The sequence below is a fragment of the Hoplias malabaricus genome, chromosome X2 (genome assembly GCF_029633855.1).
Source record: "Hoplias malabaricus isolate fHopMal1 chromosome X2, fHopMal1.hap1, whole genome shotgun sequence".
Lineage (NCBI taxonomy): Eukaryota > Metazoa > Chordata > Actinopteri > Characiformes > Erythrinidae > Hoplias > Hoplias malabaricus.
Window position 1 is genome coordinate 10,562,870 of NC_089819.1, and position 72,089 is coordinate 10,634,958.

General features: G+C 39.4%; 2 protein-coding genes across 4 annotated transcripts in view; both read right to left on the reverse strand.

Annotated features, from left to right (window-relative positions):
- Positions 1 to 19,858: 19,858 nt before the first annotated feature.
- On the reverse strand, positions 19,859 to 39,388 carry LOC136676851 (cell division cycle-associated protein 2-like). 2 transcript variants are annotated; one of them, XM_066654113.1, is made up of 15 exons: positions 39,203 to 39,388; positions 38,672 to 38,695; positions 36,774 to 36,956; positions 35,380 to 35,504; positions 35,004 to 35,181; positions 34,232 to 34,401; positions 30,231 to 30,342; positions 28,291 to 28,595; positions 27,588 to 27,642; positions 27,103 to 27,243; positions 24,315 to 24,409; positions 23,863 to 23,943; positions 22,952 to 23,026; positions 22,345 to 22,495; positions 19,859 to 21,127 (listed from the first exon to the last, which is right to left on the reverse strand). In XM_066654113.1, the coding sequence occupies exons 3-15, from the start codon at positions 36,928 to 36,930 to the stop codon at positions 20,052 to 20,054; spliced, it is 2,721 nt and encodes a 906-aa protein (XP_066510210.1). In that variant the 5' UTR covers positions 36,931 to 36,956; positions 38,672 to 38,695; positions 39,203 to 39,388; the 3' UTR covers positions 19,859 to 20,051. The 2 variants fall into 2 exon arrangements, with proteins under 2 accessions (XP_066510210.1, XP_066510209.1); XM_066654112.1 differs by lacking the exon at positions 38,672 to 38,695.
- Positions 39,389 to 51,751: 12,363 nt separating this feature from the next.
- Positions 51,752 to 72,089, reverse strand: part of LOC136677444 (semaphorin-4C-like) — an 83,230-nt gene continuing 62,892 nt past the window's right edge. For both annotated transcript variants that reach the window (XM_066654967.1, XM_066654968.1), the window contains 12 exons: positions 71,868 to 71,964; positions 70,867 to 70,986; positions 69,463 to 69,614; positions 65,368 to 65,543; positions 64,139 to 64,283; positions 63,180 to 63,393; positions 59,162 to 59,277; positions 57,232 to 57,389; positions 56,723 to 56,811; positions 55,959 to 56,221; positions 53,610 to 55,521; positions 51,752 to 52,535 (listed from right to left, as the gene is read on the reverse strand). In XM_066654967.1, coding sequence (XP_066511064.1) covers positions 54,889 to 55,521; positions 55,959 to 56,221; positions 56,723 to 56,811; positions 57,232 to 57,389; positions 59,162 to 59,277; positions 63,180 to 63,393; positions 64,139 to 64,283; positions 65,368 to 65,543; positions 69,463 to 69,614; positions 70,867 to 70,986; positions 71,868 to 71,964 — 2,163 coding nt within the window. In that variant the 3' untranslated portion in view covers positions 51,752 to 52,535; positions 53,610 to 54,888. The remainder of the gene's footprint in view (positions 52,536 to 53,609; positions 55,522 to 55,958; positions 56,222 to 56,722; positions 56,812 to 57,231; positions 57,390 to 59,161; positions 59,278 to 63,179; positions 63,394 to 64,138; positions 64,284 to 65,367; positions 65,544 to 69,462; positions 69,615 to 70,866; positions 70,987 to 71,867; positions 71,965 to 72,089) is intronic.

A 72,089-nucleotide genomic window follows, 5' to 3' on the forward strand; every position in this document is an offset into this window, starting at 1 on the left:
ATAGTGGTGCAGCAGGTAGTGGGTTCGAGTCCCACTCCGGGTGACTGTCTGTGAGGAGTTGGTGTGTTCTCCCCGTGTCCATGTGGGTTTCCTCCGGGTGCTCCGTTTTCCTCCCACAGTCCAAAAACACACGTTGGTAGGTGGATTGGCGACTCAAAAGTGTCCGTAGGCAATCCTCTGGGCTCATCCTGTGGGGAGATTACATTTGGAACAAGCTAAGTTTTACGATCTAGACTTAATCGTCCAATATATGCACTTGACCTTAACAATGAATGTCATCAAATCCTCACAGAAATATTTCCACATCTAGCTTACAGCCTTCCCTGAAGAGTAAAAGCTCTTACTGCTGCAAAGGAGGGACAAATGTTGGATGGACAGTGGTTGTGAGTGGTTCAACAGAACATGCCACTGAAGGCCTTAGCATACGTCTGGCAGAGACAACTCTCACAGGGTTTTGGTGAACAAATGGACAACTACAGATACTGTGCTGAAGCTTTGCTTGCTCTATCATGCATATGACAGCTGGGAAAACATTGTGAACAAATGCACTGCTTATTAAAGCTTGTGATTGGTCAACAGGCAAAACAAAACCAAAGGGCCTTTTCTCCCCTAAACATTTGCAGAGACCTTACGAGTCCTTGGGCAAGACTCCTAACCCAACACTCACCTATGTTTGTTTCATGACTACAAATGTTTAGTTACTTTGTACAAGTATCTAACAAAAGCTGTGAAAGATAAATATAGATACATTTAAACGCAGTAATCCAACCTATTTTGACTGTATAGTATATATTGTGATTCTCACAGTGGAATATTTGCATCAGTGAATCATCTCAGCTTTGCCTCAGCTGCAGGAAAATGAAAGATGAGACATAACCAGGACGCAAATGAGCCTCTTTTGCCAAAGGTGTTAGTTGTAATTTCAGAATCAGCCGCCCAATAATAAAACCCTGTTTACTGTACAAACTAATTGCTCTGCTAATTGTATAATCTGTTTATTACCCAATAAAACTTTGCCTACTGTAACCCAGCCCTGTAAAACCCAGAGAAGAAGGAGGTGGCCTTACAAACCATTACCCCTTAATAGATCTCTTTCTTAGGCTCTTTTCATCAGCTTATCATTATCGCCCGAAAATAATTGCTTTAATGTTAATATTTTCCGGCTGGGTAGAAGTGGGTCAATTAACCACGCACTCAAGCCTGGCTACTAATCTATCTGCTTTAAAAAATGGAATACGCAATAACAATTTACAAAAGCAATTAGCCTAATAATGCCTGTCATTTTTTATTACAGAATAATTTCTGATTTCTGGACAGTTGAGGGCTTCTTCACGTACAGTTCATAAAATAATGACTAATATTGTTTCATCTCCATTTATTTTCTCTACTGTTACTTTGCAGTTTCCCTGTTGTTACTGCTGTTGGACTGCTTATTCTCTCCTGTTACTCTGCTATTACACTGCCATTACTATGATTTAACTCTGCTGTTGCACTGCTGTTATTCTAATGTTAATCTCTTCCTCTACTTGGTTGTTACTTCATTTTAATGCTGCTTTTACTCTGTTAATCTGATTTTATTCTGTGGTTACTCTTCTACTTTATCACCAGTTCAAATAAAATTTAAAGGCTCATAGCTACAAATGTTTAGATTCTGACACAGACAGCGGTGGAAATGAAATTATTAACACATTAGTGAGAAAAGAGCAGTGCTGCTCACTCTCTGAACATCCAATGTTTTGATTAGAATTAGAGAGGGATAATAACTGCTGCTTCTTCTATTGAATTAGATAAAGCTGTAAACTGGACATAAACTGATTAACACTAGAGGCCTGTAGAGACACAGAGGAAGAGAGAGAGAGAGAGAGAGAGAGAGAGAGAGAGAGAGAGAGAGAGAGAGAGAGAGAGATTTACAAAGGTTTTATTCAGTAATATATATTCAGTAATGTAATATTAATTCCACAGTATAGTTAATTAATACACACACACACACATACTAGTGTGCTTTACATTTTACATATATACTTTTTTCATTGAGCTACAAGTCAGAAATAATTCATATTAATTTATGACATGATATTTGTCATTGCCAGGTCTATTATAATTAATTAAATTATTTTTTCTTGTGAAATCATCAGCGAAAATTATGAATAGGATGAGAGTTTATCTCCCTGTATGTGTTTGACACATAATGGGACAGAGTAGTGTTCTGTAATATGCATCCCTAATTCTACTGACTGAGTAAACTTACATTAACACAGAAGAAGATTATTAGTCTGCATTAGTGTCATCAGAACTCACAATTATTACATTACTCAGTGACACAGCTACACCCCCCAGCCCCCTCTTTTTTTGACTACAGGGAAGTCTACATAGTGTTTTTTTGCATTTTAGAATGCCTTTACACTTCTTTGTGAATATTGGGAGCTGACATACATTCTCCAGTTTTAACTGTAAATTTAATTTATATATCATGATTAATCCACAGCTTGTGACTCACTGCCAAGTGAAAAACCCTTGGCTTACAACTATAAACTCTGCTACTGAGGTGTGAAATTCCCAAAGCTTGCAACCCAGTCAACTCAGACATCAAAATGAAAAGTCTCTCGACCAGGTGGTATGGATTCTGTAGACTAATATGTCACTGACTGTGAATATAGAAAGTGGTCTTATCAGGTTTTTAGAAATGAAATGCAACAGCAGTGACTGTGACTGGCAACTATACTGAAAGAATCACTGAAAGAACTTTGCATAATGTCACATACAGTACTGTGCAGAAGTCTTTGGCTCCTAAGACAATTATATATATTTAAAACAATGCCTTCTCAGTAAGCGTAGTGCTTCTATAAAATTATATATAATCACAGTAAATCCCAAAAAAATTTTTTCCTTGATTGCATGAATTTGTTAAATCAACAGCACACATTATTTAAAATTATTATTTATTTACTGGTAAAACAAGGTATTGGAAGATAATATGGACTAAACGGGGAGAGATTTGGAAAAAGTTAAACCAACACATTCACACAGAATATCACACTTACTGGAATCATGTTGTGTTTATTCCAATGTTGGGCGTTATTTGTTGTTTGTTTGTTTGTTTGTTTGAGCAAGTAAACACTTACTGCTCAGATAAATAGCTTTTTAAATCTCATAATCTCTGGTGCCTAAAACGTTTGCGCAGTACTGTATATGTAAATGTCTTTAACAAACCTAAAACACAACACTTGGAATATCAGGTTGTGAACAACAGTGTTCATTTACACTAGCATTAGCTCAGCTCTAACCTAATTTCTATAAACGCACAGATGGATAAAAGAAATTAGCATATACACGCTGAAAAATAATTAAATAAATAAATGTATGTACATTATTGTCACTAAAGGTGTAATCAGTGTAAATGTACCTTCAAAGGTAAATCAGTGGTTTTAACATCCAATTGTGTTCATTACATTCTCTTCGCCAGAGGAAGGGGTGAATAATTGTAAGCTTTGTTAAGAAAATAATATTAATTCATTATCTGTAACCGCTTATCCAGTTCAGGGTTGCGGTGGGTCCAGAGCCTACCTGGAATCATTGGGTGCGAGGCAGGAATACACCCTGGAGGGGGCGCCAGTCCTTCACAGGGCAACACAGACACACACACACACACACACACGGACAATTTTGAGTCACCAATCCACCTACCAACGTGTATTTTTGGACTGTGGGAGGAAACCGGAGCACCCGGAGGAAACCCACACGGACGCGGGGAGAACACACCAACTCCTCACAGACAGTCACCCGGAGCGGGAATCGAACCCACAACCTCCAGGTGCCTGAAGCTGTGTGACTGCGACACTACCTTCTGCGCCACCGTGCTGCCTGAGAAAATAATAAATAAATAAAAATAAATAAAATCTTGGAGTTAAAATGGGATGTATGAAATCAACACAACATAAAAACCTATTAATAAAGAAGATGGTACAGTTATGTTTACTAAATAAAAGTACTGTAAACGTACCCTTAGTGACAGTTTTTCCTGAGAGTTTAAATGAGTGATTTTTAGACTAACTTGAAGGCATTAACTTTGCCACTTTTGTCCTGGCAACTGAACTTTTATGTCTGTGTTTACAGTTTACAGTTTCTAAGCTCCTAACTTTAACAACAAGGTTCTCTACCAGTGTTCAGTATTATTGTGGAAATTCTTTAGCATGGGGCGGCACGGTGGTGCAGCAGGTCACACAGCTCCAGGGACCTGGAGGTTGTGGGTTCGAATCTTGCTCCAGTTTGGTGTGTTCTCCCTGTGTCCGCGTGGGTTTCCTCCGGGTGCTCCGGTTTCCTCCCACAGTCCAAAAACACACATTGGTAGGTGGATTGGCAACTCAAAAGTGTGAATGTGTGAGTGTGTGTCACTCTGCGAAGGACTGGCGCCCCCTCCAGGGTGTTCTCCCATCTTGCCCCTAGTGATTCTGGGTAGGCTCCGGACCCACTGCTACCCTGAACTGGACAAGCAGTGAATGAATTCTTTAGCATAGATATTTTGTTTTGAATTGTCAGTGTGCTGTTAATGCACAAACTTCTGATAGAAATAGCAAAATGTCTCATAGCACAATTCTGAATCTTTACCCTATTTTAGTGGCGACAATTTACGACGAAATGTACAAATTCCTTTATTTATTTATTTATTTACTTATTTTTATTTGCAAAAGATTTACACATATTTTAAAATTTCAGTGTGCACTTGTTTATGTGTGTGTGTGTGTGTGTGTGTGTGTGTGTGTGTGAGAGAGAGAGAGAGAGAGAGAGAGAGAGAGAGAGAGAGAGAGAGAGAGAGACACACACAAAGGGGATCCTCAGAGGATTTACAAGATGGCACTTGTGTTCACCAGAGATATCCATGAAACTGGCTATTACTGCTTTTGTCTGTGTAAACTAGCGAGTGTCCTGCTGTGGCTGGCACACAGCCAAACCCCCCAAACTCAGCCTTAAACCACAGCTCTGTCTCACACACAGACACACACACGCACGCACACAGTCCCTCCCATCCTGGAACAGGGCAGGGATTACAAACGGAAATTTCCAGGCTGAGTTCAGAGACCCCCACCCACCTGTATGTGTGTGTGTGTCTGCGTAAGTGTGTCCACACTGGGGGAAGTTTTGTCCCAAATGAGACACTGCCTGTACCCAAACCTGAACAGCATGGCTTTAATGCCATGTAACTACAGCCCTTTCTCACTATAAGTGGTTTAAATTACTTTGGGTCCCCAGTCTAAATGGGAACCCTCAACGACCCATTAAGCCTGGTTGTACAATCCTATTTTAAAGTTTTTAATCAGTATGATAGTTTGATATTATTGTATATATAAGACAAATTAACAGATTATCACCATCCAGTGAGAGTTTCTCTATTTTTGTTAAAATTTTGCCACAAAATCTTTTTACACTGACAACATACAAAATATTTAAAATTACTGTGGATTTAAATGTTAAATAATGAACTGATTCCAGAGTAGTGTCATTTATTATTTGTTAAATATTTTATCAGAGGCAATCTGCTTTGTGATGTGATGCCCATTTTTTTAAAAATACATTGCATGTCAAATGTTTTATCCACACATTATAATAAGACGAGCCTAATGTCACCATGCTCAATACCAGACGGTTAGTGTCAGCTAAAAGGCTGTGAATCCCCCAGCATTGGACTGTGTGTCCCAATGCAAAACCTTTGGGATGTGTTGGAGTGACACACTGCAAGCAAATCCTTACAGCAATGTTCCAACCTCTAGTGTAATGTGTTTCAAGAGGTTGTTACTGCAGCAAAAGAAGGGCAACCTTCCTATTAATATAATTTGTTTCAGAAAAGATGCCAGACGAGCAGGAGTTCACCACAAACGTTTGCACACATGTTGCTTAGATTTACAGTATTTTATGCAAACTTCTGTATGGGAATCTTGTGTGAGTGGGCAGTGTGTGTTATGTTTCGGACACTCAGCCTTCTTCTCCGCTCTGTTCTCAAATCAACCTAAAAATCTCTGACTCACCCAAACCACTAAAGTTTCCACCAAGAACCCACAGCACAACATGTCCTTCACTGAGCTCTCAATAAAACATTGCTGTTAGCTGTGTTCCTTCTTTCTTCCACTCATCTGTGCCTTCAGGTTTATTCCAGCCAGAACAGAGGCCCTCAGGCACTCTCACAGAGAAAACCAAAAATAAATAAATAAATAAATAAATAAATAAATAAGTATACACACTTCCACCAACCAAATATCCACTGCTTGCTGCAATCCTGGCCACGCAGACCAAGCAAAGTTCTTATAGTTCACACCAAGTTTTGAAAGACTCTGTATGTTTTGTTTCAAACCTAGAGTTACTGCATTTTAGTTTTTAAATTGCATATGACATCCAGCTATCCACTATAGTATTAAAACGAACTCCTTGTTTTTAAACGCATTATCGATTCTCTCAGCCCCACTATCCACACAGGAGCACTTCATAGTTTTACAAATACAAACAGTTCATCTGTTGCTCTACATGCTTTGCTTGCCCCCTTTCACCCTGCTCTTCAATGGTCAGGACCCCCACAGCACCACCAAAGATTAGGCATCATCTGGGTGGTGGATCATTATCAACCCAGTGACACTGACATGGTGGTGGTGTATTAGTGTGTGTTGTGTGGATCAGACACAGCAGTGCAGCTGGAAATTTTTAATGCCTCAGTGTCACTGCTGGACTAACAAGCGTTCACCAACCAAAAAAGCGTCCTGTGGGCAGCATCCTGTATGACGTAGTGTTTACAAACTCCAGCAGCACTGTTGTGTCTGATCCAGTCGTACATGTTCAACACACACTAACACACCATTATCATGTCACACATTGTGTGTTCACTCACCCCATGACACCTCAGCTATTCTTGGCCAGGAGTAAGAGATCACCTGACCTAACAACATTGGGCATTTTGTGTTCTCCTGCAAGCGTCAACTGTCAGATGATGTGACAGTGACAGTTCGAAGAGTGTAGGTGTCTGGCTGTACTTTCTTCAGAGGAAGCATACACTAGACTTCACTCTCATAACTTGACAGCATTGTGTGATGAGCGACTTCTAGCACAGAAAACACTGAGGAGAAAATTGGGTAAAAATAAAAGATACAAAAGTACTGAGAACTTCAATGGATCTTCTGAGTACATCCAGCATCTGCCAGCGTAGTAGCTGAAGTTTGTATGACTAGTCTTACTGTTTTATTAATTATTTGGTCAGGGTGGCTAATCACAAAGAAAGCCAAAGAATCGAGGAAAAAAAACCTAGTAACTAAATATAAATAGCTAAAATATGAATTATGATTAGGAAAGTACTCATCCATCAAAATACCTGCACTTCAGCAAATGTAACAAGTTACTGCCCACTTCTGGTCATCAGGAGCCTTAAAGGGTTAACCTTGCTAAAGCAGAGGTTGTGGAACAAACTCTCAGTTCTTCTAAGGTCATTCATCCGTGCATTTCTTCACAAGCCATATAATTCCAGCACTGGTCACGCAAAATCTAATGTCTTTTAGCCTGAAGACCGAACCCACAGTGGCCTCAAACAGTAAGCCAGGATATTCTGCTTAGTTCTCTGGCTACGAAACAGTACACTACCATTCAAAAGTTCCTTATCATATTCTGAATTTTATTTTTCCTCTGTGAAACATTATATAACTAAGCAGCCCCTGAAGGGACATGATGAGAGTTTTTTTTTGGCAAAAATCTGGTGCTAAGCATGTAGTAAACCGTGAGCAGCACTTAGTAATTCATGTCTGGTTTCCAGAATGCTTTCTAGCACTGTGGTGCCTCATGAAGCCTTTCTGCCCTATAGCTCCAGTGTCTTGGACACCTGGGTTCAATACTGACGTTGGGTCAATGTTTGTGAGGAGTTTAGTGTGTTCTCCCTGTGTCTGCGTGGGTTTCCTCTGGGTGATCCAGTTTCCACACACAGTTCAAAAACATGTGCATGGACTGGTGCCGTGTCCTGGGTGTGCTCCTGACTTCCACCCTATAATTCCAGTCTCCAAACCCACCATGACCCTGAACAGGATAAAGCAGTAAAATAAAAAGTGACTCATTACAGCCATGCAAGACATGGTTGATCACCAGAACTGTCCTTCAGTTAAAAAGGACTTCAAGAGAAAACTCTACTTTCACTTTAGCAATGAAAAATCCCACAGGTGTTTCCATCCATTCTTCCACTGTGAAAAGACTACTCAACAATAAGGCTTTGAAAGGATGTGGAAGTGTAAAAAGGAAATTGTGAAATTTTCTGAATGGAGCTCTATCATCACTCCAGAGAGCGCAGTTCTGTGGTTCCGCAGCCAGGTGAATGAGGCTATACCTTTAGCTGACACTTGACATTGAGCATGGTGACCTTTATAGACAAAGCACAATGCTTTTCTGTGGAGTTTAAACAAGCTCAGTGTGAATAATGGAATAGTGGCGTCAGCAGTGACTGCACCTTAACGCTAATTATAATGGGTGACTACAAACCTTTGGGCAAATATCGTATGCGTTTGAGAAAGACCCGTTTTATATTTCTGACAGTAATTCCAAGCTATTAAGCAGTAGTGTTTGTTCTCTGCGGTTCACTGAGGGCTGTTCTCAGGGGGGCAATAGCTCATGTTACAGGGGCTGATTAGAGTGTTGAGAAACAGGCAGAGGGCAGGTCCCTTGACATCCAGATCATCATTTCCGTCCACTCTAAGTGACCGAGTGAATCTGGTATGGAAACAAAGCCTTCATTTAACAGATCCTGCATGTGGCACACTAATACTCCACAGCCGGACGCTTACTTTTAAAATGAGATGTTATGGAAATAGCTATAATAATTTGGGGTCTAAATATATGTTCTAAAATAAAACATAATTAAACCAATTTGTAGGGCGGCACGGTGGTACAGCAGGTAGTGTCGCAGTCACACAACTCCAGGGACCTGGAGGTTGTGGGTTTAAGTGCTGCTCTGGGTGACTCTCTGTGAGGAGTTTAGTTTGTTCTCACTGTGTCCACATGGGTTTCCTCCAGGTGCTCCTGTTTCCTCCCACAGTCCAAAAACCCACGTTGGTAGGTGGATTGATGACTCAAAAGTGTCCGTAGGTGTGTGTGTCTGTGTTGCCCTGTGAAGACCTGGCGCCCCCTCCAGGGTGTATTCACGCATTGCACCCAATGATTCCAGGTAGGCTCTGGACCCACCACGACCCTGAACTGGATAAGCGGTTACAGATAATGAATGAATGAATGAATAAACTAATTTGACACTGCCCAGACTTGGTACCCTGTGATGGACAGGTGCCCTGTTCAGGGTGTAACCAGATCATTCCAGTTAGGCACCAGTCCCACCATGACTGAAGTAATCAGGCTTTGTCTCATGTAAATTTTCTTGCTCTTACCAACACTTTAAACAAATCAGACTTGGTAATCCTTCATTTTAATATACAGCATTTAACATCAGACAATTTTCAGCGATGCTGTTTATATATTAACTATTAAATCTTGGAAGGGCGGCACGGTAGCGCAGCAGGTAGCGTGAGGTGTGTTGGTATGTTCTCCCCGTGTCCACGTGGGTTTCCTCCGGGTGCTCCGGGTTCCTCCCACAGTCCAAAAACCCACGTTGGTAGGTGGATTGATGACTCAAAAGTGTCCGTAGGTGTGAGTGAATGTGTTGACCTGTGAAGGCCTGGCGCCCCCTCCAGGGTGTGTTCCTACCTTGCACTCAGTGATTCTGGGTAGGCTCCAGCCCCACCGCGACCCTGAACTGGATAAGCTGTTACAGATAATGTATGAATGAATGAATGAACATTCTTGGAATATTGGTGGAATGCCCCCTCAGTCCAACAATAGGCAGGATTATACTTAGCTGTATGAACCTACTGTCTTCTTATACATTAATATACATAACTACAGGAGAAACTAGTAACTTGTTTCTATGCAACAGCTTTGTCCAACATTGCCCTTTGCTGCCCTGGGGTCCATATCATCAGCTCTGTCCACATCTAAGGTCAGAAGGGTTCTAGGCCCACACAAAAGTGAGCTGCGTCTGAAGCGGAAAGAAATCAGTGGAGTCAGACTCCACAGAGTAACATAAACAGTAGGCTGGAGCTGGTCATGTGACTCTAACCCAGCCCCTCGTTCTTCCAGGGCAGGATACTGCGCAGACAACAATGAAGCCCCCACGACCCTCACATTCCTGCAGGGCCTGCTGCAGGGGATTTCTCCTTTAGAGCCCAACACACACACACACACACACAAACACTCTCTCACCCTCACACTCTTTCCCCCTCTTTTATCTTATTCTTTTTCACATTCTCTCACTCTCTAACTCACCCCTTCTCCTTCTCAGTCCATGTTCACAGATAGTGTCAGAAGCTTTGGAATTAAGAATGCTAAACATCGCAGCAAACTTTGAGACAAGTATAACTTTGAGTCAGAAGTATGCAAGGCATGCAGTTTGCCCAGTGATAATTGGTGGGGTGCAAGTTTGCACAACTTATAGGCATTTTTGCTTAACAAGTATTTTAATTTCAACCCAGGCTTAATCATAAACCTATAAGAGCTGTAGGAACCAGAGCTTTTGAAAAAAAAATGCATACACATTTTGTCCTAATATGTGTAGACGCCCATTGTAATTCGTGAATTTAGCTACATTGTATACGCAGATATTCAGCTGAGCACACACATCTTGTGTAATCTCCAAAGAAAATTATGAAATGCAATGGGACGCTGTGCAGCACCTGTTCATAAGCATCATGTCAACATTTCCAAGACTCAGCTACAAGAATATAAAGCCCTCAAGCTCTGGCCTGTGGACAAATGTGCATTAATACTGTGGTTGCAGGGATTGACAAAGCTCCATTATGTATTTTAGAAATTGGAGTGTGTTTATGATGCAGGACTAATCATCGAACATCACATCATTGCTGGTTCTCACATTGAATGCAATCAAGTCCTTATAGTCCTTCTCAGCAGTGTTCTTACATCTAGTGTAAACCCTTCCAGAAGAGTGGATGTTGTTGCAGCAGCGAAGGGAACAAATGCTCTATTTATATCTTTCATGATAGAGGAAATGTTGGATGTGAACACAAGCTTTTCCAAAACATGATTTATGATCTTATATTGGGGGAGCACTGTGGTGTAACAGGTAGTGTTGCTCTCACACAGCTCAAGGGTCTTGGGGTTGTAGGTTCAAACACCATCTCGGGTGACTGTCTGTGAGGAGTTTGGTGTTCACCCTGTGTCTGCGTGGGTTTCCTCCCACAGTCCAGAAACACATGCTGATAGTTGGTTGGATTATTCAAATGTGTCCATAGGTGTGAGGGCGAGTGACTGAGTGGATGTGTGTTGCCCGGTCCAGGGGCCATCCTGCCATTCCTGCCATCCGCCCAATGATTCCAGGTCAGCTCTGGACCCACTGTGAGCCTGAACATGACAAAGCAGTTAGACAAAAGAATGAATGAGTGAATGGATGAATGATCTTAAATCACCTTTCGCATCCGTGTAATTGCATTTTATATAAACATTATGCAATGCATGCCTTTTTTTCTGAGTCTAAGGTCACCACACCAAAATCCAAGCGATAACACTCCATCAGATACATATGCAAAGATTTGAAGTGTTGTTTCTGACCAAAACCTATGTCTAAAAACAGTACCAGACCACAATAATGTGTTTGTGGCTAAATACAATAAAAAAACCTCACAGAAATGTTCCAGTACCCAGAGTAAAGCCTTCCCCGAAGAGAAAAAACTTTACTATGGCAAAGTGTGAACAAATCCTCTAAAATTGCCCCAATACACAACGAAATACAAGATTTTACAAACTTCTTTGTAAAAGGAGCACACATCTGATGCAATAACACTCTCTTTGGTCATCATCTCATTAGTGCTCTTCCTAATCAGCTGAGGCCTCTGTGTGGTCACCAATGAAGACCAATTACTCACAAACTCAAGTTAAGGGTCTCAGAGATGCAGCTTTAATTCAATTGTAAAAATCGACAGATTAGTTCCTGACACAAACACTGTCTGAATGATTGTGTATTTTAATTAGTCACCCATTTTTTAAACTCAGATACTCATTCTGTCGGAAACAGAAAGGCACTTAAATCTCAAATGTGCCCCAGTAGAAATGGAAATAGAAATGCCCCATAGTTAAAACACAGCCGTAATTAAAGATGTGAGTAATTACTGTGTCACACCAGCTCAGCTGTGAAATGAGTGGATAAGCATGACTGACCAGCAGAGTGATTTTTGCTTTGTTTCAAAAGGTTATCATTAAATCTCTCCCTCGGACAGACGCCGCGCCCTGAGGCACGGTCACATTTGACCTCTACACATGGCAAATTCAAAGTCTCTATCTCTCTTTCTCTCCCTCTCAGTCCTATCTGTCTGCAATGCTGCGTAATGCACTACATACCATCCATCCACCAGCTCTGTAATGCATTCACATTTGTTCATTTGAACAGCTGTACATCTTGCAACATCAGTTTGTTTGGCCAGTTGTACACCTCTACGCTTCTGTTTGGCAAACTGTCTGCTTGTACACATCTGTTGGTTTGGCACATTATACACTTGTACACAGGTTTGTTTGACAAACTGTACACATGTAAATTGTTGTTTGATTCGACAATGATTCACTTGTACACTCCTGGTTTGCAAATGGTCTCTGTGTAAACATCTATTCATTTGCAGGATGCCCACCTGTACACATTTTTAAGTTTGAATTTTGCAAATGGCTCACAGTAACTTCTGTTAGTTTGGCAAACCGTCACCTCTTTACAATAATTTGTGCACAGACTGCACATCTATTTGGTAATAGGTCCAGCTGTATACTTCAGATTGTACAGCCATCTGCACGGCTGTAAACATCTGTCACCAACTGACCACTTTTAGACATAGGTTAGCTTGGTATACTGAAGTTATCACATCGCAACCCATTTTACCAAACTGCAGCAAACAATACAGTAATAAGGAAATGATCTGAATAGAAAAAAAACACATAGGAATATGCAATCTGCCAAATAATAAAAGGGTCAATGATTTTGCATGACCAACATTTAAAAATCTAGTAAAAAAGTAACAGTGTTTTAAATCATTTTGACATAACTGCTTTTTAATTGGCTCATGGTAAATAGGACAGAGTCAGTCATGCAAGCTGAAACGAATCTGTGTGATTTGATGTAAGTCGTTGCATATTCTTTATAAAACACAAAGGGTTCTGTGTTGGAGTGAAGAGTATTTAGCTCTAAAAAGGTTTTCTCTGGCAAATAAACCCAAGTCCAGAGGCCACCTCCAGCCACCTGCTCAGGCAATTCACTCACACCTACCCAAAATTTATTACATGAATACAGAAGTAATATCTTTCAGCTTTTGGACAGATCTAGTAGCTGTAAATAGTTCAGCAGAGTCTGAGAGTAGGCAGTGTTCCCAGGATAACCATGTGCGCAGTGCTAATATTGAACTTAATCCAAAATTTCAAAACTTTATCCAAATTGTAATCACATTACAAATGAACTACTGCACGTATCGTATATGGAGAAATGATTATTAAAATGTAACTACACCCCTAGCTTCAGCTGTACCTCTTGCTGAACTTTGAGAAACTCTCAGGAGGCCATTGCGAGGGGCGCTGTAACTGGGGGCAGGGCTCAACTTTGTAGTTTGTTTTATTTCAATAACAGAAAAGAAATGGCCGCATGAGGAGACCACGTAGATGTGTACATATCCTGAGAAGGGGGTCATCAAGGGGTGTGGACAGTAATTTGTACACTGTGACATGTGAAACACACTTCAGTACGGACACATGTCACATGCATCTAAGGCAGAACTGAACTTGAGGGCCATTGCCAGTGAGACTGTGCTTTAGAGCTCTCCTCTAAGTGTGTTGCGCTCCAGTGATTTCATGTGTCTGCTTGATATGCTTTGGAAGAAGCATGTGATATTCCTATTCTAAACAATTCTCCACACCTTTAAACTCCTCAGTGTCACTGCTGTGTCTGATCCACTCGCACCGGCAAAACATAATGTAACACACATCCACGGGTCACTGCAGCACTGAGAATTATCCACTACCCGATCATATTATGGTGGTTACCGACCATTGAAGAACAGGGTGAAAGGGGCAATTCAAGTATGCAGAGCAACAGTCAGACTATTTTCTGTAATTGTAGAACTAGAGAGCGATCCTGTACAATCAGTGGAACACACACACAATATATATATTTTTACATATATATATTGTGTGTGTGTGTATGTGTGTGTGTTTTTGTGTTTGTGTGAGACGATATAGAAAAGGAGTGGTGCTGGTTACAGGACTCCAATAATGGAGCACTTGTACTAAATGGTTAGTTGCCACTTACTGAGTCCAGAGCCAATAAACACAGTTTCCCTCCTCTACCACAGGCAGACCAGCTCATGAAGACTGTGATAATGAGCTGATGGGTGTAATCAGGTGTGTGAGGACTGAAACAGTCAGACCTGTGTGGTGCTGTGGCCCTCAGGGGCCTCTGTCTGACGCCTCCGTGCACTAAAACCTCTTAACACACGGCCGTCTGCGAGGAACGATGAGACAGAACAAAGTGGAGGACGCTCCAGCTGAAAGAACGGGAACTCCATTTTTGTTCCTCTGCCTCTCCAGCTGTCAGCTAGCGTGCCGTCCCATGGGGGGTGTTGCCACGGTGACAGGAGGCCACATGTCTTGAGGGCCTCTCTTTGGTCAAAGGAGTCCATTGTTTGGCCGCTAAGCCGGCCTTGGAGCGGGACCCCCTCCTACTCCGGGGGGAAGGAGGGGAGAAAAAAAAAAAAAAAACAGTTAGTACAACCATTTGAACACCAATGGTGGGACGTACACAAACACCCTCAGTCTGGAGACGCCTCCAAAAAGGGCAGCTGAGGCCAGACGTGTGGGGGGAAAACACTAATACTCTCATTCTGAAAAAAAAAACAACAACATGGGTTTTTACTGTTTTACTACAATGCAGTTTCATTAGTGACCCATAACTGTGATCAGTTTTACACAAAAATCCAAACAATAAATCAACAAAACAATTAGATTTTCAAATGATAAAATTAAAAATATATTATAATATATTATAATAATAATAATAATAAATATATATATATCCAAATGCTAGAGACCACTGAACAAAAAAGAGTGTACAAATAATTTTAGTTCCTAAGATGGAAATATTAACTGTATTGTCAGAATAATTGATAACACGATCATTAGAGTTCAGTTTGAGCAGAGAATGTCTAATAAATAAAAGTCTACATAATACATTTAAAAAAATGAATAAATAAAATCAATATAGGCCTGTAATTTCTGGTTTGTTTCTAATTAATAGGAACACTGTACAAATAATTTACTTTTTGGTTGGAGACAAAATGGTTACGTTCTGTAAATACAAACTTTGAATAATTATACAGACTTTTTTCTTTATAGTACCTGGGTAGACACAGACGTTAACACTCCTTTGCTGTACTAACAGCCTCTAATCTCCTGGAAAAGCTTTAGAGTTTATACTGAAATATACAGTGAGTATTTGGTGGTACTCCGCAATAAGATCTCTGGTGATAGTTTTTCTGAGTTATATTTTAACAAAGTCATGATAAGTATTCCAGGTAGAGAAGCAATACATTTCTACATATCGTCACTGTCCAAAAACAATCTCCCAAAAATATTAACTTCACAGGTGGGGGAAAAAAAACCCTTCTTAACTTCAGTGAAACTGAAAGTAAAATGCTGTTACTTAAGTAATTTAGAGCATTTTTATTGGTTCATTTATCATGAATTTTTTCACGCAGTACTGATCAGCCCTGTTTTAGTGACCACTGCCCATTCTCCCAGTTCCACTCACCATACTGGAACACTTTGTAGTTCTACAAATACAAACTGTAGTCCATCAGTTGCTCTGTATACTTTGTTTGGCCCCTTACACCCTGTCCTTCAATGGTCAGGACCCACTCAGGACCACTACAGAACAGGTAAGATTTGAGAGGTGGACCATTCTCAGCGCTGCAGTAATAGTCACATGTTGGTGGTGTGTGTAATAGTTGGCATGAATGGATCACACATGGCAGTGTTGCTGTTTTTAAAACCCTTAGTGTCCCTAATGGTTTGTGAATAGTCCAACAGCTAAAAATATCCAGCTAATGGCATCCTGTAGGCCGTGTCTGACTTTACTCTGATTCATCACCCAAGTCATGCCTGCTGCTCTGTGGTGGTCCTGACCATTGAACTACAGAATGAAAAGGGGCAAAGTACTCAGAGCAGTAATGTTCAATGTTATGGATGATTGGTGTATGGCCATTAAGCACATTGTATGTCATCCCTGGTCTTGATAGCAGTGGTTGACACTGATCTTTCGTTCAGAGCATAACTGCAGATAAAAGACTATATATGCTGCTCATTTTCCAAATTAATTCACTTATTGTAACCGCATTATTAACAGAATTATTAACCCATAAGACATAATCATCATATCAGTGCATGAATATGTTGTTTAAATATTAACATTGGTTAACTTGCTGCCAAGACACATTAAAAAGACACTGACTACTGTCACGTGCTAGTTAACCAGGATTTTAAACTATGTATTATTAAAGATAAAGCCAATTATTGCAAGTTAATTAACATTATATTTCAAAATGGTCTTAATATATCATCATCAGCAGATATAAGCGTTAAAAAACACTTTAAAAATAGTCTGCTGATTCCCCTGCATTCTCACTGGCGCCACTAGATGGAGTAGACGTACTGACTCTAGATGCACTGACTCCAATCCGCTGTTCTACCACAGCAGTCAACCGCCCTCAAAACAATACCAAGCTGAACGCTGTATTTCCTATCCACTAGATGGCGCTAGTGTCCAATTACTTTAAATCATGTTTCAAGCAAGAACTAAGACAAACTGAATTAATCATTACTCTTTCCCCCTTATAAATTAAATTTTAAAAGCTGGCAGCTGAGGTCAAAGTGTTCATTAAACAAAATCTCCACTAGAATTTAAAAACAGTTCATAATTAGCACTCAGGATTCAATCTTTTGGGTTTATGATAAACTTTAAATGTCTGTGGTTTGTTATATTTTCACTGCTATTCACACAGATTTGCTTTAGATGACTAAAATACAACACACAGTCATTGTGAATTGGCACTGTCCAAAGAAAGACATGTTTCTCCAAAATAGTAACTTTACAGAAGAAATCTTAACTTATAGTGGGATCAGTGTTTAAAGATTTAATTCAAGGTTATTTTCTCACAATGTGAAGGAAAGCTGCTGTGTTCAAATGACGTAGTAAATAAAACCTGAGATGAGCAGCACAGAGGCACAACAGGTAGAGTCACTATTAAACACCTCCAGGGTTCTGGGGTTGTTGGTTCAAACTGCCTTGGGTTGATATCTGTGGGGAGTTTGGTGTTCCCAGTTCTCCCATGTGTTTCTGTGGAAGAAAACCAGAGGAAAACCGGAGGAAACCTACACAAACGGGAGATCACACCAAACGTCTCATAGACATTGACACTACCTGCTGTATCACAGTGCCACTCGTCATATAACCTTCAATAATAAATGAACAGAATAAAAAAGCTAACATTATATCAGCTGCTCCATCCCCTTCAAACTCAACTCTTCAGCTAATTTTCAAACCATTCTTTAAAGCACGAACTGTGCTCCATTTTCTTGCTTCTGTTTTACTTAAATCAAAACCATGTAAAAAGTTTTGTCAGGGTATTTGTACTTCTACTCAATTACATTAAAGAGGACATAATTCTATTTTTACTTGGGTCTATTTGTCATTAAAGTTTTTTCTTCTATTTTACAGTTTCTTTTAGTACTGCTACGTGATTGGTCTGAGCCATTTACTCATCATTTTGTTTAAAGAGATCTTAAAAAGAGAATGAAAATATAAAACTTCTGGCGCTATGCTTTTTAGTTCTTTATAACAGGGTGGTAGAAAAAATGAGTAATAATATTTTAAACTCTAGTTTATTCCAGAATGCTCCTTTAAAGGCTAAGCACCACTTAATGGACCTCCATGAATATTTCACATTATTTTAGTTACTGACATATATAAATATGAATTAACATGAAAATAGCAGCTTAATTTGCTTTAAAACTGACAATGTTATTAATTTGACGGAAAAACCCGAGCTCGCTACGGAAATTCTTGAACGCAACCGTGACGTCACTGGTGGACAACAGCTGAACAACGCCGTTATGACTGACTGTTATGACAGTATCTAGCTAAATAACCAACATTATTCATGACAATAGCCTAGCAATAAGCTAAACTCAAATGTAGAGGTACCGTTATTCTTGTAAATGTGATCGAAGACAAACTCGAATTCATCCGTCACTATAATGCAGCTACGTAGCCGAGTATAATCTGAGCCACCGAGTTTAGCGAGTCAAGCTAACGTTAACTAACACCAACTAAAACAGGAGAAGTAAGTGTCCTTACCCTGTTTACCTCCATGTTACAAAGGCTCTTCAACACCTTTCGTTGGTGTCCTTACATGCCCATATTGTTGGAAAAGCGCCAGTGAAATGAGCTACAGATAACGGAGTGAGCGGATGGTCCTTTCCAAAGTGCCCGTTTAAAGTTGAAAAATGTAGTAAATTTTCTGGATATTTTGGGATCTTTGTTCACAGATGTCCCACTGTACATTGAATGATTGCAGCCAAAAACAACACACCTTTTCGTTATTTTGCATTAAATTAAGTGCAACTTCTAGGGTCTTTTAAACCTTCTTCCTTATAACATGTTTTCTGACTATCAATAAACACAAGTTAGGAACTAAAATTTCACTGTTTTTATTTGTTTGACACTTTAATATGTAGCTGGTGCTTAGCCTTTAAAGAATACCTTTAACCAGCTGTTTCTATAATTAACCATTTTTTTCCCTTAATGCTATTTCACTGGACGATCATAAGCTTTACAAATGTAAAGGGTTAGACCACTGTGCACCTCCGGTTACCACTGTCTCAAGTAAAACTGGGCCCGATGACCAGTATTAACCAGTACTAAATAGTTTGAGCGCCCTCTGTTAGTTGGAGCAAAACAATAACCATATTCATTTTGTGTCTTTGTAGCAGCCGAGTGCCTTTTAGTTAATTCGAATTAATTGAGATATTCAAAGATTAACGCAAGCAATAAAATATTAACTAAAGCCTGTGACAATTCTTGTCAGGCGTTTTCTCTCTGGCCCACTTTACATGCCACATTTGTGAAAATAGATGATGCTTGCCCTAATATGAGCAGTCGACTCTTGAGTAAAGACATTTGATTTAGCTGGGTTCATGAATGTGCCTAAACGCCTAACAGTCACCCAAAGTGGGACTTGAACCCACAAGCTCCAGGTTCCTAGAGCTGTGTGACTGCGCCACCGTGCTGCCATGAAAATATGAGTTATTGGCTTATTAGTTATGAACCACACTAAAACAAGACTTGCCAAAAACTCTCAGAATATTTGACCATATATCCAGTCTGTACAGAGAACGATATCCCTTCATGCTGAAAATCATACAACTCAGTTCTACACTGGGTATATGAACCTGTCCAAGTAGCCACAGGAGAGGCCAGCTTACCCCAGTTGCCTCTGCTTTCTCTGCCCCAGTGGTTTTTACTTGAAGATGCCAAGCTTGGGCCAGCTCTGACACTGACTCCTTAACGGTTTACAGGTGAATACATTTATAAGCCACAATTAAGAGACGCCATCTGTGCTCCCTTGGAAAGTCTCTCCCCAACCATGGCACATACTCTGTCCTAACATCCGTCCCAGGATCTTGTGAGATTTCAAATCACTTGTAAAAACCAACGTAGTATACGAGTGATATGAAAAGAATACACCTTCAAAATCACTTTCACACAAGATTTAATAAGTAGAAAAATGGCAGGAAAACGCATAGTATGTCAGAAGTGATTTTCCAACTAAACAGGCCATTTATTTACTGTTAGAATGAGTCATTACTGTTAAAAATGAGCTAAAGATTCTTTTGAAAAATTAACTTTAAGATTATGCCACATGGTTCTAATATAGCTTTAAGTCCTGAGTGTGTTATTCTCCCTGGTTTGCCTGTGTTTCTTCAGGATCTGCAGGCTGGTAGACGGCGCTCAGTCTGCTGCGTGTCCTCCTGCGGCTGGCTGTAACCAGCTCCGGGGACGTGTGGTCCACCCAGGCTAGTCCACTGGCCTGGATATCCATGCTTCTGCGGTTCCTCAGGCTACGCCGCACTGACCCTCGGTTCTTAACCACAGGCTTGAAGATGTCTTCAATATTGAAATTGGCCTGCTGCCAGGACTCTAAGACAGGTTCATTTTGGGCTCGTAATGTCTCCACTGAGCTTAATTCACTCTGTTTCACAGCCAGTGAAGATACGGTCAGCTCCTGTCCTTTTTCCCCTTCTTCTTTATGGTCTGCTGACTGCATTGTCTCTAATGGACCCTGACATGGTTCTTCCTCCTTTTCATTCATCACAGTGGTAGATTTCACACAAAGCGTTTTCTGACCATGTTTCTTTTCATCAGGAGCCTTCAGCTCAGGTTCTTCATCTGTGTCCTTGACTAATTTTGCATCGCTGTGTTCTGCAGTAAAAAAATGACCATTAACCTCCTCATGGTCAGTTTCACACCCAACTATATTCTCAGAAGATTCAGATTGATTGCTGTTTTCATGCATTATCTTCCCTCCAAGTACAGATTCAGCCTGTGGGCGGTCTGTGAGTCTCATTTGTCCATTTAGTTCTTTGTCTAACCCTCCTTCTTGTTCAGATTCTAGTGCATTACCAATTTTGTTCATTCTTGCACTGTTCCAGCTACGACGACGGCCTGCAGGCCTTCCAGTGCTGCGTCTACTTCTCAGAGCCTTTCTACCTGAACTGACTGTTCCTGTGTGGGCTATGGTATCAACACTCTCATCCACTGCTTGTAAATCACCGACTGAATTGCTGACATGTGTGCCCTCATTGGTGGCATTGTTCTCTTTGGGTTGTTGCAAGAAGCGCTTTCGCCATAGAGCAGCTGCGGCCACTAGCCCAGTCGTTACATTAGAGTGGTCTGGGTCTGTCTTTTGACCATGATAAATTCCATGGTGAATGCTGGGAGTTGTAGTTGGACTGGAGTCAGAATTCTCATCTGTGGATAATAAAAGTCACTGTTATTTCATTCACATGCACTACTGAGGTAAAGTTATCTGATGTGACATTAAACAAATTCTTGTTTTAACCTTACGTCTATGGGGCATTTTCCTTAATACAGTCTAGACTATGTATTTACCTTTACCCAGTCTAAAAGCTATGCAATATAGGTGTAGAGTTAATTCCCCTCTTGGAAAACTGGCTCTGTGGGATGCATCTATTTAATTCAATTAATTACCAAAAACATTAGTTCAGTTGCATTTTGTAAATGTAATGGCTAAAACCCAAGCAAATAGCCACTTCTTTCCATATAAAGTGTTTTGAGTCAGGAAGCTTTCTATTAAAAGTACAACAGACACGTCATTAAATGATGGTCTATGGTGAATAATGACCATGATGACAAGTCATCAGCTGGGTATGAAGCCACTTATGAGTTGATATACGTGTGTGTGCGCGTGTTAGAGGAGGAAAGAACAAATGTTGATTCACAGTGTGTTATCAGGGCAAACAGAACTGAATGCCAGGATTCTGAGCTCACACATTCAGACTTCTGCTAAAAGCTATAAATGCTACACTTACCACACCGTTAAAAGGGGACATATTACACACATCTTTCACAAGTTAAAAGCTTTTGGGTCTTAATAAATGATAGTATTTGGCCACAATACCACAAGGATCAAACACAGCACTTTTTTTTTACCCCGTCTAAGCAGCCACGTTCACAGCCAGTATATTGTAACCAATTTCGCTAGGTTCTCTTTTTCTCCACTTTTGTTTTCACATTATACAATCTGTATGCTAATTTCTCCATGCTTGCCTTGTTTGATTTGCTGTTTCACCTTGTCTTCTCACTAGTATGGAACCCGCGCTCTGATTTAAGGTACTCACAGGTCCAAAGACTCAGATCAGAAGGCAGGAAATGGCTAATTCACTACAAAAAAACATCAGGACGACTCGTTTAATCTCATGCCATCAGATGTAGGCAGAAAACAAAAAAACTGTTTGGGTTGTTTAATCTCACAGTTTGTGGGTGGGTAGGAGCCTAAGATCTCCAAACGAATGAGCTAATACCAAGTGTTGTTTTTTTTTGTATTAACTCCCCTTTAAAATATCATATAGGTTATGGTTATTGAAAGCCTTAATATAATATGCTGTGTTTAATGTAAATCCATTAGATAGGACTGAATGATGCACTGATCTCCACACTGAGCTTGCCTGGATGAGCTTGTGCTGCTGTTATTGTCAAGCGGGAGGCTGCAGACTCAATGATGGGGCTGAGCAGAGGGTTTTTGGAGGCATACTCCCTTTTCCCATAAAGTGACCGGTCCACTTCCTTACTCCCAAACTTTTTCTTTGCTGCAGATATCTACAGAAAAAACAAAAAAACAAAACACATCACTCAAATTATCATGGAGAACTAAAAATATTCTGAATAGATAAAAGCCTCTAGTACCTCAGGAAACGGTTTTTATATTCCCATTACAATTAATATAATAGGCGAAACACTTCAAAAACATCAAAACACTCTCAATCTAAGGCTTTCTGCATCCACAAAACTGCAAGCACACAAAACAGGCAGATGTTTTGCTTTTTTATACATCAGTTTGCAGCATGAAGATAAAGCCCTACAGGAACAAGGCAGAGCTTCCCTTGTCATTAGACGTGTCTATAGAGTCACATGGTCTAGAAGTTATCAAAGTCTAACATAAAGAAGCCCAGCAGTTGATGTTCAGGGCATTTCTAGCGCATTGAGTTCTACAGTTCATTAAATACAGTGTGAAGGATAAAGGGATGACTAAAAGGAAGCACCAAAGCACTATACCTTCAATTTCCCGTTGGCAGATGCTGCAGCTGTGCGAGAGCTCCTCCTGGTTTCTCTCTCATTCTCTGCTGGTTGCTGGAACAAAGATGTAGGCAGTAATAAAGCAACGTTTAAAGGTAAATAACCTAACAATAAATTGCACAAACTGTGTTTTAGAAAATGTGCCTGGATTGGGGGCAGTTTCACTGTAAAATCAATTGGACTGAGTCTGGTGGGCAGTATTGAAAATAAAACAAGATGGTAAACCATAAATTGAAAACACCACAGGACAGTTATTTAACAGACAGACTGCAAATAACAGATGTTGGAAATGCACTTTGCTTTCAGCATAATGCAAGGACTATTCTGGCATCACTTGAGGCAAAATTGCTGCACTGAAAACATAGATGTCCATTTCAAAAATCTAGGACCCGCTGTCTGTATCCAAATACTAATCCAAGAGTGGGAAATATGACAGTGTTTATCGTCATCATGTAAAATTGCCCTATTTTTACAACCAAATATGGATTTCTGAGTAAATCATAGATATTTTCAACATTTGAACATCAGTAACTTGCACTACAAAGAGTGTAAGCACTGCAAAATGTACATTTTCAACATATCTCAAGCCATATATCAATCTCATAGAAGAATGGAAACTCTGATTTGGAGAAAAAGGCAAACTTCTAACCACTCAAGTTGTTCAACATGTCTGTTAAAATGTTCTTCCTGGCTACCTCAGCACATGCAGAGTGCTACAAGACAATAATTTGTTTTAGAAGTGCTCTACATAAGGCTTGCAGCAGCAGGGCACTGCAATACCTTTCTTGCTCACACTGTGCAAAACATTTCCACTGCATTGAGCTCTACGGCTCATTAAACACAGTGTGAAGGATAAGGGGATGATCAAAAGGACGAGTGAAGCACTATACCTTCATCTTTCCTTTGTCAGAAGCGGCAGCTGTGCGAGAGCTCCTCCTGGTCTCTGTCTCCTTCTCTTTCTCTGCTGGTTGCTGGAACATAGCGAAGACATTTTTTATTATCCGAACAAGTCCTGACACTCTGAGCTTTACTAAGGTGCCTGAGAACAAATTTCACTGGAGTGATTCAGATGGCTTACTGGGAAATAAGTAAGACACCATAATAAACACTCAGTATGTGGACTTTAAATTAAATCATGACACTACAGGCATCTTTAACTTAAAAAAAAAAAAAACCACCCTGTAGAAAAGGCTAATTAAACACACTAATTGTTCCTAATAGCTGTAAGTACATTACTAAAGGTTGCTGCTAACGATGAAACATGATGTTATCATAGCAAATGCTACAATGTACCTTGTAAAGAGCCTTGCAAAGTGTTCACAGTACGAAAGCTCTACACTACCTTTCTCTTTCTGCCACGAGAGCGAGGCGTTTCAGTAGTAGACACAGGAGACTCTTGCTGACTTTGTTGCTGAAGGTCAGGCTCTGGCTCTGCTTCTGGTGTAAACCAAACACACAATTCACATTTTTAAACTTCTGACACTCTCAAAACTAGTTGATCATATATAAGACTGTATGGTGTTTCTTCAAAAATTCAGTTGAACAGGGTGGAAGGATAATTGTCTCAGATTCTTTTCTGACTGACATGAAATACTGAAACTCTTACCAAGGCTTTAAATCTGATGTAAATTTATTTGAAGAAGCTCACTGAAAAATACATCATCTAGCAACACCATATAATGCTTTCATATCACTGCAAGTAGGAGTGCATTCCTTCATTCCTGTATTCAGGGATAAATGTGAATCAGACTCTCTCTCTATTTTTTAAATTTCTTTAAGTAGATCACTTTGGTTTTGGTTTGATAGTGCCCCATGGATCTGATTTTTAATTAGAATATAGTCCTAGGAGACGATATATTTGGCAGAGGAGTCAGTTCAAACATATTCCTTGACAGCAAACTGCATGACGGAGCTATCCAATGTCCTTCTGCACTAACACTAATGAGTTAATTAGTTGCTCATTACTTTACTGCTAAAGTAGACCTTTTTAGATTTTATCAGAACCTGCTTTTGAAAGTGTAGAATCTGTAGCCTTCATAAAAATGTCTGTTTTGGCACTGAACATCAGTAACATCAGTACAGAAATATGTCTTGAGGAAATAATTCTAAGAACAAGGACATTACTGTTAAACCTGCGAAAAAGAGGTGCTATGGTTTACATATCAAATGAAATACATTTTTAACCATAGAATTACATACTAAACAAATTCTAAATATGAAGCATCTCTTTCCCAAACTAGAGCACAGTAATGGATGACAGAGAAAGTTCTGAGAACCCACAGGTGCCAAACATACATAAAAATCTAAAAATCCTGCTCACACTTTGTGGATTTTATATATCACCAGCTGTCAAGGAACTTTCCATTTACATCCAGGATACTACAGCTGTGCACAATGTTGCCATGTTATACTGGCTGTTGCTTCTGTTTATACCAACATAGATCATGAAGAACATCTAGAATGTTATTCAGCATAGAGAAAAAAAAAAGTACTTATAAATTTTTTGCTGAGTCTAACAACATGCACCTCAGAAACAGCTTGATTAATCATAGGCCTGGGATGAGGGAGGGAAGTAATTTAGTTCATTGGAACATAACAGTAAAACAGAGCCAACTAGCAATAAATACAATTAATACAGACCATAATCTATCCAAACCTGAGGCAATGGACTGATACAGAGATAATCATACTGAATTAGGTATTGTAGAGAAAGAAAACACTAGTGCAGGTGTACTTCAGGACCAGAAGGTAAGAAATAATAATCCAATCCCTTCCCCTAGACAAGAGGTGAAATAGTAGAACTGTATATCCATTCTGTTCCTCTGTGGCCTGCAGTTCTCTGATTAGACCCTTATAGAGGCACTGTGCCCTAAGACCTATACTTTTAATTAACAACTGTAATGTATTGCTCTGTCATAATAAAATATACTGACCCTGACTGAAATTTAAACACTTTTCCCCCCAAACTGCCAAAACAATAATTCAGTTCCACCTCTGCTGTGTCAATATCCGAAAGTAAGAGGACACGTCACAGTTTGCATTTCAGTTTGCATTGACAAATGTTACACCCCCCCCCCAATAATGAGAGAGAGAGAGAGAGAGAGAGAGAGAGAGAGAGAGAGAGAGAGAGAGAGAGAGAGAGAACGGTACTGGCTGCTGGTCCTTGACGATTGTTAACTCTCCCACCTGCCTCATCTCTAAACCTGCACAGCACTGCAGTGACACACCGCACCCATTTTTGAGCATTTTTAAGAGTTGAACTAGGTGTGAAATTGCCTGAAACCAGTGGGGTACCGTCACTCTTTAAGAACAAAGTCACCTGGTTAGAAATACAACATACATTCATAGAAGAGAAAGGGAAGCTGTAGGATTTACTCAACAAGAAAAGATCTGCAGTGACAGGAATGTGAATTAAGTCTCTGCCAATTGAACAGCCTCCTGAAACCTACTGGCTAGAACTATGACAAATTCAAAGACAGTGTTCATAAACCGTGATGGAAGAAGCATTGAGAGAGAAAACACCCTACAGTATAGACTTCCCTGTTACCCACAATGAAATGAATTGACAGTTTTTGCTGAAGCACTCTATTCAGGCCAGCAAAAAGCTCATCATCCTAAACTGAAGTACTCCACACAGGCTTGTTTATTTATTCAGTTATTATAGAGTCATTTTAGAAGACTTCTGTTAATGAACACGATGGACTTTAGAGGATAGCCATAGGCCCTGGATGTAAGGGCTACTTTTTTCGTGAAACACAGAACAAATGGCTGAACACAACCTAAAGCAACTTATCTTAGCTATTTTTACTGAACAGCAGAGAAATGTTAAGATGTTTCAATATATTATATATAAGATTTCAATATTTTCACCTGCAAAAGCGATGCCAGGAATACGCAAAAAAATGCAAATAAGCCATTAAACAAATCACCAGCTAATTTCCGTCAGGGGAAAAGAAAATCATCTGTGATTCATTGCTGTGACTAAGTCTTTAAGTCCCTGTCGGATCAGTATTTAACCTTGTCACTAATAGATCACAAGTGTGTTTTTTTTTCTTTCATTTGGCAATATGCCTGATGGAAAGTGGAATAATTATAGAAGTGTATTTTTAAACTCTGCAGCTAATTGTCACCTTTGAAAGGTAAAGAATGGTCAGCAGTAGGTGGGGGCAGGTGGTCCTCTTCCTCTTGGAAAGCAGTGTTCATAAGCCCAGGTTGTGCAGTTGGACACTTATGGTGCAGTGTCAGCTCAGGGCCTTCAGCCAAGGAAGTGTCTGTGGAGCCAGATTAATAGATATCAAGACTCAGCAATATGTTTTTGCATCTTATTCTATTAGCATTGACTACTATATGACTTTGCATATTTATATAACCACATAATGTATCTTATTACTGAATATATATGTATTGTTATACAGACTTCAGGTTGTTCTTGCAATCCATATATATTAGTACATAAAACTGTTTATTTAAAATTTGCTTACTATAACATTTTAGTGGGAACTCTACCAGAGTACTGTTTATATCAGAAACATTGTGTATCAGTCATATTAAGCGCACAAGAAGCAGATGACTGAACCTCGTTTAAAATTCCATTAAAAAGAGTTTAATAAATTACCTTTGCTGTCAGCTGATGGATTATCAAATTCCTCATCCATAATGGGGAAACTGATCTGAGGGCAGATGAATTGATATCAGTTTTTCCAAAGGCATTTTTGAAGACTGAAAAATGAAGGCACAGGCTTACAGGCCACTGACTATGAATATCCATGTCATTTTCTGTAGTTAATCATATACCCACTAGACTGTTAGTGTCTGGTGATAATTCATAATTTCCTACTCTGAAACCATCCTATCATTTGTCTTTTATTTATAATTGTATGCTTCTCCCCTTAATCTCTTTACATTAAAACCCAGAGCACAACAGTAACACAACTTTCTCCACCAAACACTAAGAAACCCATATACTGGGATGTTGTGTCACAGCTTTGCATATTCTCATTCTTTTAATATAGTTCATGAACCAAGATTAATTGCTTCATTTAAATTTATTTAAAAATAATTCTAGTAGGTGGTTAAAATATAAATAAAAAAAACTGTACCTCATTCAGTTTACACAAACAGAATAACACTATTTTAATTCATGCAATAACATTTAACTAAATCAACATACAACTGGCAAAATGTAGGCATTAGGACTTTTGCCCAAAAATTATTGTAAATTTATTAAGAATTTATTGACATCTAATATAAATCTTATTGTAGCTGACTGGGCAGGATGGATATAACAAACAGCTGATTCAACAAACAAAAACAATAACCTTTTCGATTTCCAGGAAGACCTCATCATTGTCTACTTCTGTGGACCTGCATCTGAATGTAGAGAGGACTGGAGAAGCTCCATTATTGGGGCTATTGAAGTCTGGCTGCGGGAGAGGAGGATCAAATCTTTGGGGCGTTTTGCGAAGTGAGCTCTTGCGTCCGGTTGATGTTGGAAGGCCCATGGGGGTAGCTCCTTTCCGAAGTGGGGTGCTGGGAGGAAGAGTCTTGTCAAAAAACTCAGGAGACAGGGGCACACCAAAGCGAACATGCTTCTTCTTGGACACAGAAGAAACCTCAATGTCATCTGCAAAGACACAGATTTCTTAAGGGATATATAGAATGTAATGCAAAATACATATATAATGTGTACATATTATAACACTGCTTTATAACTGTCACAAATTTGGCCAGACAAATACTCACGCTAACTCAAATGAAGCAAGAGAGAATGCTGTAAGTCCAAGGTATTATCCACCTATTTCAATCTCTGCGTTTTGACCTTCTATCCGTTTTTTTAGAAAACATTCTCTAAAGCAGAAGAACTGAAAACTCCTTTTAAAATGTTTGTTTAAATGAGGACATATTGCACCATATTTACACATTTCCCCGGGGTTTAAATGAAATATTGGTGACAGACCTTGTACAGTGATCAAACACAACCACCAACACTGAGCTCTCCCAATTTTAAACAGAGATGTTCAGAATGACCAATTTCAACTACTATTCCTTTAAATGAGAATGAGCCACAGCTTACACTGAGTACGCGATTGCAATAAGCGAGGAGTAGAAGAAACCATTTGGCCATCTTATTTTCACCATATTTCCTCAGTATTCATATTTCTTAGTGTTTTTTGTGTTGGTTTTGCTTGGTTTAACCTTGATATTGCCCTCTCCTATAAAACACGGGTTGAGTGATGTGATGGGAGATACTCAAATAAGGTGCGGGACAATCCTAAAGTGCATAAGATGCAGCCAGATATCAGACTGACTTGTTTTCTCCCCATGTTTCAGACTTGGATAGAACACAGAATGTCAGGTAACCAACCATATTATTATTCACACACACTAAAGTGATTTATTCCCTCTAATGTGTTGCCTTTAAATTGAATGTAGCTTATTTTTCCCATAAACCGCAGAGAGGTCATATCAGAACACACCAAAGTGACGTGAACTTCATTTCAAAACATTAATAAGGAAACGGTGTGTCACAGATGCAAAGCACCATTCTTATAAAGAAACATAAGTTGTATTGGTGTTTCCACTTAAGTAATGAGTACTATTCTGTTTTTCAAATTAACAACTTCACTGGTTGGAACTTTTTCTTTGTTGAAGTGGCCACATCGACCTTTAGTACAACAACCCAGCAGTTTTCAGCTCCAGTCCTGGTGAGGAAAAGTCCACACAGACAAATCAGCACATAATAAAAGATCTTCATTAGCTGGATCAAGTCGGCTGGGACACAGAATACCTAAAACTGTGGACAATGGACAACAAAGGACAATGGCTCCTCTGGACTGGAGGAGAAACCTGTTTCTAGTAAACTACTGCTTGTTTAAATTGAAAAATCTACCTTTTTGTGAGATGCTTTGCATTAGAAATACCTCAGTGATTCTACACGTGTGACTCAATAATTTAAATATGCTCAATTTCAGGTAAAGATTTTTAAATGTAACATAAAATATACAGTTAATGAAACAAACAAAACAGCCACACATTTGTTTTAAATATAATATATTTTTAGTCTTAACCCGAGTACTCAATCTAGTATTCAGATACTGGTACCTGAAAAATAACCAAGTAATTGATAGTCTGTGCACACCCCATGTCAGAGATACCCATCATAAAAGGGCAGAAGAGATTATTAAAAAATAAATAAATTTAAAAAATGAGAGATCAGCTCTGAAGGCACCTGTCATGTTGTCAGCACTCTCTTTCTTACCTGTTCTGATAACCTCAGGCTTTGACAGCATGGGGAAAGACATAAGCTGAGACTGTGAGTCCAAACCCGGTCCCGGTTTTGGCTCTGGGCATTTGAACTCTGAAGAGAGTGCCTGCACAGTTAAGAAACAGTAAAAAAAAAAAAAAACAACCACACAGAAGGTAAATAACTGATCAAGCATCCAAGACCATAACTGTTGAAATTTGGTCTTGGGGCCATTATAATGTACAGTAGGGGTGAGAATATGATAAAAGCTTGTTGTTGTGATACATTATATCCCACTCTCTTACTGAGTGTATCATGGGTTTATTGAGGGGGAAAAAATGGCAATAACACACAGTCAATTAATAATGTAGTGCATAGTAACTGCATAAACCAAATTCAAGCAGGGTCAGGAACTAATAACAAATGCAAAGAACTGAATGAGAACTATGCTCACTCCATAGAACACACTGTTCCAAAGTTCTAGTAATTTTGAACATGAAGCTCAAATGTAATCATTTTGTTGATTCATGGGCTTTTGCTGCTCCCTATGACCTCCCAAACTGTTTGTGAAAATGTTCTAAAAGTGTTAATTATCAGTCTTCTAGTTTCATAAAACTTTTCTATCCTTAAATTTAGTTAAAAAAACAAACAAACAAAAAAAAAAAGATTTCTGAAAGACCCCCCTTCAGTGAAAATCGGGTTCACAAGACCATATATATAGTTTTTTTTTTTATCTAGAAGATGTATTATTAGTGAAATTAGCACTTATATAACCTGGCAAATACCAACAGATTCTGACATCATAAACCTAATCAACCAATCCCATCAGTTTGTATTGTGGGGTGATTGTGATATCATTAGCAAAATGCTATGGTGACAAAGCATTGCTTTACAATGACATTTTCCACTGTGTTCAATTTCTATAGCGCTTTTCACAAACCCAAGGACAAATTATTTAAACAAATTACTACCTTTAGAATGTTGATGGTGACTTTGTATTCTTATTTTCTGTTCCACTTAAATGCAACAGAAAAAGAAGTTATTTAAGGAGGAACAGTGCTGACATTGTCACTAATTTTGAGTCATCATGCATGTATACAGTAACAAGTAACTAATGCTGTCAGCAAATTATGATATTAATGTAATTTCATTCCTTCTACTAATGGTTTGTTCTTCCCCCTCCTGTTCTGTCTTAAGCAAAGCATACATGCTAATTTTGTAGGCTATATTTTGTAAGTCACATTACTGTTATAATGCATTCTTTGTTTGGACCTCCTAAATATATTGGACATTTTATATGTCAGAAGTATTGATATAGGTATATGTGACACTTTATTATTGACTGAACTTTCTTTACATTATCTTTTTTTTAAAGATCACAAACAATGTGGGTGTGACTTAAAATTTGTGACATCAGCCTATGTTTTGGAACACAGCATGCTTCTTGGGTCACTGATGCCCTGTGTGTCCAAATATTTGTAGTCACCCCCTATAATGAGAGAGTTTGCCTGCTTTAAGGCAAGCCATGCAGGACACACTAGGTCAGTTTTGCAGACACATCTTGTATAATCTCCCTAGAAAAACATGTTATAAAATGAGATGCTACGAAACAGCTGTACACAAGCTTGAGGTCATCCCCAGGAGGTGGAAAAACCCATTAAAACACTATTTCAGTTCTCATTGGCAAGTTAAATAGTTATCCATATGATTCAGATGCATTGCAGCAGTAAAATAAAATGATCACAGAACCACAGTGGGTAACAATTATCACAAAACAGGCATTGTTCCAGTGCAACACAGCTAAAAGTCTAAATACCTGTCTAAGTCTAAAAACCTTTGAAATTAGCTACAATAGATGAGACTTTTAATATCTGGTTATCTTTTCCCTTTATCACCTCAAACAACTTTCTAATTAATGTATTATCATCATGCAGACTCCAGGAGGCTATGAAGTGGTTCAAACAAAAGATTTCATTTTCAGCTTCAGTACTGGATATCAGCGGGTGTTACTGTCACTGGCTATAACGCTTTCAGCGGTATTTAGTTTGAAAGCTAGCTTTTAGTATACTTTATTGAATGCGGTCCTGCATTTGACACAAAACATCTAGGCCTAACGGAATAGAACATACCTCAGACCAGGGCTGATTAGAAAATAAAAGCGTACACCGAAAGCAGACAGGCTCCAGGTGAGATAAAAACAGAACTGAGGCATGGCTGAATACTCATGAGTTTCAAATTCTTCTTGAAAAACTGTCTGATGTAAAACAAAGGGTACTTCAAATATGTCTTTTTTTTTCTTTTAAAAGGGCCAAATTAAAAGAAAGGGTTAGAAAGGGTTACGTACAGCACCTCAATCTGACAGCGGTACAATGCACGCCTGTCTATTAATGTTTTGTGCTGTACAGACAGGCTCTAGATAACCAAGCCTTATGTTCAGCTAACACAGTTTAAATTTAAATAATAAAGCTCTCCTTCAGTATTACAATCAAAAGTTTGGCTCATCCTAGTCAAAAGACGCTTTGTTGTTATTTTAAGTAACAATAAGACAGCATATCCTCCATAGAGAGTTCTACAAATTTAAATTCTTAAGCACAGTTATTGACTCTATCATAACTGAAAAACATTTAGAGCATATTTTGTATTTTTTGCCATACCGGCCAATATGTTAAATACAGCAGAAGTCAGATATGAATGTGCACTAATTATTGTAAGACAAGCTGGAAGTTTAATCACCAAATACAGTCAGTAGTTAAGTAACTGGACGGTTTCCCAGACAGGGATTAAGCCTAGTCGAGGACTACGCTGAACTTTGAATCATGATTCTAGACCAGGACTAGGCTTAATCCCTGTCTGGAAAACTAGCCCATACATTTTATACAGTTTTTGACAGACTTTGATAAAATATATCACAGTCATTTTAATACATCTTGGTATGCATCATTTTACTTTACATAAACAGAACAAATAAACATAAGTAATTATGCTTCCTGATTGCTGCTACTCAATACTAAAAAAAGAATGCCTTACAAAAAACACAGCTTGTTCTGAGCTGACTGTTTTGATCTTCTCTTCTCCTAACACCCTATCAAATTCCACACAAACTTTTCTCCACTCCATACTTGAGGTACTGGATGGAGCTTAATTACTCCAATGTAGCTCCACTGCTCCACAGGCCAATAAAAGGGGCCTTGTTTTCTTTGTATGCAAATTTTGACATTTGTGATGCACATATCAGAATAATATCGGTGTCCACAGATATTTGCTTTTTTAAAGATTATCAGTGTCAGACTCAATGGAGCAAAATAGCAGAGCTGTGGCTCTTATTTTTGTATCACTGAATAGTTACACTGCTAAAGGTCCATTGGGATTTATTTCTGTTTAACGGTTGGACTAATTAACTTTCAACTATTATTAGCTTGAATAGCTCTATTATTCTATTTTATAAAATAGTTATTCAGTTAGCTAAACATATCATTTTATTGTTTGTATACAGCTGGATGAAAGTTAAAATATGACACTTTTGTCTACAATGCAGGATTTCCCACAGAAAAGGGTGGATGACGTTGTCAAGGTGGCCGCCTTTCATTGTCAAGGCGGCTACCCTAACCATAAAGCACTGCGGGAAACCGTGTAATGCCAATTGGGGACATCTTTATTTTATATGTTGGATTCTATATCTACACTGGTAGATATGTACATGTATAATATCATATATTGGCATTAGCCCAGAATTCCCAGATGGGTGCATCTATACTTGTCATTAAACTTGGTGACCTTAAGCTACAGCTGTTCCAAAGCATTGCCTTTCACTTCATGCACTTCAATGGAGATTGAAAAAGCTGTTTCTGTGCAGCTGAAGATCTGTTTCCACATGGGCACATTTTAGTAGATGAATTTGTATACAAGGTGTGACTACAAACATTTAGTTTATCACACAGCACTAATAAACAGCATATTTATATGATAAATATTACTATGACATAACGGTGACGTGAGTTAACAGCTAATATACTGACCCCTGGCTCCTCTGTTTTCTGAAGATCAGAAAGTGGTTCCTCCTGAATTTCCTCTGCACATAAGCCAAGTGGGACCCTGCGGCGTTTCTTAGATGGAGGTGCTGTTGTAGCAGGCTGGTGTCTACTAGTAGTTAGCTGGTCCTCCCTTTCCTCCAAACAGAAATCTGTATCTGCAAACACAGACCGAAGGAAGAACTTAAGAAGAAAAAGCAACTAATCTATTATTCTCCAAAACTACATTCAGTGTGCAATGGAAAAAATTCATAGGACATTTAAAATAAAGTTGTTTTTTTTTTAATTACTCATGACATTCCGACTTGCAGAGTTTTAAACTTTAAACAATAAAATAGAGATTTCCGATTGTTTTTTTAAAAAGCAGAAATCCCACCACGAAACCCATAAACTATTAGTTCAAATGTCATTCAAATCATGGACTTGAGAAATGTATGCTCAGTTATGACCAGAGAAGACAAACAAAAATCTAAAATGTCAGATACAGGCAAATACTGCCACTACTGACTTCACATCACAGACATGATTATGTATTAAAAATATAGATGAAACAAAAATTATATTGAGGAATGAATAGCTTGTTTCCAGTCTGATGTACATCTAATGAAAACCAAAACAATATTAGGCATTCATGAAGCCACCAAATGATAGTAACAGTCCTGGGTGGACAATGATCTATTTCAAGTGCCCAGGCACTCAGTCAGGGACATTAGATGTTTTATGGAACATTAGAGGCAAGTCTATCTTTAGAGAAACTAACCAGTCTGGACATCTTTTGATAAACTGCCGCTCACTCCTCCATCGCCCTCCTCCTCTTTTGCCATCAGGGTGGCAGATTGTTCTAAATTCTCCTCATCTTCTCCCATCAGCCGTTGGAAGGCAGCCATCTTCTGTTTTATGGAGTTGCAGCCTGAAAACAGCGGGCTCGGCAGCATGTGCTTCACAAGGACAAGAACATCAAATCAACACATTGTTTTGACAGTGAATGGAGACTGTATATGTAAACAGTTTCTCATTAGCAGAGTAGAGTCTAGATGCCTGTTTCTTGTGGCTTGATTTTGATTATGGAAAATATACATTAAGAATTATCAAAATAAATGTTGATAAAATTATGTTTTTGCATGATAAATACACACCTGTGGTGTCTGCGTTTTTAGAGCAGCCTTGGCTCTAAAGCGAATGAGGGAATTGGTTTCAGGTGATCCCCTTGCCCCAATATTGGATCGCCGTCTTAGTTTCAGTTGTGCCACTCTGGATTTATCTGGGGATAAACAAAAGTTACTTTATCATATTATAGCCAAGGCTGAATTATTCTGGGCAAAATATGGAATCAACATTGTAACTAATATTTAAATTGCAGCATTGTTTTTTAAATTAGGGCTAATATCTTTGTTTGTTTTGTTATTCTAGACTATATATAAAATCTTAAGTTGTGAATATAAAGCCATATTGTGCCGTAGGACATATTGTGTAAGTCTTTAAAATGTCATAACCCAAAAAACGTACATGTATTTCAATGACTTCTTTTTCATTTAGCAATATACTCTACAGCTAATGTGTCAAACTCAAGGCCCGCAGGGCAAATGTGGCCCGCCGTGTGATTTGATGTGGCCCGCAAGAGCTTTTAAGATCTGATTGACTGCAATCTAGTGGCTGAATACCGTCACTTCACGGGTAACATAATCGGCATGAATCGTGGGAAATGGAGTTTAGGGTCAATACACGCTTTTAGACTTAATTATTCCGCCACTAATTCTAAAGCATGCATTGACCTTAAACTACATTTCCCACAATTCATGCCGATTATGTTGCCCGCTAAGTGATGGCATTCCACCACTAGATTACAGTGTATCATCTTCGATGTGATTTTTTTCAACAAGTGGAATTAAGAAATAGCTACAAATATTGATCCCAAATTGTCCAGGAAAATTTAAATTGATGCCAATGGAAGACAGTTTCAAGAGAGATGGGAAGGTGAATACATGTTTGTGCTTCAAGGAGAAAAACCAGTATGTCTTTTGTGTTATGAGGTGGTGGCAGTTGTCAAGAAGTAAAATTTACGTCAGCACTTTGTACATTTACAGTACAAGCCTCGTCACTGAGTATGAGGGTCAAAAATACAAACACAAAATCATTCATTAATCATAATTATGGTAAAATGTACAATTAATCGTGATATTGATTTGCGCTTACATTGTCCAGCACTATGGTTTAATGTGGGAAAATGCTAAATAAAAGATTGACAGTGTGAACAATAAAGTTTTAAAAAATGATTTAATTGATAACTATACTATTACACAATGCTCCTGATTGCTTAAGTTTAAGTATCGGTATTGGCAAGAACAAAAACATATACTTGTACTCGTCCTTGGTTGGAAAAAAATAGTATTTATGCATCCCTAGTCAAAATAAGTTCCTGTTTAATTTGGCATATTACAATAAAACTCTAATCCTGAATATGACAACCCTATGCAATATCTGGCACTTTAGTAGCCTTAAAAGACACATCAAATGTTCTATGATTTCTTACCTTTTTCTTTGGAAAAAGTTAAAAAGCTGTCTGTTGATATGCTGAAGTCAGATGGGGTGAGTTTTGTAAAATCTGCATCCCCAGCTTCACTGTTCTGCTGGGAAGAAGAGAGGGCACCCAGTGGGGTCCGGCTGCCCACAACCTCAATACTGTCCATGCTGATGTCCTGTTAGAATCTGCTCACTAAACACAAGAAAAGATAAACAATTTAGACATGCATCCTGATTACAGAAGGCGGACTTGTCTCAGAATTTGGAGCCAAAATGTTTTTTAAACAAAAGATGTAAATTGGTCAATAGAGTTGTTTTAATGCACAGTATAAGAAAGACGATAAATAAACTGGATTTATTACAACAGAATAAGACGGATAAAAAAAATCATCATTTAAAGACCAATTTTATAATGTTTATTTTATTAAATAAATTAATTTAGGTATTATGTCATGAATTATGTTCTGTATCTCTATGTTCAGCATCTAAACAGATTAATTCTGGGGGAAAATACGTAGGCCGAGTTGTTATATGGTAACATGTGCATACAGCTCGTATGTCTAAGGCTACGTCCACACGGACCTTTTTTTTTTTTTTTAAACTGGATGTTTTCTTTCCTGCATCATCATGTCAGTACAGTAGTGGGCCATAGTATCTCCAGAGACATCAAAACAACAGGAGCAGACAACAACATGAAAGAAATGTTTAGGCATGTTTAATCTGAAATCACTCCATACTCGCGATGTAGTGCATGAAATAACTGTTTTTTCAGGTTTTTGTCTGGTTTTCAATGGTCCATATTTCCTTCCAGTTGTAAAATGTCTTGTTTCCTGATGAATTTCGGGCTACAAACCCCACCCTTGCTCCAGCCATGTACATGCCTTCTAGACGGACGTGCAATGAATGCGTATGCATCTACCACATTATCTAGTGTGTAGGCACCCTTATTCATATGTATGAATCTGAAATCTAGTGCTATCTGCATGTATGCATTGTAGTTTTATGGCTTACATATTCACTATATAGGGAGCAAGGAGCTATTTGAATTGCATTCTGAGACAAGCATGGTAGATGATGTCAGCATTTCCAAAAAGTTGTGTTTTTGCTGTAAACATTACGCCACTGATCATGGCGTTTTCAATAACCTCCATTTTCAGTGACCTAAAATGCCATTTTTTTGTGGATGAGAGGCTAAAATACAGACAAAAGCTTTTGTGAAAATATTCAGATCCATGTGGATTGGGTATAAATTAAAAGAATAATCAACAGAGTTTTTAGATCATCTGATTAGGTTGATGTTTAGAAGGGGAAAAAACTAATTCAGATTGTCTGGATGTAAAGTGGTTCGTTGCAGAGCAAAGAGACCAATTTTTATAATGCAATTTTGAATTTTATTTACTACCCAAATCCAGCCGTAAAAATGCATGCAACTTCTTGGTTCTTACACATGTATCACTACATAAACAGATCTTTACAATAGAAGTTATGAATAAGATGAAATAAGCCCTGTGTGCGTTTCTAAGCCAAGAACAAATTATTGCAAAGAGTTTAAGGCCAAATGTTTCAAAACTACATAAAAGCAAAGTCTCATAGCATTTGTATCCATTCCACTATAATGACTTTATGTAGTGCAGTATTCAGAGGCATTGAACAACCTCAAATATCTGGTTCCAACTATCAACCCGGTAAATGAGTTTCTCTGTGGAGCAACATCATATCACTTTTGATGCCTTTGTTTACATCGCAAGACTGAATGGTTAACAAGGTTTAGAAACAAAATGGAAATCCAGTATAAAAGTCACTGAGCTCAACTGATAATATCTCAGTCTCATCTGTTGGGTTAACGTTAATTTTTTACGTTAGCAGGTGACTTTACTGTAACGTTAGCTAAAACTAAAATAACGTTACCTTTTATCTGACACGTGGGTCTTGCTGTAGACATGAAAAAAAATAAACAGATTTATTACACTTGTGAAGACACTGGAATTGTAAAAGTGCACGTCTGTTTCTACCATTGACAAGTAGTTTCGAAACGGTGCTAATATTTATCACTATATCACATATTATATCACAATACCAACCACCTTAAATAGGGATACGTTGTACTGCTGCACCATTTAAGGTGGAACCGAACATTAGAAAACAAACATCCTCAATCCAGTTTCAAGTGAGCAGACTGTTCATCTATAAATCTAACAGATGAACAGGCGCAATTCATTATAAAAATGAGATGAACAGGCTGCATTTTTGACGTTCGACGCTACGAGTAAAACTGCTGTCTATTTCTTCAACCCCAATAGCGATATCTGCTCTCAGCTTGCAAAATATTGTAGTTTTCATTTGGTGAGTGTGATAATAGTGCAGAATGTTATATTCTTTCTGTAGAAAAAGGAGCCCTAACCGCTAAGGTTAACTTAAAATTCAAAATTCGCTCCTTACCGGGTCTTACAGAAACAAGCCGCCGACTCACCAATCAAAACCTCTGAAAAGAGCTATATAAAAATGGAAAGGACCTCCTTTACTTACAGTAAAGTAACTTGTATCATATTTAAAACATGAAAATGACACTAAAACTAGCAAAATATATAACATAACCTCTAAAATTCAACAGTAAAACTCTAACCGAAGAGAACTACAGAGTACGCCCCTTTTCATATGAATAATCCAATCAGGTTTAAGATCGTTGTCACGTGATAAAAAGCCGTCCAATGAATTGTAACTGAAAGTGATACGCAGCCTCCAGGGTAGCGTAGTGAAGAGACTGGTTGAATCTCAAATCTCATAAAGCTCCCTGCTCCCTTAGTAGTGTGTACAACATAGGTAGGGATTAAGGTAGGGATTAAGGAGCTGTTTGAGACCTTAAAAACAGATCTAATTTTATTTACTGTTGTACTATTATTTAAAACGTTATTATATAAGTGTACTAATATATATATATAAACAAAAAAGTTTAAGACTAACAGATTAAGATTAAGAATAATTCTGAGAAAAAAAGTTAAATAAAGGTTAGAGAATATATAATTAATAATAAATAAAGCCACTATGTCTGCAATGTGTCATTTCTAATTAATGAGCTTTAGTTACCATTTCTGGTTCCATCTGTTTGTGTTATCAGGAAGTGCTGTGATCTTGAGGGAGTATTGTAAATGGGTGACAAATCAGCAAATCCCACAATTTAACTAATGTTTACAGTGTTTCAGCATGGTCCACAGAGAGAGAGAGAGAGAGAGAGAGAGAGAGAGAGAGAGAGAGAGAGAGAGAGAGAGAGAGAGAGAGAGTGTAACACAGTGTATCCAAAGTTTTTATAAATTATAATTTATAAAAAATTATAATTCCAAGTTGGAACACTTAAATATCTGGTACTGAAGTTTGATATCTGGTACTGCATCATATATATTAGACATAGTTAACTGGCTGAGAAGTGAGTAGGAAAGCTCATAATGCTCAGCATGGCGTCTGTATTAGAGCCTTTTAATGAAAAGAGCCGACCAGCTTGCTGATAGGAATAACTGCCCAGTTCCTAATCAATCACTGCTTAGGAAGCCAAGAATGTCAAACTGATTTTAGGTAATGGTCCACTTTATTCTCAATCCAATCTCAAGTGGGCAGTCTGTTCATCTATAAAACAGATGAACAGACGCAATTCATTATAAAAATGAGATGAACAGCTGCATTTCTGATGTTCAGGCTATGAGTAAAACTGCTATTTCTTCAACCCCAACTGTTCTCAGTTGCCCTTGCAAATTGTTGTATTCTTCAGCTTGATGAGTCTGATAATAGTGCAGAATATTATATTCTTTCTGTACTGCTGTGGGCTTTGAATAAATTAAGCATATAAAGAGCTAGGGGACAATTTCTGTTGGAAACCAGGACATTGTTTGTCCTCTATTTTACATTTTGATCAAATATATATCTATGACATCTTATCCTGAGTTTACTAATGAGGAATTATTAACTATTATGCATTGTTTGCCTATTTTGACATTAATGTATGTCAGTATTTTATTTATTATATCTCTGTTATTGGAAAAATGCAAATTTGCTATTGACTTGTCCTTCTCATATTTTTTTTTTCTGTTGAGGTACATGATATATGATTTAATTTAGGACATGGATTCTAACTTCATTTGGTGGGCTGAGATAACACCCTTAGTCTGGGCTCTAAATCCTCTATGAAGTTAAGGAACTCACCTGTAGTGAGAACAGTGGTGGAAGTAAATAATTATATTAAACAACTATATTAAATAATATTAGATAACTGTGAGAAAGACACTTGAAATCTAATGATCTGAAGGGTAGTGTGGTAGAGGGTGAAAATAGAGCAGGATTTATTGTTAAACCCTCAAATCTACCCATGAGGACAACTATTGGCTCATGAGCTGCTGAATGCTCATACATTGTTTGCCCATTGTTGATACACTTAGAGGCATATTTTACTATTTTATCAACTGTGTGTTCCATATTAGAACACAACTTCTGCTTGTTCAGTAGATTTTCAACATTGTTTTTATTATAGTAGCTCACTATTTCAGCATTTTGTTGAATATAAAAAATATTTATTAGATTTAATTAGATTTATGACATAAAATCAATACAACTTAAATCTTGGCTCTGGTCATATTTTTGTTCCTGTATCTTTATTACTTCAGGTGGTCTTCACTGTGGCTTTGATTGGTAGCGTCAGCTGAGGCTTGCCAGCTTATTAAGGCCAGTTGCAGGTCCTTTAAAAAAGCTGTTCACTGAGAAAATCGATGGTTTTGCAGAGAAGGTCTTACCTTGTGCATAGGATTTCAAAGCTATAGATTCTACTGCTGAGCCAAAAGCTTTTGTTTGGAGATGTGAAGCATCACTCACTCACACACATTTAGGAACTGCTTAAACAAGGGGGTAGCTCTTCAGTGCTATTCAAAAGCACTATGTTGCTTGGACATTCTGATTTGAGATTCCCATGCTGTGTCTCAAGGAGATTTATAAACCAGATTACTTGAGCAATAAATGACTGAGTACTTTTTCTTGAGCTGAATCGAAAAATTTGTGCCAAAGGAACCTTTTAGAGGAACACTACTATACACTACTATATAGATACTTTCAACCTTCAAGACACACTTGCTCTGAGACACACTTTCTCTGAGAGATTTCTTTTCTTTCGAGAAAGCCTCATGTTAATGTTTCTAAAGGTGTTTGAATCTGAGATTGCTAGGTTGCAATTCTTCTCCTGTTTAGGGGCATCTTAAACCAGCATCAAAGGTCTGGTTGGACCTGGAGAGGGATTGTGGAAGAGACATAACAGGAATAATACAACACAAAATTTTGGCTTCTTTGAAGAAGAAATAGTAATATGTTTTACTTATACCATACACCATTCAGAAAGAAGATTAAAACCACTGACAGATGACATATGTTGTTAGAGTGGCACCTGTCATGGGGGGATACCTTAAGTGAACATTAAGGTCTTGAAGTTGATGTGTTGAAAGTAGGTAATATGGGCAGGCAAGTATTAAGGTCTAGATCATATTAGGCAGATCGGTTTCAATGTTGTGGCTGATCAGACTGTGTGATTTTAAACCTATAATGACATCCATACTTCCAAGTTTCATGTTGCCTTCAACCTGGTGAGAAAAGGGCAGGTTACATCACCGGCTCAAATAAATGTTTCATAGCCAATAACCCAGTAAATGAGCATAAGTATTTATTTTAACCACACAAACGTAGGACTAATGAATGAGCCCAATTTGGTGCAATTTGGCCACAAATGAGGGGCTGCTGACATCACAAATTCAATAATTATTGCTTAACAACAAGATTTGTAAAAGAGCACAAATGTTTCTTGTAACTGCACAAATTAGCACAATCACACCAATGCATGAGTGTCATGGTAATGACCAATGCATGTCACCCGGGGGACAGAGGTAAATCCAGGGAGGGTTTATTAAATAACAAAAGGACACAATAGAGCAAACAAGGATACATTAACTAAAAATAACTTATCAAAGAATGTGAAACTTCACAAAACACTAGACACAGACATGAAGACTAAGATTGACAAGAAAAGAATCTCAAATAACTGAATAAAAGGAGAACAAAAACCTAGACAATCTGAAGACCAAGACAGAGACCTGCAGACCTAGACACTATGGAGACCTAAACAAATACTCAGAATTACAAGACAATACCTAAACGGAGAGACTAAACTAAACAGAGACATAGAAAGCTAAACAGAGACATAGAAAGCTAAACAGAGAGCCCTAGAAAGCTTGACCCAAATAGAGAAAAACCTAGACAGAGAGAGGCAAGAAGATAAATGGTGGACAAACACTGAGACTTGGGACAGGGCTTATAAACTAAAGGGAAATGAGATACACCTGAGAACAAGAGTCACATGACACAAATGAGGGGCCTAGATATCACATGAGGAGTCACAAGCACATGGTTGACATAAACAAGTAGAGCACATGGTGAGAACATGACAAAGCACAAAACAAGGATAGAAAGACAAAGTGAAAAGACAGAGAGACAAAGCATGACAGTAAACAAGGGACACAGGCAGAGCAGGAAGACACTAGACAGGGCAATTCATGACAATGAGACGACTTTGGTATAATTTGGGCATTGATGGGGAGTGATGTCACTTGCTGAAATTTATGGCTGAAAAACTCAATAATTGTAAACTTGTTTTTCTGTTTCTGTTTCTCATGCTGCACCTGCTTGTGTTTTTTTGTAAATCTCATACATATTAAAAAAATATATCCCATACATTTTGAATGTGTATTGACACTGACCAATAGAGAACAGAATACATTTGCGTCCTACTTTATAATTCCTCGTTCAGATTTTGGCCTGAGGGCCTAATTAGTATGAATTGGAAATATTGCTGTGAGCAGCTATTACAGCTCAGGGTGGATATCATATTTGGTTCTGGAATATCACAAATAATGACAACACTGTACAGTTTATTACTAGAGTATTATCTAGATTGTGTTTTTACAGCCTGAGGTCAAGGGGGGCTGTAGGAATTCTACTTAAATCCGCAGGAAACCGGTCCACAATACGTTAATATTTATGAAAATCACGTGCAAGTAAAATAAAAAGGTAGCTGACGGTTAATCTTATATAAACAGATTAAGAAGAAGTGGTAGTGAAAAAATGAGCATAGTGTCACTCTAAGAACAACTTTTGTAGCTCCAAAATAGCAGCTATACAGCAAAAATCCAAAGTTTCCATGTAACCTACTATAATCAGACTTTATTCTGATCAGTTTTGGAGCAGCCCTGTTGGTTCAATTAACCATGGAATTTCAACAACAAATTAATTGCTGCTGATGTTTTAAAAATAGGTTTTGATGAATTGATCTTAAATAGCGCTAACCAGTGTTAAAATATAAACTTTTTTTCTTTGAATGGAAGTTAGGACTACACCACCCCCACCCCCATCCCAGCCTTCTAAAGGCCTCAGATGTTTCTGCTTAAACCCCAGATATTTCAAATCTTTAAATAACTAAAGGAGTTTGAGGCCAAAACACCTCAATTCTGAGTTCCCTACGGCACTGCAGCAGAACTTCCACAATCTCTAGTACATCTTTCAGCATAGGAACTGAAGTTTATGTGAAGCATAACATATTGTGAAGCACTTACATTTATTTTGCATTTATATTTATATTTTAAAAAATAACTTATTTCACTTATTTGGGGGTCATTTTTAAAATGCATAAAACTCAAAAAAGAAGGGCAATGCACTGAGGTGAATCAGACTTGTATTACCATTTTTGTTGATAAAATTTGGTAAGCTTAAGCTTAAGCCAGGAGGCCCACCTCGAGAGATTTATTTGTAGATAACCAATTCTGCTGCACTTGGTGGCTCTGATAGAGCTGCACCTTTGTGGTGCCACAAGGTGGTCAAACCCATGAAATGTGGCATTTGAATAAAACATCTGTTGATGCTTTAAGAATCATCATGAGTCCAGTTGTACAGTCCACATTTTGGCTGGAGTGCTCAGGTCTATAGAGAGAGAACATATATGTTCTCTGTAGAGTTCAAAATGCACCTTGTGTTGTGCTTATTTACTTTAGTTTTAGCTGCTGTAACAAATGTAAAACAATAATAATAATAATAATAATAATAAGAAGAAGAAGAAGAACCACTGTTACAAAGGCCTGAAGGTTTGGATCATAGACTATCCTGATTGGTTGCTGCCACTGAATCACACTCACAGTGCATGCACCCCTCATTGCTCCCCTCCTTTAGCCAATCAGACTGTGAGTCTAGGGACTAGCTGAGAGGGCTCAGCAGTGTAGCGGTTTAAACAAGTGGAGTGGACCTATATTAGTGGATGGGGGAAAGTAGTTTATAGTTTGTGTGGAACATTTGTTGATTTTTTTCCCCCACTGTGTGCGTTCAGATACCTGTGAGTTTATTACGGTCATAATACAGCTCCCTTAACTTAGATAATGTTCAAATGTTAGCATTATTATTACCACTGGGACTGCATTGGTAAAACAAAGTGTGAGCTCAATTGTACACTAATATTGTTAATTGACATGTAACTTGTATACCAAGTAGTAATTGCTTATAGTGGAGGCATATGGCCCTCTGTTCCTCACCTAACTCAGTGTTTAATAATAATGTTGCTAAGAAACCCCTCATTGGCACAAGTACCTTCATTTAGCCACTTTAGGTTTTTATGCTGTTAGCAGCTGTTGTGTGTGTGTGTGTACTTTTTTGATATTACGTATCGTCTGTACCTGTTTCTTTAAGAACCACACACACAGCAGGGTTCTAGAAATATATTACTACAGTATTATTCTATATATTCCACCTGTTGCAGTAAAGAGAAAGCACTGAACTACATCTAAGGCATTTTAATCAGATGCATCATGGTGGTTTCTAAATATCTCTTACCAGACAACTAGCCAGAACAAACACCTTTAGTGATCCCCTTAGGGAAATTATGTCTCTGCATTTGACCCATCGGTGGCAGTGAACACAACAACAAACACTAGAGAGCAATTCTTCACAAACACTAGGTGCAGTTAACACACATACAACCTGAGCAGGGGGCTGCCAACCACCTCAACGCCCAGGGAGCAGTTTGGTGGTTAGGTGTCTTGCTCAAGAGTACTTCAGCCGTGAATTAATTTCTCCTTGCCAGTCCCAGAAATTAAATGGTGACCCTCGGGCCTCAAGCTCACATCTCGAACCTCAAGGCCACGGCTGCCCTCAAAAATGAGATACAATTACAATTAAATGTTTGATTGAAGGTTCCATTACTGAGGAGCTACTGGGGAGAGAGAGAGAGAGAGAGAGAGAGAGAGAGAGAGAATCATTTGAATGATTGGTGTAAAATAATGAGTTAGCATCTAATAATCATGTGAAAAGTATTGGGTCCCATTTTTTCAGACATTTTTTACACAAGTAAAAAATGTTATTTATATGACCCCTACTATATGCAGTATTGTTTTGCAGGGTATGTTCACTACTGCTATCAGTGTCTTAAGCAGCACAGGATATTTTGGAACACATTTATAGATTTAAGGTAAAAGCTGGCGTTGTATAGTTTGCAGTGGGGTATTTTAACACGGAGTTGTGCTGCTGAATGCTCAGCGCTGATTTACAACCCTGAAAAAACGGAGGCAGGATTGTGCTATGAAGTCAGTTGGGACTTCATACAGCATGGCTTGGAGCTCGGCTGATTCAGCCTGGCCCATTTCTGTCAAAGCAAGCAAACCTCTCTGGCTTTTCCCTCATTAGTTGCTTCACGCCAGCATTCAGCTGGAACACAACTAACACTGGCCTTTTATATTTATATTTGATCTCACCATCTCCTCTCTCTGTATACAACAGCAGAGCATGAGCACACACACTTTTCTACACTGGATAAAATAATACCCCGGTCAGAAACATAGTCTTAAATTATGGTAATATAATACTGTTATAATGTTAAAGATTATTCTATCCATTTGTAGGCATACAGTTTGAATTTCTTTGCAAATAATACAAACTTTGTTTACACAGCTGAACACCTTTGTCAGCAATAGAGGCTTCTTAAATGGGATATATTATGAAAAAAATTGCTTTTGGAGTGCAGTAGCTCATCATTTTGGGGAACTGTATTTCTTACCGATCCACAAACATAAAATACAACAACCCAGTCCTTTTCCTGTGATCTGTCTATGTCTGAAGAGAGGGTAAAAAATGAGTCATTTTGGCATTAAATGTAGATAGCAAACACTTCTAGTGTGTTGTCTTCCACTTCACCAGGGTCACTCTAATCACTGCACTGGGTCCACGTAATGTGAAACGTAAAGTGAAAGTATTTTTTTACACTACAAACATACAGTTTCTTCAGGACCACGGCAATGTTTGGGGCAATAACCTTTATTATAGGTGCAACTACTGAATTAATATTTAGGAAACTGATATTCCATTTATGGTTACACACAAATTGTTTCCATAATTTTACACATAATTACACATATTACAATTAATTCCTTTCATTTTCCAGTGAATACTGAGTGTGATATTTAAAGACAAGTTTATTCATTAGTATAAGGGCATTAGTTCACTCACAAAGATGGCAATTAAAGATAAAATGAAAGAAAATATATCCTGCTTTCAGTTTTGTTTTTACATGTTTTGTAGATTTTCTGAGAGACCATATGTGAACACATCCCCTACGGGGAACACACCTAAATATAGCATTCTGCAAATTCAGGGCACTATTTCTATTTATGTGCTGGGTTTAACATACTGGGGAAAACAACATAATATATAAATATAGTGACATGTTATATTTTCCCCAGTAATTGTGCATTAAATGCACAGAAATGTATTTTCTGTGATACTTAAATATATTATTAGTGTATATTTTCCATTAGAAAAACAAAAAAAAGGGGCTAATTTAAACTGAACATAACCCAGTCAAACAATGTATATATTTTCTATTGCAAGTGATGGCTGTGTAATATGTCGAAAATCTTTTGACACATCTTATAATGGGTGAACTCATTACTTTAAATCATATGAACATTTATTATAGACATTTATTTGTGTCCACACTCCATACAAACATTATCCAGTTTCTATAACATCGCTGTCCAGTGAAAAACATTTAACTCCCAAACCTAGTAACTTTACAGAAGAAGGAAAAAAATCTTTCAGTAGAAGTGAATGTAAAACGATTTTATCCCAAGTAACTGTGGAGCATTGGTCCATGAATTTTTACACAATATGAAGGACAGCTGCTGTGTTCAAATGATGATGTAAACTAATCATTCCCATTGGACAGCGAAGATGACCTCCATAGAAAATGGACGACATGAAAGAAGATGTTCTGGAGCTGTACAGGATCAACTGGTCCAGTGGCAAGAATCAACCAGAGAGATGTAAAGCCCATATATGTTGGACCTGAATGATGGAGCACTTTTGTGACCTTGTGAACTAATCATCCATCATCTCAATTGCTCTTGTGGGTGAATGGCATCAAATCATCAGAGAAATGTTCAAACTATTCAATTTGGCGTTTTCTTACAAGTTAGAAAGGGTTAGTGTTGCAGGGACAAACTCACCATTGATTTTATTCATCTCTGAAGAAATATAGGATGTTCAGGTGTTTAGGATGTGTAGTGTAGTAATACCAGCACACGCACACACACACACACACACATGTGATGCCACAGCTGTGTGCATTAGAAAGGTTCCCAGCTGGAGCTATTCTGCTTTAATCCTCTACAGGCCGGCATAGGTCACGAATAAGAGAGAGAGAGAGAGTGAGTGTGTGTGTGTGTGTGTGTGTGTGTGATGGTTGACTGGACACTGGATTACTGATTGAATGTCTGTGGGGAATAAATAGCTGCTGATCAGAGAGATTCAAAAGAAGAAGCTTTTGATCCTGTTCATGTCCACCGGAACATTATTTGTCTCCCTCATCTCTCCATTCCTTTGTCTATTCTCTCATCCCTCCCTTCCGTTTTCTCACAGATGCAGTGGAATGCAAATGATTCAGGCTTTGTTTTGTAAGGTGGTAAAGGTTGATAGCTGTAATTATAAACTGTCAGAGTAGGGGATGAGGATGGGTGTATTTATCAGGTCAGCTCCAAGCTTGATCCCTGCAGCTGTGTGAGTGTGTGTGTGTGTGTGTGTGTGTTTATGCATGTGTGTGTGTGACTTACACACAAACTGATAACAAGAATGAGACATTGAGACTAATGAGCAGTGCATTTGCAGCCATATTGTTTTCTTTGCTGTCATAATAATAAAACTACTTTGGACTAAAACAGTAAGATAAACGAAAGAGAGAGAGAGAGAGGGAGAGAGGGAGAGAGAGAGAGAGTGAGAGTGAGAGAGAGACAGAGAAACAGAGAGAGACTTAATGAGAATAGATTGCACAATAGCGAGATTAGATTGGTGTCTGGGGCTGTGTGAATGTCAGCTGGGGATGAGTGAATATGTGATATCAGCAGTACGACAGTCACCAGCACAACTCTGAAACAATGCCAGCGATACAGCTTTGATAACTAGCGATAAAGATTATGATTGAAATGTTTATAACCGTCGCATCCTGAAAACTAATAACCGTTTTACAGGCCATAGATCATAATTACATCCCAACAAAGCACAGGAGACACAACATCATGTTCTTTTTCTGTTACAGTGCCAGCTGGGCTCAGAAAATGAGAAAAATAAATTTCAATTTCTCCCCTTGTTTCTTTCTCAAATGTTTAAATACATTCCTATTTCAAATCCACAATTTTTCAAGATGCAAATCACATACTGCAATAACTAGAGTAAATAAATGACAATGAGTTCTATGTCATTGTTGTGCCTCATATATCCAGAAAAGTGTGCTCAGCATAAATACCTAGCAGACTAGTCTCCAGACACTTCAAGAGGTGGAAGCTGTTTTGCTGTGTACTTTTTTATTTATTTTTTAATTAGTGTTAACTTTTTGCTAACTCATTCAAAACGGTACTAATAACCGATACGCCATTTAAGGTGGAATGGCAAATACTAGCTCTGTGATTATTTCCAGTGTCTGAAATGTTACACATTCCTTTCCACTGTTCCACCTTAAATGGCATGGAAACCATGAACATCTGATGTTTTTCAAATTTGTGCCCACTCTCTGACAACACCCATCCTGTAGGTTCACCTCGAAGATGTAAAATCAGAGATAGCAGCTCATCTGTCGCCACAGAATTTGGGTTTGTCTAGCCCTTCAGTGGTCCAACAGGACACCTTTAGCTGGATCTGTTTGGTTGGTGTACTATTCTCAGTCCCACAGTGACACTGAGTGTGTGACAGCAGTACTGTGTCTGATCCACTTGTATAACTTTAAAACACAGCATTCCATGACCATATCAGTGTCACTGCAGCACTGTAACGCACTATGCCGCCACTCAAATAATACCTGCTCTGTGGTGGTCTTGTAAATTAAAAAAAAGTGAAAGGAAGCTAACAAAATATGCAGAGCAACAGATTGACGACAGTCTGTAATTGTAGATCTACAAAGTACAATGCTATGGTCAGTGGAGCTGATAATGGGACAATGAGTGTGCTATTTCTTTGGTCTGATTGTGTATGCACATGTATATCAATATTAACTCAATGTTAATCTACTTTGCTAGGAGCATTGGAATGTAATGATGTACACTAGATGGTGAAACAGTTCAGTGACAATTTAAAGGCATTTTTCCAAAAGAGCATATGTCCAGTTAGGTACTGCCCATGGTTTCTTCTGCGACAAACCTACCACTCCATCTCAACCCAGTCTTACTCGATGGAGTTTGATCACTCCAAGGAGCACAACAGAAACAGTCCACACTGTGAATTGAACTCTACTTTATTTCATGTAGATATATACATATATAAAAAATAAGGGCATATGTACAATGATAATAAATATCAACATTTTTTGTACAAGCAAAATAAGTTACTTAATCCTTAAAATAAAATAAAAAACAATAATAGTAATAAAAACTAAACAAAACAGCGACAACAAGAGACAAATATTAAAAAAGTAGGCAAGCTATCAATAAAAAACACAAATTAAAGCAAGAAACAGCAGATTTAGAATCTAGTAGAAGTAGAGACAGGAGCAGAAATGGCCTGGAATTGAACAAAGCCCAAGTTGACACTGTTGGTGACAACACAATTTAAGAAACGCTACAAAACAAGCCATGCACCGCGTTCTTCTCTGATAACTTTCAAGTCTATTGTACGGGTTAAACTCGGGTCAGTGTCCTGATTTCGGAAGAATTTAGCATTTAGCGCATAAGCTGTTTCTCAGTCTCTTTACTTCTGCACTTATTTACTTCTTTACTTCTGGTCATAAAGTCAGTGGTGGGCAATCAGATTTACACATGTTCCCCCTTACCTCAGATGGGATCATTCAGCCAAGACATGTTTGGTGATTTGAATATGCTTTTTTCATTTTTCACTGGAGCGACAAGGATAATATAGCTAGCTAGTAGCTAATGGAAGCATAAGGGACAAAAATTAGCATTGTGCCAATGCTAGGGTTTTCAGAACCTCTAGTCCACTTGGATCATTAGTAGTCGCTCCAGAATATATCACATTATACCACATTTTGGGCAGTGTCCAATAAATGAAAGCAAGTTTTGGACTGGGTGATGTTAAACAAGTTTAACTTTAACATTAGGTGTAAACAAGGAAGGACAGAGACTGAACAACAGCAACAAAATGCAATTTAAATGTGCACATATGGATTTTTAGTAACCTTTTACCATGAACAGTGCTTGAAATGGCAATCATAGGCTTCATAGCAACAGCTCTCAGATTCGTATTCACTAAAGGCAGCAATAAACCGGGCCATATGGCTCCATCGTTTAAGACATTTGTTCTTGTTGAATGAAATCATAACTAATTAACACAACAAAATGGAAACAAATAATGAAATTCCCACCTGTAGCTGGCACAGGATTTTTGTATTCTCTTTTTTTTTCATATAGTCAAAAAAGCCCCACCCTGAGAAGGTTTTCTTTCTTTTTTTTTTTGCCTCAATAAGCAAGGCTGACTTGTGAATAATGAGCTAGAAAACTAACGTGAAAGCCTGTAAATCCCTGTTCTAAACCTTGGATTTTCTTTACTGTGGTTGTTTTTTAATCGTATTTTAAGTTTCCTTCTGTAATGAACGATGGTAGAGATCGCTACAGAACAAATAGCTGCTGGAAAACATCATAAAGCTGTCATGCCACAAAATATATATATTTTTTTTCCATCAAAAAGAGATTAATAACAACAAGAATATTCAGTAAGTTTCTGTAGAGCAGTTTTTCTTTTTTCCTGTGCAGTGGACGGACTCCAGACTTAAATAAAGAAATGGGAGAGGAAAAAAAAAATAAGAAAAAGGAAATGGGTAGAAAAGAAAATAAAACACATCTGCAGTCTACTTTGGCTTAACTCAAGGTGAAGAGGCACAGCGAAAGAAAGAAAGAAAAAAAACCCAACAGAATCACAATGTTTTCTTTAAAAGGTTTCAACCATGAATAGGATCTGTTGAAGTTTTTACGTTTCAGCAGTCATGACAGTGGAGAACGGTGGGTTGTGGTGGACCACGGTGCTTCTGCAGCGCATCATGCAAACAAAGTAGAGACCCACGCTGTCCTTGGTAGTACCTCTTCAGCACTGGAGTTACACTAAATGACCAATGGTTTCCTTATTTTGCTTCTCTCTGAGCACAAATAAGAAAAATGTCCATCTCTCATGTCCTGCAAGAGTCCTTCTGAAGCTTCAGTCCATGTGGATGTGATACAGGACCCTGTACAGGAGAGAAACAGGCACACCTTTATTTCTCTTGGAAGTGCTGAGATGCTAAAACTGCTCAAACCTCTCAAACCGCAAACCACACAGAACCAGTTCCAAGCTGAAATAACAAATCATTTTTTCTTGCTGTGCCCATACCACCCAGTCAAAGTTTCATAGAACTATAGTTTTACAGAATAGCTGCTTTGTCGTTTAGTAAAAACAGATCAAAAACACGATACCAAATATAGCTAATACAGCTTAATGGCTTTTAAAGCAATACTTTTTGCTCCTTCAGCAGATCACGCTGGGCAGTGCATGCAGAAAAACTATGAATAAGTCAATGAGCAGCCAACTAACAAAAGCACCACCAAAGTGGAACATTCTAGTTTACCTCAAGAGGCTCCACTGTGACGAGTCCTAGGAGGAGCTATGTGTTCTATCAAATATATGACCTACATCAATCAGCCAAAACTTTAAAATTACATTCCTATAGTTATCCATTACGTTAACCACAATTGCCATACAGATGCACTTTGTAGTTTTACGATTACAGATTGTAGTCCATCTGATGCTCAGCATACTTCGTTAGCCCACTTTCATCTGTCTTGCAATTTCCAGGATTCCTTCAATGGTTACGGTGTTGTATGAGTGGATCTAAAACAGCAGTGCTGCTGAAATTTGTAAATCCCTCAATGTCACTGAGGATGACCAACAGATGAGCTATCTCTAACTTTACGTCTGTAAGGTGGACTAACAAGTTTGGTGTGGGTAACAGAGTGGACAGTGAGTGGGCACAGTTTTTAAAAACTCCAGCAGCACTGCTGTGTCTGATCCATGTGTACCATGGTGGTCCTCTGGGGGTCCTGACCTTTAAAGGACAGGGTGAAAGGTGGCTAACCAAGTATGCAGAGCAACAGATGGACTAGAATCTGTAATGGAGTAATTTAAGTGAACTATTAAAGATGACTTTTTTCACCCATATGGCTACAGCAAAATGTGTATTAAATATGAAACATCTTTCAAAACTGATGATGCAGTCCATCACAATGAAATACTTGAGTCATCATATATTCCTAAAAACATTTACCTGTGTCAGCCAGTCTCAGCCTCTTATTGGTCACTGCTGTTTTAATCCATCCTTTGGGTTTGCTCAAGTATCCAATCAGGTGACCCTTTTTTTTGTTTTTGTTTTTTTTTTTTGTTTTTGTGGAAGCATCCATCCAAGTCAAGTTTGGTATCCAGTTCATTTAAAGCAATTCATGCTCAACAGGCAGTGTGTAGAAAATTTCACCACCCACAGTTTTATCCACTACGCAGTTTTGCTGGGGGTCCATTTCACTTGGCATTTTGTCCTTGTTTCCCCCCAGCCAAACACACAATAATGCACTTGTTGAAACATCCAGTACAGTCATGATATACAAGGTCCCCTCAAGCCATTCCGCTCTCCTTCTACACAGTGGGAGTGAAATAAAGGTTTGGTTTTTGGGGAGAGAGAGAAATGAGCCATTCTCTTTTCACATTCTCAAAACCCATAAAAATCAGCAAGTCTCACTTTTCATCAGTCCAAATGTTGCAGAAAAAAGCAGAAAAATTTGTAAAAGTCTTTTAAATTACAAACAACATCACAATATATTAGTGCTTTGAGTCTCGAGACATTCCGAGAGAAAAAGACAACATGAAAAAATATCTGAAACCGAGCTGTATAGAAAGTCTGATTGTTTCTCTTATGTCAGTATCCATTCGCTATTTCTTTATTTTACAGTTTCCTTCATTGTTTTTTTCTTCTCCTCTCTTCTTTTTTCACACTTTCTCCTCCTCAGGTTTCACCGCCTGAGAGAAAAGCATGATTGTCATCTAGCGCAAAGTTCTGATTTGTCCAAAATCCTTTTTCTTCTCCCTCTCTTCTCGCAAAAAAGTGAAATAAATCCAGACCCCTTCACTTGCCTCAAGCCAAAAAGCTGTGCTTTAGAATGAAAGCAATGCAGATCCTTTCACTTGTCAGTTATTTTATTGAGGCCCAATTATCCAGTCGCTGAGCTGTACCTTATGTTATATTTGCTGACCACTTTGGACGTGGGCCTGCCGTCGTGTTGTTTAAAATACAAAAAAAGACCTGCTCTGTTAAGATGCATTGAAGCAAGGCTAGCAGTGAAGCTTGTGTCCTTGCGAAATAGAAATGACCTAACTAGTGCTGAAAAGGACAACAACAACAAAAAAACATACACAGCCTTAGCTGGACAGCGTCTTCAGAGAGAGAACGGTCTGAATGGAGAAAGAGCGAGAGAAATCAATGATAGAGTAAGAGAGGGTGTTTCTCCGTGAAGGAGGGAGGTAGGTGAGGTTGTTTCGGGGTCACGTTGCGACCTTTACACACTGGACTCTTCAGGATTAGCGTCAGGCAGCACGCTCCTTTGCTGTAGGGTCCTCCTCAGTTCCTCCTTAAATGTGCTGGTGTACTCATTCTCTCGGCTGCTCAAGCCCAGTGCGCTGGCTCCACTTATTCCTCCACTGGCTCCGCTCCTTTCCTCCCCACCTACGCTCAGGTTGAGCCGGACGTAGCCGTTAGAGCTGGAGCCGCGGATATTTGTCAGACTCAGCCGGCTGGGGGAATGTAGGGGCTGACCAGGGATAGCGCTAGGAGAGGACGAAGTGCCGGTCGGACACATGGCATGGCCAGGCACAATCTTTAATGACCCATCGGAGCAGTAATAATTAGCGCCTGTCTCCCAGAAGCGGTCCTCGTCGTTAGCCATCTTGCTGGGCACCAAAGTGGGAGGCTCCTTGGGTAAAGTGATGGGGTAGACCAGCGTGCTCTCCAGGGGCTTCATCTCAGCACCTTTCCCCAGAGCCAACTTCAGCCTTCTCCGCAGGTACAGGGCCATGATGAGCAGCATTAGGCAGGCGGCACCCAGAGTGATGACCAGGACCCAGAACAGACCCATGCTGGCGTCCGGCACTCGGGCCTCCATGAAGACCGGAGCACTGGCCACCACAGCCACCTGAGAGAAAGAAACATTGATGAGGAATGTGATGATTAAAGTGAGTTTTGTTTAGGCACCCATTCCAATTCATGGGTCACACAGGACAGGGCGCCAATCCATCAGAGTGTTTCACACGCTCATCAACCAACTAGCCAAACCACCCACCAACATGCGTCTTTTTGGACTGAGAGAGGAAACCCACACAGACACAGGGAGAACACAACTGTGCTGCCCTCCATTGTAATACAGCTATAATACAGCAGCTGTGGAATTACAGTATAACTCCACTACAATAAGGCTACCATACCTATATATTACATCTGCAGTATAGCTGCTAAACTGGTTATGTTGGTTTTAAATGTATATTATAGTTAATGCAAATATGCTCAACAAATACATCATCAGTTGACGATTTATTTAATAATAATAAAAAAATAATCCTCATCAAAACCCACCTGGTAGCGCTCCGTCTGGAATTTCACTCCTCGTTCCTCTGAGTAACAGACATAGCGCCCCACCTGCGGTGCACCAGCCTGTGGGACCACCAGTGCACTAAGAGCCTGGTCAAAACGAGGCCCCCCAGACTCCTCATCAGGGGACAGTGGCAGCTCATTGTCATTCAGAAACCAGGACGGCTGAGCCAGGTTGGACACGAGCTGACAGGGGAGGACCAAATCAGATCCCACAACCACAGTCACGTTCCGTAAACGGGAATGTTCTGGAAAAAGGAGAAGATATAATAGGTAAGATTAAAAAAAAAAAAAAAGTCTGAACTACTTGTGCACCTGGTGTGAACACTGATGGATAGCTTCTAGAAGCTCCACAGCAACATGAGTGGTAAAATTAAATCACACCCTCACAGCAATGTTCTAACATCCCAGCAGAGCAAATGGGGGCAGAGTTCATAATGACTCATAGTGACTTTAAAAAGATCGGCAGGTGTCTACAAATTCTGGCCACATTTTGGCACTCCAGTATTGCAGCAATCATATCAAGGATGACTGTAACTCACTGGTGGAAACATACTAGCATTTTTATACTAAAACATGAGTACTTTAACTAGTCAACAAGTAAATATTAATAATATAAACAGGCCTTAATGCACACATGTCTATGGTAACAGTAATATGGTATATGTTAATATTCAGACATTCGGCATTAACCCCATTGAGCTGGCCCTCATATACACAATGACCAGCAGGGGGCAGTAGGAGCTCACCAGGGCTAGGGATGGAGACGGGCTTCTCAAACTTGGCTTTGGATTTAAACCTCTCCAGCATGAGGTCCTGAGTCAGAGTGGACATGGACCTGCAGGTGGACAGGTACAGATATATTGATAAACAACAGACACACACACATATATGTATATTTATGTATGTATGTATGTATGCGTATCTGTATATATGTGTGTACATAATTATGTAGAGAGGAGAAGAGATTAAGAACAGAGGATAGGAGGGAAAGAGAAAAAGAGGGAAGAATAAAGACAAGATAAAGGGAAGATAAAGTGAATATGTATAGTAAGGGGGATCAATCTGAGAAAGGAGAAAAGTAGAGGAGGAGAAAACGGGAGCGAAAAGATAAGGAGAGTATAGGCTATGGCGTCATATAGGGCAAAGGATGATTGTGTGAGAGACAGAGCTGATTGGAGGATTTAGAGATAAAGACGTGTGTTTGCGTGCACGTTTGTGTGTGTGTGTGTGTGTGTGTGTGTGTGTGTGTGTGTACCCCCGGTGGAGGTCGATCCGAACACAGGCTCGTCCCTCACTGTCCCAGGCACAGTACGGATCTCTGGACAAAAGGCAGTCCGGCTGAGACTGATACCGGCTACAATTAGCCAAGGGCAACTGAAGAACCTCTGACCTCGAGCCTATATATAAATACTTCTAGACAGTGAGAAAGATGGGGGCACAGAATGAAAGAGAGAGAGAGAGAGAGAGAGAGAGAGAGAGAGAGAGAGAGAGAGAGAGAGGGAGAAAAATGTTGAGAACGAAAAATATTAGGATAATAATTTTCAGCCTTTAACACCTTAACACAACCTGGTTTTCCTGCGCTGTTCCATTTTTAGCAACACTTTTAGCAAAGCTGGTTAGCAGCGGTGGGTCAACACACACAAACTTGATAAGATTGATAAGGATCAGTGAGAAACAGACATTAAAACGTTCTGAATGTGTGTGCAAGTGCATATGTGCTCTATACATTAGTTAGCCACATGATTAATACCAATGATGTGTATGAAAAGTGAATAACACTAATTATCACATTACAGTGTCACCTGTCAGGGGGTGGGATATACAAACCTTGTTTCCAAAATGTTGGGATGCTTTGCAAAGCATAAATAAAAACAGAATGCAATGATGCGAAAAAAAACTTTAAACCCTATATTTATTTTAAAATAGTATGCAGAAAATAAATGGGAATATAATGCAAAAATTCAAGAACAATGCTTCTCAATGTAAAATAGTAATGAACCCGAGGATTGCTTCATCTACAGTACATAAGATGATTAAAAGTTTGAGAGAACCTAGAGAAAGCTTTACTTGCAAGGGACAAGGCCCAAAACCAACAGTGGGTGGTTGCGATCTTCAGGCCTTCAGAAGCCACTGCATTAAAATACAAATAATATTCTATAGCGGAAATGACTTCATGGGCTCAGAAATATTTCCCAAAAACTCTGTCTATGAACACAGTTCATTTATGCATCCTGAAATCCAATGTAAAATGTGATAATGCAACAAAGATTCATTCATTCAGTCATTAACCGTAACTGTTTATCCCATTCCGGTGGGTCCGTAGACTAAGAAGAAACCCTATAAATAAAGAAAGTCCTGAAATACTATCACCTTTTTTGGACCTAAGCTCATTTAAGATGGACTGAGGCTAAATGGAATAGCATTTTTTTTGTCAGTCAAATCAACATTTGAAATTCTTTTTTCATTTTCCTCAATTCATGGACATCCTCTGGGCTAGTACAGTTCAAAAGCCAGCATCCGTGAAGATAAGGAGGTACAGTATAGTGCACTTGGCTTGGGTGACATGCACATCTGTGAAGGCACCGTTAATGCTGAATGATATGCATAGGAGGCAGGAAATATGGGCGTAAGGTCCTGAGACACTTTGACAAGGGCGGAATTGTGATGGTCAGGGTATCTCCTAAAGTGCAGGTCTTGAGGTGGTGTTCTCTGTATGCAGGGCCTAGTACTGAACAAAATTTGTCATGGGTCCCAAGGCTCATCTGGTCTAATCCCATGGAGGAGCTAGTGTGGCGCATGCTGCTGTAAAGTTAATGCTGGCTCTGACAGACAGGTTTCAGTGCACACAGTGCCTTGCAGGTTGCTGTGTAGGGGCTGTGTGCCCATACTGATTCCTTCACTCCTAGGTGCATCAAATCAAATGACCACACAGTCAGAGTAGTAGGAAATTCTGGAGCTGGTCACCATACTCAATGCCAAGCATTGGTTAAAAGGGTTTAAAGCCTGAATCATTTTTACTATAAAGAAATTTTGTATGTTGGCTATGTCTGCACCTTGATTAATCAAAACACATTCTGAGCGTCTCATCTGGAACTGATTGGTCAAGATGCTTAGGGCACATAAATATAGCTCCACTGTGATTAGTGTGTGTGTTTGTGTGTGTTTTTCACTGTGGTCAGTGTTACCTTGCTGTGTGAGATTGTCAGGCTATCCACTGGCTGTGGAGAAACAAAGAGCTGAATCTCTTCAATTACGTGAGCTTCTGACATCAGAATGACCACACGCTGCAGCCAGCCGTCCGCTACAGATAAACACAGACAACAGAGAGATATGAGGCACAGATAAATGACAGCGATAAATAGGGAAAGGAAGAGAAGGGAAGGAAGGAGAAGAAAAGCAAGAATAGACAAGACAAGAGAAGAGAGAACGTCTATTAGCGGAACATGGGTGTCTGTAGGTCTGTCACTGAGAACCAGGTTACACACATTATCTCCAGCACAATTGAATCAGATCCAGCTGAACTGTGACCAAATGTGTGTGAGTCTGAGTGTGTGACTGTGTGTGTGTGCGCACGAGTGTGAGAGATTTGAGGGGATTTAGTGTGTGTGTGTAAACATCATGCCCCCTTACACACACTGCTTGTCACAGATAATGTGGCACTGACCCTTCTAACTTCTGTACGGACAGATGCTGAAAGAGAGGGATAACCCAGTGAAGGAGTGAAAGATGGACAGAAACACACACAGAGAGAGAGAGCAGGGAGAGACAGAGTGAGAAGTTTAAAAGCCAAGGCATTCCTGTTCTCCAAAAATATTCATCCGGTCTAAATGTTAGCTTGTGTTCGGAATTACATGGTGTCCTAAAGTTCATGGACAGATTTTCTAACAAATGAACTAGGCTCCTTTAAGGTGTCCCCGCTGTGGCCACAGACATTCAGTTGTGCACACACGGGTTGTTAAATCTCCACAGAAGCACATGGAATAAAACTGTTTTTTAAGAGGTTTAAAGGCCCACAACACAGGGCTGTGGAGCATTAGTACTCCATGTTTAGGAGTGATGGAGCATAACCATCCGACACCAGTACTCAACACTGCAGCAACCAAGTTAGATTATGAGTACATGACATGCACTGGCAAATAAACACATACACACACACACACACACACACACACACACACACACACACACACACGTCTCAGTGCTTGGGCTGCTCTCTCCTCACTTAATGGCTAATCAAGCCTCTAGTCCAACTGGCAATGTGTGTTTGTGGAGGTGTGTGCTTCCGTGTGTGTCCGTTGGCAGGGTTGTATGGAGTGTGTGCTCCAAAGCACAGCGGGCAAGAAGAGAGGGAAAGAGTTAGAGAACAAGAAACAAAAAGTGAAGTGCGTCAGAGATTCAATGTCAGCTTCAAGAGCATGGGTGGGAGAAAAAAAAGGAGAGGAGAGACTGAGAGTCAGTGCCAGTAGAGATAGATAGATAGATAAAGAGATAGATAGAGAGAGAGAGAGAGAGAGAGAGAGAGAGAGAAGACTCGGTGAAAATTAGTTGTAGTGTGTCAAACTACATCAGTACCTAGACAGAGGAAAAGAAAAGAGAAAGAAGAACAAAGCTAGAGAGACAGAAAAAATAGAGTCAATGTCATTGGACAAAGAAAGAGAGAGAGAGGGGGAAGTAAGAGTGTGTCAGCTATAATGACAGAAAGAAAGATAGATAGATAGATGGACAGAGAGAGGGATAGTGAGGTAGAGTGTCAGAGACAAAGAAGAAGAGAAAAAAAGAGGGAGTTGGACAGAAAAATACATGGAAAGGAAGAGAGAGAGAGAGTGAGTGTGAGAGAGAATGTGTCAGAGACTCAATATCACTCGTGCTGTGACAGCAGCCACACTGAGCTTAGTCAAACTGAGCTGAATCCTTAAGTGAGAATGCTTTATTCACAGTCAGGCATAGGTGGCCCTGGCAGGTTATAATGTGTGTGTGTGTGTGTGTCTGGGTATACATAACTAGAGCCAAAATTTTGGCCATGCATGGAACAGAGAAGGCCTGTATGTGTGTGTGTGTGTGTGTGTGTGTGTGTGTGTGTGTGTGTGCATTTCAAAGGTGACCAAGGACAAACACATCTTCAGCGTTTTTTAGTTAAATGACCGTCCTTCCCCCTAAATCAATTGGCAGAAGTGATTTTCTAGACTCCTAAATCAGACGCAGCATTAGCTTTAATGAAGCGCCTGCTTTCACCTGTCCAACCTGTTTAGATTTTAGGAGAAAAGCCAGGAAGGACAAAGAGGCTAATACAGAAAGATGTGAGTTGGAAGTAGACAAGATCAAGTAAGCCTAAGCTTCCCAGTATTGGACCTCAAGGCTGCACCGCACCTTTATTTTTTTTTTCTTAGAGCAGTAACGGTACTGAAATCAATGGGGTGGTGGTGATGGTGGTGGGGGGTGTTCCTACCCTCCCCCAGAATAGCAATGGCAGAGGTATTGTATTCTCCGTATTACAGGTCAGTAAATCCTGTAATTCTGAGGTAGAATTATCACAAACCGTTCTTTTAACAAAGCACCCTGTTAGCGCCGCAGTTCACTACATGTCCACGTGTGATGTGTGTGGTGGAGAGTGAGGCTCCCGGTGAGCAGAGTGGGGTCAGGTCTGTTCAATCATTTCAAACTGAAAACTAAAATGTCTGTTTTACATTTGTCTCCCCAGGTTGTTTTGGGATCTGATACGCCACAAGTTTAGTACTCATGGTTGGCATTGGGCACTGAGATGAGGCTCATATTCAGCTGCTTCAAATGTCCCAATCTATTGGTCTATACATTCCTCCGGAGATAACAGACACAGTGCTGCTCAAAACACTCCTTAAAATAGGTGTCATCAAACACGTACAGATGGGCTTAGATTATAAATCCAGGTTCTGCATGTGGTGTATGACCCTGTCGCTCTACACTGCTCACAAATAGTATGCATCCATCTGGTCCTTATATTACTCCTTCATTCCGGTGTCAATTTCTTAGCGAGAATATTTCCTGGAAAACAGCCATGGCTATAGTACCCTGCCTCCAATTTTAGAGAAGGATTGGGTTTCAAATGCAAGGTTTCAGTCAGCGTTTTATTTATTTTTTTTCTTCCCCCAACTCAATCGAACAACAACGAAATGTGAAAAGACAGAATTTAAATCGCTGTTCCTTCAGGCAAGAAGCAGCCAATCAGACTCTCTTCAATTCCATAGCGAAACTGCTCTGAACCCACACGAACAGTGGAGCTCATCCTGACTGGGGCTTATTCGGATTCATTTCATTCTGTTTGGGTGTCTATTCACCTACTTATCCTTCCATCTGTTCATCCATCCAACCTGCCATCTCTCCATCCATTGATCCATGTGCCCCTCTATCCATCTGGTCTTCCTTCCATCTGTCTGTCCATTCATCCCTTCTCCCATCCTCCCTCTAAGAATTCATACATCCAACCGTTCTTTTTCAAAGATTGTTTCATCCATACATCCATTCATCCATGAATGCCACAATCGTTCCATCTCTGCCTTTACCCTGTCTCTCTTTATGTGTGCCTCTGTACATTTAACCATGTTTTTCTGTCTAATCCTCTCTCCCTGCATCTATCCATGTATAAATCAATTCATCCATCCGTCCCTATGTCTATTAATCCGTTTCCATTCTTCCATTTCTTCATCTGAGCTGCTTTACACTTAACATAACTGCATTTATTACCGCTGTCCACTTATTCTGTCTATCCATCCTTCCTTATATCTGTCCATCTGTCTTCATCATTCATCCATCAGTCAGTTCCTTGCTATTTATCCATCCATCCATCCATCTGCCTCATCCATCTATCCACCCATCTAGGTACGTGACTGTTCACCCTTATTGCTTCTCCTCCATTTTGTATCTATGCACTTTGGCATCTATTCATCTGTTCATTTACCCATCCAACCGTCTATCCCTCCATCCACTTCTGTATCCTCCCCTCCATCCCTATATTGACATCAATTCCTTTATTCATCCTTCCATTCATCCACGTCAGTACTTGACTGTGTGACATCTGTCCAGGCATAGAGTCCTATATCCTGCCTTCCATCATTACATCACCCTGTTTATTCATCAGTTCAATGATTAGTACATTCATTCGCCCAGCCGTTACGTGTCTGTCCATCCATCCATCCATCCATCCGTCTTTTTTAAACCATCGTTGTGTACCTGTTCCAATAAAGAGCATGTTGTATGCTCTCTGGTCCAGGGCATTGACTCTGTCCACTGCCAGTCTGGTGAAGTTAATTCCCTTTGTGAGAAGCAGGGGGCGAGATTCTGCTCTCAGCTCCATTAGAGGGTGTTTCTTTGCAAAGTTCAGTGTAGCGTCCGGCAACTGCAGTGAGCTGTTATAGCCATTCTCCCGGTCAAAGTTCGTGATGCACTGCAGAGCACAGGAGAAAAAAAATGTTAGTGAGGGAGAGAGAGCAGTAAACAGGAGAAGGAGAGATTGGCTTTCCATTTAAACTGTGTCCTGAACTCTGTAATATAACACTGTGTAATCAGATCCTATCTAACTGTATCATTTTATATCAGCGGATCTGTTTAGAACATTGCATCCTGGCTAACTGTACACTAAACTCTCCGACTCATTACTTCTCTCCGTCCAAATGAACAGTTGTTGTCCTCCCATTAAATGACCCATATGCTAGTTTTTTTCCCACTAAAGTCCACTTATAATGTTTATATGTGTTTATAAATACAGTTGTAACATTCTCCAGCCTTTAGAAGTACACAGACATTTTTCTCACTGCCTCTTTAAAGCTGAACTGGTCTGGAAGTCTAGTTTTCTTATTTATTATTAACTTGTTTAATAAATAAAGGTGCAATGAGAGGGCCCTTTGCATTGATGCCAAAGGAGAACTTTCTGATTCCCTAAAGAGCCTTTCAGTGAGTGAAAGCTAAGCCCTTAGGCATCTTTATTTTATTAATGTATTTATGTACATGCAAACTCAGGAGTAAATATTATATTTTGAATCTCTGACTGTGTTTATGTTTAATATCAAACCCTGTAAGGTGCACTAGGTTTTGTATGATATGGGCCCTTTAAAGTCTGAACATCAGAGACTTATGCTCTTGGCTGTGTTTTTGGCTGAAAGTGCTGAGTCATGGTTTGGCTGAGCGCTCACCGCTCCGGGGCGAGGGCTGGGCACGGTGCCGGTGTATCTCCCCCATCTCTGAGACGACTCACGATACTCCTTATACGGACCCTCGAACACACTTTTCACTTCCGCTATCTGGTACTGACACACAGCGGACACGTCCACGTCCCCCCTGAGATGGAGAGAGAAGGATAGGGACAGAGCGAGAGAGATAGAGAGTGCGAGAAAGAGATTTTAGTGAACAATTTAGTGAGTTATCATCACTTTCTCCTATTTATGTTTTTTCTTAATAGCTTGGACAAAGCACTGCTCAACTATATTGATAGAGACAGTGTGTGTGTCGGGGGGGAGGGGTCTGTGAATGATTGGGATGTTGCAGGCTGCTGAATTATAGTTTGAAAGTGTCTTTGTGATCATAATTACACATCAACATTTCCTCCAGTGCAGAGGAGGGCGCGGCTGGACTTCTGGCACTGTCACACTCTTATAAATACTGAGGACAGAGTGACTTTTACAACTACTGAGAGAGAAGGGGGGCAGATACGTGAAGTAGAGCTACAGAAAAAAAAGATAAAACAAAACAGTAGACGTACGGAGAAATATGAAAAAATGAAGGGAGGGGAGGAGGGAGACAGAAAGAGTAAAAAGTAACAGATGGGTAGAAAGACATAAAAATAAAAATAACAGTAAACCCAAGGGGAGATATAAACAGAAAGAAAAAGAGAAAAAAGGGAGACACAAATAAGCAGAAAATATGCCAAAGAGGAGGGAATGAAAAAGTGAGGGAGTGATGAAAAAAGAATAAAAAGGAATGTGGAAGAAATGTGAGAGAAGAATGGAAAAAGGACATAGAGAAAATGAGTAGGCTGGAGAGACAGTGTAAAAATTGATAGAAAGGAATAGATGGGGTCATCAGAGAGAGCGATGGAGAGAGATGGAGAGTGAGGGATGGATAAATGAAGTAGGGCTACTGATAAATATGAAAAGAAAGAAGGAGGGGGGAGGGAAAGAAATGAAAAATAACAGGGTTAGAAGACAGACATAAAAATGCAAAGAACAGTAAAAGTGATGGAGAGAGAAAATTAAGCAGCAGAAAGGGAAAGAAAGTGAAAGGAAGCAAAAAAACAGGAGGTAATGACAACGTGAGAAAGAGATGGAAATAGAAAAGAGCAGAAGTATAGAAACAGAGAGAGAGAGAGAGAGAGAGGGGCATAGTCTGTGAGAAAGTGGGTGTGTTCTGTGCTCCTGTATCTCACCACTGTGCGTGGAACAGGCCGTAGAAGACCGTGCTTCTCCAGTCCGTAGCTGGGAGAGTGAAGACGGCTCTCAGGTTGTTGAAAGTGATGTGGCGCTCAGGGATGGAACAGACCAGCCGGGCTTTCTGAAAGGTTGTCCACTTCTTCTGCAGGGTCCGAGTGCCACCCAGATCACCCTGAGGGGATTCCATTACAGCAGGGGTCAGACAAAATATACACTACATCTCAGTAATTAAATCTGAGGTCATTTGTGGTGAACATATGTGTATGGAATCCAGGCTTAAATATGATACATTCAAATCTGTATAAATATGTATAAAACTAAAGTGCAAATGAAACATAAAGTAGGGTTTACATTAGAATACATGTAAACATAGTACTTCCTAAATTTTAACATCACTGTTGATCCCAATTTAAACTCATTCTAACAAGGGATGGAGGTCAAATGTATTTCATCAATTAAAAATCATTCATTCATTCATTCATTCATTATCTGTAAGCGCTTATCCAGTTCAGGGTCGCGGTGGGTCCAGAGCCTACCTGGAATCATTGGGCGCAAGGCGGGAATAAACCCTGGAGGGGGCGCCAGTCCTTCACAGGGCAACACAGACACACACACATTCACACCTACGGACACTTTTGAGTCGCCAATCCACCTACCAACGTGTGTTTTTGGACTGTGGGAGGAAACCGGAGCACCCGGAGGAAACCCACGCGGACACGGGGAGAACACACCAACCCCTCACAGACAGTCACCCGGAGCGGGAATCAAACCCACAACCCCCAGGTCCCTGGAGCTGTGTGACTGCGACACTACCTGCTGCGCCAACGTCCCGCCCAATTAAAAATCATCTGTATCATAATATAAACAAAATTGATCAAAGTCAGATAATCACTATGCGATACTTCACAGTTATAGATGCTAATCTGGCGCTGGTGCTAGTTTCTCTTTGACCTGACAAGCTCTGTTCATATGACAACACTCATAATCATTTTGCAGGATGGTGAGCTGCTCCAAGGTGTTTAAAACCCTGCGACCGCAGGTAAGTAGGAGCTGAAGGCCGCAGGGATGACCCTTTGCAAGAGAAGCTGGTCGTTTAAACAGCGTGATTTCTATATTACCGAAACTTTACAATGAGACTTAATCATTCAAGTCCCTACATAATGCTAGTCGCCAATGTAAAACAAATGTGTGGGAGGACAAGACAGTATGGAGCCTCTCAATGGGCAATCAGTTCAACCCCGCAAGCCTGAATTGCTCATCTATTCACTGCTGAATGGGCAAGGTTCTGTCTCGGCATTACAGTGCCTTACTGTCTCAGAGAATTCGAACTGAAAGCCCACGCCGCAGTAACCAAGCCTCTTATCAGCAGAAAGAATGAAAAGGCTAGACTGACCTTTGCTGAGGATTATGTTGAGTGGACCAAGGAGAACTGGTCTGGAAGTTTACTTTAGAGATGAGAACAAGTTTAATTTAGCTGGGTGTGAAGTTTGGAGGAGGTGGTGTAGCGGTTGGGAGAACTTTATTTGGCAACACACAAGTCATCTCTCAATCAGCCAGTAACTTATATACAGGACAATGCCCCTGATCTGAACCTGATCAAGAACCTCTGGAAGATCACTGTGGGTTAATTCTCCTTCTGTGGTTTTTTTGTTTAGATTCCTCATATGCTTGACTACATTTCTCCTCCTCTGCTCTTCTAGCAACACCCCATCACATGTCCGTCCGCCCCAGTTCCTTGTATCTGTGTTTGAACACAATCCATGTTCTGTTGTTTCTAAGTCCCTGGCTCTCTCAGTCTTGGTCTTTTGGGATTAGTTTCTCTGTGTTTCTAGCCTTCTTGTTGTTACCGTCATTCCTTATTAGTCTTTTTTTTCTTTGGTTGTTGTTATTCTCATGTTTACAGTTTCTTGTTTGTGTCCTAGTTTAGTTATTGTTTTCTGTCTTTTAGTTCTGTGTGTATTTCGAGTTATCTGTGTTGGTTTCTGATTTATTTTATGTATTACTCCTGTGTCTCTTCTCCCTGTGAGTATTTTACTTCTCTTTATCTGTTTCATTTTCTAGTGCCGCTTTCCTATTGTCTCTTTGTGTTCTATCTCTGTTTAGTTTTAGTTTGTCTGTTTATTCTGGTCTCTAGTGTTTTGTTTCTTAGTTTATCTCAGGCTTTACTTCAGTGTGTTCAGCTCTGTTCCACTTTATTGCAAGGTTCTTAGTAGTTTATTTCAATGTGATTTTTATTATTTTTTTAAAACTGCCTTTGTTTCATCTTGTTCCTGTTTGTTTTCCTTGTTCCTTCTCTGTAATAAAGCATCTTCAGATAGAACAGTGGAACAGACTGGAAAAAAGTGTGGAACACAAACTAGAGCAGTGTGAGGAATTGGTGTTGTCCTGCAGGTGCAGATGTGCTGAAGTCATACAAAACTAGGGTCTCTACACCAGTGGCGATTGCTCTAAGACTGCAAAGGAAGCTCAGCTTCCCCTAAAATGTCAAAAAATAAGTGATCAAATATATACTGTTGTGTGTACATGTCATTGAATAAATATGCACTACAACGCGCTCAACTTTTGTTCAGAATCAGCTTCTTATCACTGGTAAAGACGCGGCTTTCCTCTTAATCACAGTGCTTTAAACAGTGAGGACGCTGAGCGTCCACAGAGTTCAATAGCGAAGCAGCGAAGTGCAGAAACGAGACGAGTGATTGGATAAATGCTGGGCTTTGTCCCGCCCATCAGACGCTCAGCGTCTCTGGGGGTCTATGGGGCAGTGGGCTGGCCGCGGCTGGCCTGGACGCTCAGCTTCTGCATGATGATTGGATGATCTGTCTGAGGCTGAATCCCTTTTTGATTGACAGTGAAATGAGCGAATCAGCGATCCTTTGGTGTAAAGATCCATGGGAACACAGGCGGACACTCTTCACATGGGCCAAGGCCGTTTAAGCAGCCTAGCTCTGCTGGCCATTGAGAGGACACTAGTCAATTCACTGGAAAAGACGCCTTGTTGGTACGACAGGGTCACAGATCATTTTCTTAAAAAGGAACGGAGGGTAGAATTTACGTATAAATAAACCGACACATTTTATGATGTAGGCCGAAATTGAGCTTCCCCTCCTTGAAAGACCAGCATCCACCACTGCTCTACACTCACTGGCTTTGGCTCCTTTTTGAAGCTGTAACTGTATAAATCATAACATTTAATCTTCGGTCCTGCTACAGAGATTACTGTTCTCTAATTGTGAATCAAGCTATTTTTTAAATTAGATTTAAGTGTGTTTATACTGATATCGAATATATGCACTGTCCAGCGTGTGTACTTTCTTTGAAGCCAATGATTCTGGGTAGGCACCAGACCCATTTTGACCCTTAACTTGATATAGGAGTATACAGAATATAGAATAGATGATGATGCAGAATATTTTCTGCATCTCTTCTTTTTTCCGTTAGGTAACTTTTTAAATTGGGTTGAACAGTGGCTTTAAAGTAACAAACATGTCAACAAGTTATACTCTTATTTTGATCTCTACTGTGTTACTCCTGTCAGGAAAAAAAAGAAGCCTGGGATCTCTGCACAACTACTGTACCATTCCTCATGAAATTTTCACACAAAATATCGAGCTGACTTTTTCAGATGTGAGAAGCCATGTCCTGACAAAGCAGTAAGGGCTAGTCATCACAGTTGATAGAGCTATCAATAGATCGCGCACTACATCATCACATTGGAGAGCCTCTTGCAGCTACAGCAATGAAGCGATGAAAAGAGTTGTGTAGATTGATGCTTCACGCTAGTGTGTCTCAGCCAATCAGAGTTCAGAACCAGACTTACCATCCGCAAAGAGTACTGACTGAAGACCGAAGGCAGAGCTTTAAAGAGTTGACTTAAGAAACAGAGCCCAAGTGGAGAACAAATCTTGCGGGATATTTTTTTTTTCCCCCAAAACATCACAGCACAGGAAACAAAGAATCACAGTCTAGCTGAGTGGGTGAATGTACAGCTTGTGCTAGATAGATGTGTTTTTTCATTAAAACAGGGAGTGTTTAGGCCCACTGGGCTATTTATATCGGCTGTCCCTGTGACAAATGTGAGTGTATGTGTTCACCTTGCACACTCGTGCTACCCGGGCTACAGTCAGATCTCCATCACAGTCCAGTTCCACTGCTCTCTCACTGAAGAAGAAGTAAATCTTGTCATCGTCTCCTTCTCGACTGTTCCTGCTCTCCCTCACCAGCGCAGAACCCACAAAGTTAGGCTCTGGATGAAGGACAGGAGAAATGGAGGGGAGGAGAAGGAGGTGGAAGAAGGAGATGATGATGATGATGATGATCATGATGATGGAAGAAGAACAAGAAACAAAGTAGAATGATAAAAAGGGTTGGGGGAGAAGTATAAAAAGTAGTAGAATAATGATAAATGTGTGGAAGACGAAAAAAAGAAGAAAAAAGTGACAAAATAAGAGCAATAAAAAGATAGAAGGGAAAGAAGGAAAAAAGTCGAAGAACGATAAAAAAGGAGAAAAAAGACAATTGAAAAAGAGTAACAAGAAAAAGTCAAAGAAATGTAGGAAAATGTAAAGATGAAGAGCAAATAATGATAAAAAGAGACAAAGTAAATGAAGAATGAGAGATAGATGTGGGAAAAGATGACAAATGTGCAGAGATATAGAGTATAAAAATGGATATATAGGAGATATATAGTATAAAAGGAAGAGAATACATTGGAAAAAGGGTATAAAAGATGTGTAAGAAAAGAAAAAAGAGAGAAGAGGATAGAGAGAACACAAGAGGAAATAAAGGAACAGGGACAGAATGAAAACATTGTAAGAATTTAGAAAACGAATAAAACCAACATTTCCCTACAGTTCCATTAAACTCAGTACAAGGACATTATAGCTTTGTGCCACTGTGTGCCCCTCTTTCTCTCTCTCTCTTTCTCTCTCTCTCTCTCTCTCTCTCTGTCTCTCTCTCTCTCTCTCTCTGTCTCTCTCTCTCTCTGTCTCTCTCTCTCTCTGTGTGTGTGTGTTGAACAGCTGTTCAGTTTGTTCTTTTGCAGCAGCTCTTTGGCATATAACCAAGTATTTCCTCAGACAGTAAGTGAATCGATGATTGGAGTTGATTACTGAAACAGGGACAGGAGCTTCACACCCACACGATTCATCACCACTGTTCAATAGAGCTGAATTAAATATGGACAGTGTAACAGTTCTGTTTTTACCTATCAAATATTTAGAACTCCTTTCCACTGTGTAAACGCCAAACCACCAGGCTGTGGGTAGGTGTATTTCTCTTTAATTATATATGTGAATGTGCTGACATGCAGAATGTAGATATATACATATATATTATAATAATATTTAATACCACAAAATAACGACCCATTAATTGTTGTGTAGTGCTGAATTATTTCTATGATTACACCTACAAAAGTAACCCTCTTGTGGGAATACAGTTTCTAAATGGGTTGTAAAATGGTGTGTGTACGTATGTGTGTATGTATGTGTGTGTACCATTGAGCCAAGCTGGTAGGTATTCGCTCTTCATGCTGTAGTGCTGCTGTCCAAGATTGCGGAGGATGACCGGCTCGTTGCCCAGGAAGTTATTCAGGGTGGCAGAATACAGCTCCTTATCTACAACACAGAGGAGAGGTTAGAACACACACACACACACATCCGCATATAAATGATACATCACACAGAACTCTCATACACTCTCTCAGGCATATGGGTTATGAGATAGAGTAAATAAATAATATAAGGTGAAACAGAACTCCCACACACACACTGGGTCTCCTCACACACAGCACTGTGCAAAAGTCAGTGACCACACTTTGCTCTTGTCATGTCCAGTCAAAGTGCACATTAACCAGGGCCATTCCCACTGAGACTTATAAGATATTCCACTCACATAAGGAACATGAGTTGGGACTTTTAACAACCATGCAAGGCCTGTTAGACCAGCAAAACGATGCCCATCAGATAAACATCTCTGAATGAGAGGAGAAACTCAGGCTCGACCCTCGCTTCAGATCCGTGAACATGAAAAGTTGTTTCTGTCCATCCCTCCACTGTCAGAAGACTACTGTCCAGAATGTTGTTACTCAGAGTCTCACGAGTCTCAGAAAATGCAACCAGCTTTTACAACTGAACTTTAGAGTTAGGGCCATGGACAGAGCACATTAAACCCTGAAAAGAGATTTATTTATGTGTAAAAAGTTGTAATGTTCTATATTTAATATTAGTTTTTATGACTTTTGCACAGTGCTGCATAAATATATACTCTCTGAAAAAAAAGGTATGGTAAAATCCAGTTAATACAGAATACAGTAGTTATGTTCCGCAAGTAAAAGTAATGAATATGTACCCTTTAGGGTACCACCACAGTGGCAGTTTTTGAGAGTGCATATTGTATGCAAATTAACTGTGGGAAGAAGCGCTTATATGTTGCCGGCCAGGGGATAGCACATACACTATCACATACACATAAACATCCTCAAGCACATCTGACTCACCCACAATGAGCCCGGTGTGTCCCTTGGCAGGGTCATAGGGGCATTTTCCTTTACCGTCCTCAAGGGGGGCGCTGTTCAGGGTGAAATGATCTGAATTCTGCAAGAGAGCAGAGGAGAAAGGCTTCACAAAGCATCCAAAAGACTAACCTCATGACTCTGTATTCACTCCTGTTCAAACTGATTTGTTTTACACTCATCAGCCACAACATTAAAACTAGTCTT

What these genes read in the sequence shown, in the direction of transcription:
- LOC136676851 (XM_066654112.1), bottom strand. Translation starts at nt 36,930, where the DNA reads ATGGACAGTATTGAGGTTGTGGGCAGCCGGACCCCACTGGGTGCCCTC. An exon ending in TCCATCAGCTGACAGCAAAG is followed by an intron (nt 27,244 to 27,587) that starts GTAATTTATTAA and finishes CTGGCTCCACAG; the next exon opens with ACACTTCCTTGGCTGAAGGC. An exon ending in CTGACAAAGGAAAGATGAAG is followed by an intron (nt 23,027 to 23,862) that starts GTATAGTGCTTC and finishes TCTTTGTTCCAG; the next exon opens with CAACCAGCAGAGAATGAGAG.